The sequence below is a fragment of the Lytechinus variegatus genome, chromosome 8, assembly GCF_018143015.1.
Source record: "Lytechinus variegatus isolate NC3 chromosome 8, Lvar_3.0, whole genome shotgun sequence".
Taxonomy (NCBI): Eukaryota; Metazoa; Echinodermata; class Echinoidea; order Temnopleuroida; family Toxopneustidae; genus Lytechinus; species Lytechinus variegatus.
In genome coordinates this window covers 21,217,161-21,289,249 of record NC_054747.1, presented here as the reverse complement: position 1 = coordinate 21,289,249, position 72,089 = coordinate 21,217,161, and the positions used below count along the sequence as shown (strand labels likewise).

The 72,089-nt window shown below is 36.4% G+C and overlaps 1 protein-coding gene and 1 long non-coding RNA gene across 3 annotated transcripts; one reads left to right on the top strand and one right to left on the bottom strand.

The window, feature by feature from the left end:
• Positions 1 to 22,177: 22,177 nt before the first annotated feature.
• On the top strand, positions 22,178 to 23,230 carry LOC121419555 (mucin-1-like). The gene has a single exon (XM_041614011.1). It carries the CDS (start codon positions 22,178 to 22,180, stop codon positions 23,228 to 23,230), a length of 1,053 nt encoding a protein of 350 aa, XP_041469945.1.
• A 17,790-nt stretch (positions 23,231 to 41,020) lies between these two features.
• On the bottom strand, positions 41,021 to 45,883 carry LOC121420148. 2 transcript variants are annotated; one of them, XR_005970707.1, is made up of 4 exons: positions 45,584 to 45,883; positions 43,698 to 43,784; positions 43,036 to 43,156; positions 41,021 to 41,218 (listed from the first exon to the last, which is right to left on the bottom strand). It is a non-coding gene; the product is annotated as an uncharacterized LOC121420148 (long non-coding RNA). The 2 variants fall into 2 exon arrangements; XR_005970708.1 differs by lacking the exon at positions 43,698 to 43,784 and having other exon boundaries at positions 45,584 to 45,877.
• Positions 45,884 to 72,089: the final 26,206 nt, after the last annotated feature.

Sequence of the window (72,089 nt, the reverse complement as noted above, 5' to 3'; positions counted from 1 at the left end):
ATTGTGGTTGCAGTAGGAATACTCACCTGGATTGTCCTGTATAGGCGACGAAGTAAGTTTTATGGAACATCTTTTTAAGATACACTATTGTGGTCTCTCATTTGCTGCGTGTTAAAAATAACTAATCTAAAGATAATTTTTTTTTTAGATAACTATTGATTATTTACAAAATGAATTACCGTGTAATTTATTGTATATCGAGGAACAGAACTATTCTTTAGGGGGAGTACATGTTTTGCTCTAATTGGTAAAATAATTATTGCGGAATGAATGTGCTAAATTGTGAATTGCTGTCCTAGCATTCAAGCGGGTCAATAATCCCGGGGGGGGGGGCACTCGACCAAAAAAGTGGTAGGGGTGTGCCGCGGGAGAGACAAAAAACGGGGGCCTGGGAGCGGGCTTATCGTAAAAAGAAGGGTCCTCAGAACGGGCTTCAGAACTACTATTTTGTGAAAACGGGGGTCCTTGGAACGGATCGCCAGCTTGTGAGTACATGCGTATGCATCCCTATGGAACGGACATCCGTGCATGATGCAGCAAGCGGCCTCCGGCTCGGCGCGCCGGTTGCGCTCGGGCAGAGACGATGATCGGAAAGGCTGCGGCCGCTTCTCACCAAAATTGCAGCAGATCAATGCGACCGGAATGGCGTAACGAAAAATATGCGAAGCTTTGGAGCGGATTTCTTCTTTTTTCTCGATAAGAACAAAATGCTGTGCCTTGGAGCGGAAATTTGGGTATAAAAATGGGGGTCCCCTCCACGGCACATACCCACTATGCATTATATACTGAGTGCCCCCCCCCCCCCGGAGGGGGTCAATAATAAACCGCTATGAACAGGATTATTGGTTAGGTACATGACCAGATTTGAGGGAGGCTCTCCAAGGTATGGCTTATATTTGCTCTAATTAAAAGAATATAAATACATTAAAAAAGGACAATGCTTGACTAGTGCACGCAATCATGCATGATCTGGATTTGCATTGTTTTAATGGTTGCATTAATTGTGGAACAAGCTCAATTTCCCATACACGGTAAAAACGCTGTTTGAGATTTTATACAACGCTGTTTGAGATGGAAAGGGGCAGGTTGGTGATCATGGTGTCAAAATGCACAGATTCTTACAAGAAGATCAAATAAAAGAGATTGAAGTACCTATAATGCACATTCACCAATGAAATTGAAGGTCAAACCTTTTCAAAGGTCAATTACCTTTTCACAATATACAGTGCGTATAAAAAAGTTTACACTTTGAAAAAATCCTGTATATTTATACGTTTGTAATATCCTATAGATTTTTCCCTATTAAGCATTGGTACAGATTCATTTAAAGCAAATGACGATATAACTGTCGTAAAATGTTTCCGCTTGGGTGAGCACCGCTTACTTTTGAAAAGTTAGTGAAAATGGTTTGCGCAGAATAAAAGTAGACCTTTATCATGAAGAACACGTGGAATTTAAGTAGTAAAATTGATTTGACGATATCTTTTACCCTTTTTAACGTGTTTCCTTGACAAAACACATTGAAGAGTGCATTGCACCGCACCCTGCTCCCCACACACCGAGGCCATCGTGACGATATCTGCTTTACCGGGTTTACACTTAGCTGTGATTTACATGAAATGGCTCAGGCTTGATATTTATTTTGGTAATCATTGTCAAGCTTGGGAAAAGTGTGGAGAAACAAGTATTAAATGAAAAATGGAATGTAAACCCACTCAGTGAAAAAATGCTGGAGATGTCTATTAAAAACATTTGTTCAGATTCAGTTATGTCGTCAGATCCAGCCGGCACAAAAGGGTAAAGGTTGTGCTTCGTAAGTGTTGACATTTCAATTTGGATGGCAGATTTGTTACAAAATGCTTGAATGTATCCTTTTTATTTCAATTGACTAAAATTGCAAGGAAATATATATGAGAAATGTTTGGCAGGGTAAGTTTGATTTCGCCCTTTCCACTTGACACAACGTGAAAACGAGAATTTCTGCGCAAACAGATTTCAGCGAGCTTTACAAAAATGGACAGCTCACTCAAGTGTAACATTTTGTCAAAACTTTTACTTTCATTGGATAGATGAGACCCAAACCCAAGATAATATTTGAAAAATTACCCAAAAGTTGTATATTTTTTTAATTCCCAGGGCTTTTTTAAAGTGTAAACCTTTTTTTGATACGCACTGTATACCATACTGTATGAGGGTATTTCTTACCGTGTTTACACGCTGTTACAGCTCGCGGTTCAGAACCGCGAGCCGATGCAAAAACTTGAAATGATATGCAAACCAACGATACACGTCATAATAAAGACAACGCTGGATCAGTGCGCTTATAATTACGTCACAATGGTAAAATAAATGAAATGCGTACAAATTGCCGATGCAGAATCGGCTCTCTGTTTACACTAGTAAAAAATCCGATTCTGCATCGGCTCGCGGTTCAGAACCTACTATTTTGGTGGTGCAAATTGCCGGTTCTGAACCACGAGCCGATGCAAGTTAATCGCGTTTACGCGCTATGAAAAAGCCGATGCTGCATGGGCTCGCAGTTCAGAACCGCGAGCCAATTCAAAAGCCAATTAAGTGTAAACATGGTGAAAAGAATAGGCGCAGGTTGTGTTAAGATGCACAGGTTCATACAAAAAGATGAAATGAAATAAAATTAAGTATCAAGAATGCACATCCACCCACATAATTCAAGGTATAAGGTCAATGTCCTTTTGTAACAGTAGGTACCATATATTGGTATCTCTGAAATTAAACACCGCAGGTCGATGATCTTGGTGCCAAAATGCACAGATATATACAAGAAGAGTAAAAACACAAAAATAAGTATAAAGAATAAACTTTCACCCTTAAATCCAAGATCAGAGGAAACATGTATATGCGTTTGTGTTAAGAGAGATGGCTAATTTGTATTGAAAACATGGAGGTTTTATCATTTTAATATGAAATAATGGAGGTCATGGAGAATGTATTTAGGGGTCAGAGGTCAATGAACTCTTTCCAGATTGTCAGTGGAAATTAAGTACAAAAAGGTTGATAACCTAATAACACTTCTTCATTATATTGCGATGCGTTGCCCAAAAAATAAATGAAATCACGCATATAATTTGCAATGATTTTATCTTAAGTAGCAGCATTGAATGCATCAAAATATCTAAATCAAGGTTGTCATGTCTTTTTATCTCCAGCGATAGGCCACTCACCTCAATGCTATAATAAATAATATAAACTATTAGCTTAATCCTCTGAAAATTAATAGGATATGTCTTACTCTCATGTCACAGTCACAGCTAGCATCATCTGAGAGCATTTCCAAACAGCAGAGGGATGATGATGAAGAGGAAATGAAAGCCATCATTAGAGCTGCAGCTTGTGTCATAGTAATCTGGGCATGTATCTCAGCTTTAACAAAGATGAATTCCTCATTATTAATTACCTCTCACTGCGAGCTGCCAGAATCTCTTGAGATGCTATTGCTGGAGGACAAAACTTTATATCTGCTCTCTGTCTTACGTCACCCATGATGCTATTGCTACTAGGTATCAGTTTACAAAAGGATCATATATTTAGTCCAGAACATCTGATTGTTATCATGGACAAATTAGGCATAAAAAAATGAAATTCATAAGAAGATAATAGCTAACAGGTACACAACCATCGACCTAACAACACAACTCCTACAGCACCACTTCCAGTTCTTGAGAATCAAGCTGTGCACCATATCAGTAATAGCATAGATCCTGGTTTAATAGCCCATGACAGAATGTTAGGCTTTCATGGAATGGGCCAGATCAAACTCCTGAAAATGTCAGAAGATTATCAAGAGTTTGATTACTCTTTGCTGAAGTTGAGACACTCAACTTAATTTACTCTGACAAAAGCTGCAGCTCTATTGGCTGCCTTATTTTTATTCTTTATCATTGTCTCTGGCTCTTTGAAAACGTTCTCGGATGATGCTTGACATGAAAGTTAGGCCTATCCTATCCATTTTCAGATTAAGTTATAGTTTATAGAATTGATTGCAGTATTTGAGGTTTGTGACCTATTGCTACAGAGAAATTAGTACTTTGATAAATGCTGCTACTTTAGATAACTTCATCATTTCAAATTATATCATACATGCCTTTATTTACACTCTTGGCAATGCGTAACAGTATATATTATGAAGTGTTATTTAGATCTCAATTTCACCTTGAACTTCGATTCTGACATCATCATTGATTAAGGATTCAACTATTACATTTATGTTCATTTTCCACGCAGGCCAGTCTTTTTCCCATCAGAATGACTTACCTACATGCCACAACAACAACAATAATAATGATAATAACAATCATAATCTGCATTTATATAGCTCTTTACACATTGGAACGACGTCTCTAAGCGCTTTACAGATATTATCCCGGTCATCAGATCCTTGCATGCCCGCATACAATGTATGCACCTTCTCCACTCCCTGGGGAGCATTCCAACAAGTGTCGCAAGACTCAATTGCTAGGCAAATTACATAGGCTTTCGCATCCTACCAGGTACCCACCTGGATGGATTGACGCCTTGCCAATGGACACTAAACCATAGTTGAATTCGAACACACGACCCTCTGATTACAAGGCGAGAGTCAGAATCGCTGCACCACGGCGATTCCACAATCAAGTTGTGGACCTATTCACTTAAATTCCCTGACGTTATTCAAATAGTTGATTGACCTCTAGCCTCTAATTATAATTTTCATGGCCATTTATTCTTATTTCAGAGTAAAATTATTAAACATGCAGGTTATCATTACAAATAGCCATCTTCCTTTCTATTATTTACAAATTAAATGTGAATATAATGGATTAATTTCTTTTTTGTGAGGGGGGGAAATCATGCATGGATATTTAAATATTTTATAGACTTTTGACCTTTGACATTGTTTTTTTTGTGATTATTTTGTGCCTTTTTATCTTCTGCAAAAATTATTTTTTGAAATGAAAATCACCAATATGCATCTTTTCATCTCTGAGATACCACTATACGATATATAGCCTATGTAAAAAGTTCATAGACCTTTGACCTTGAACTTTATGGATTAATATGCTCTCTAGGTGATTAAGTTTATCTTATTTGACCTTTCTGTAAGAATCTGTGCATTTTGACACAACGATCACCAACCTGTGCCGTTTCATCTCAAATATATTATTAAACAGTATGTAAAAAATTGTAAGGCTTTGACCTTGAATTATATTGTTTAATGTGCATTCTAGGAGCTTCATTTTACTTTTTTTGATCTTCATGTAAGAACCTCTGCATTTTGACACCAAGATCACCACCCTGCACCTTTTTGCCTCAGAGATACCATTATATAATGGTAGACCTATTTAACGTAAAAAAGGTCATTGACCTTTGAAAGGCTTTGACCTTGAATTCCATTGGTGAATGAGCATTCTAGGCATTTAATTTGATTTTAATTGATCTTCTTCTAAGAATGTGTGAATTTTGACATCATGATCACCAACCTGTAATATTTTATCTGGGAGATACCATTAAAAAGTATACTAAAAAAGTCATTGAACTTTGACCTTGAAAAAAAAACACTTTTCCCAACCCGTATTCCTCCTTTGGTAAATGTTTACACCCATACCTACTCAAATCAGTCAAAAAAACATTTCAAATAATTTTATTCCAGATGGTTACTAATTCCGGGATACTAGATTAGATATTAAATCTTTGTTCCTTAAGATTTAAACACTTGTTTAAACTGTTTAAACAATTACTGTAAGGTTCATATACCATGTATACAGTAGTATAGTAAACAGCGTTGTATAATTTTTTTACTACATGTATGTATGTTTTATTTTTAGGTATGTATCCTAACATGTCGGAAGGGGATACACCTTCCTCTTCAAACGGTAGTATGTTCTTTGCTAAACGAGTATTAGGTTTTTAATGATGAAGCTTAATTCCTTCATCCTTTTGTTATGGAAGGGGACTACAATCACACATATCTTGAAAGTTTCTGCATTAATTTCCTTATTTTCTTCCTAAATGATTTAATTTATACATATGAACAAAATAAAATCAATACAACTTCCTACTGTGGTGGGGGATGGGAATTGTGTAATGGTAACCTATTTCTTTAAACGAAAACTCTTTCGTTTATTATTACAAGATAATTTCCTAATAAAGTACACATCAGCAAGACGTAAATATTTCATATTTGTATTTCAACTATTACCTATTAAATATGCTTTGCTCTGAAGTAAGTGAAAATTTCGTTACCACGTTATCTTTCCTGGATTTTCACGCATGATCAAAATGAACCATTTGCTGACGAAGACACATTCGTTATCAGATCACTTTCTCATTTGCTTAATTATATACTTTTTTCTTATGTTGGTATGGAACATCTTCAGACGTGAATAGGCCTTCGCCCCAAAACGGTAATAAGTTCTTTGCTGAACGAGTATTAGGCTTTTAATCATATTATTAAGCTTTCTTCACCTATTTTTCGAAGGAGGGGGGTGACAAATATCTTAGAACTATGTGCATGAAAACAGTTTTTAATGAGACCTTTGTAACGGTAATCTCATTATTTAAACGAATATTCTAGACTCATTTCCAAATTTTTTTTCTATTAATGTTAATATTTCACATTTGTATTTCAACTTATACTCATTAAATATACTTTGCTCTGAAGTTAGTGAAAATTTCGTTACCACGTTATCTTTCCTGGATTATCACGCATGATAATAATGAACCATTTGCTGACGAAGACACATTCGTTATCAGAACATTTTCTCATTTTCTTAATTATATTTTTCTTTCTTATGTTGGTATGGAACAGCTCCAGACGGGAATAGGCCTTCGCCCGAACACGGTAATAAGTTCTTTGCTAAACGAGTATTAGGCTTTTAATCATATTATTAAGCTTTCTTTACCTATTTTTTCGAAGGAGGGGGGGGATGACAAATATCTTAGAAGTATGTTCATGAATTTCCCTTTTTTCCTTTCCTGGATGGTTACCTTAGTAAATGAAAAAAATTAATGAGACCTTTATTTAAACGAAAATTCTTGACTCATTTCCAAGATTTTTTTTCGATTAACGTTAACATTTCACATTTGTATTTCAACTTATACTTTAAATATACTTTGCTCTGAAGTTAGTGAAAATTTGTTACGATGTTATATGTCCTGCATTATCACGCAAGATCAAAATGAACCATTTACTGACGAAGACACATTCCTTAACAGATCATGTGTGTGTGGGTGTATGTGTTTATGAGTTCATGGGTCCATACATTAGTCAAACATTTTTCTTCCTACCAATTACAAATTCAGAAGTTAAAGAAATGTTATACACTCTTGATCAATCTAAAGCAAGTGGCTATGATGATGTATCAGTTCGACTGTTGATATACGCTATGAATTTTGTTTGCAAACCTCTTTCGCATATATTTAATCTATCATTTACCACAGGCATTTTTCCAGATCAATTAAAAGTTGCAAGAGTTATACCAGTTTTCAAAAAGGGAGATAAAGAATTACCTGGAAATTATAGACCAATATCAATTTTAACCGCGATTAGCAAAATATTTGAAAAACTAGTGAATGCACGATTGATGAAATTCATAGAAAATAATGAAATATTGTATAAACACCAATATGGTTTTAGAAATGGATAGAGTACGAAACTTTCGCTGATAAATCTTATTAATCAAATCACATGATATACTGATGAAGGAAAGGTGACAGTTGGAATATTCATCGATTTTTCTAAAGCTTTTGATACGATTAATCATTCTATTCTCATTAAGAAACTAGAACACTATGTCATTCGTGGTAAGGCAGTAGAATGGTTTAATGATTATTTACGAAACAGAAAGCAATTTGCTAATTATGATGGTGTGAATTCCGAATACAGGTCAATTTCATGCGGTATTCCACAAGGATCAGTTTTGGGTCCAACTTTGTTCTTGTTGTATATAAACGATTTGGCAAACTCATCAAATTATTTCAATTTCCGACTTTTTGCAGATGACTCAAATTTATTTCACACTTTCAATTGTGATGAACAACACATTGATTTATCACAAATTAGTCTCAATTTAAACAATATAATAGCATGGTGCAACGCCAACAAATGGACAATCAATGTTACGAAAACTAAATATATGTTGTTTAAAAATAGACGAAAAAATATTTTGATATCAGGACAATTGTTACTGAAAAGAACTTTATTAGAGTGTGTTGAATCAACATTATTTCTTGGTATATGTATCGACAAAAACCTTACATGGAAGAAACAGGTTGACATTGTCTGCAATGTGCTAAGCAAAAAAATTGGAATACTTTATAGATTGAGGAATTATGTAACAAAGAGAATCTTAGTTATGTTATACAACTCATTTATTTTACCACATATAACGTGTGGTCTGGAAGTATGGGGTCGGACGTGCAAAACAACCCTGAACCCTATATTATTACTACAAAAACGAATGGATAGAATAATGACGTTCAACCATCATACTTACCACTCTACTCCTTTATTTTATGATCTAAATATTCTCGATATTTTCAAACACTACCAATATTTGATAGGAGTATTTATGCACGATTTCATTAATAATCGGTTGCCACATAGTTTCATTGATTATTTTTCATTTATAGATCATCCTTACAATACAAGAAATAGAGAAAAGCGAAATGTTAATCTTGAGAAAAATAATACCAATTTGGGAAAACAATCAATTTAATTTTCTGGTCCTACTGTATGGAAATTCCTGCCAAGTAATATTAGATACACCCCCAGTCGTAAGACATTTAGCAAATCGTTAAAATTAATGCTACTGGAAGATTAGAATTAATTTGACATGGTAAAATACTGCCTGAAAACAAATAATTCTATGTAAAGAATTTGTGAATAATTAAGATGTTTTTTTTTTCTTGTAGATAGTGTAAATATGTTCACTGAAAATGATCGAAACTTTCTGCAACAGTAATAAGTAGAATTAGTATTGATTTAATTGTACAATATTGGTACAATATTGAGATTTAGTTAAATTTATTGTTTAAACTGTGATAATGACATTATTTGGGGTTAACCTCGATTAGCATCTTGCTATTAGCTCCAATTACCAAATGTTTTGTTTATATGTGATGTACTATTCCGTGTAACTGTACCTGACAGTAATATTTGGTAATAAATTCAATTCAATTCAATATATTTATATACTGTATGTATGTATATTCCTTTACAGATCATGTGTCCCACGTAGAACTGTGGAAGCTCGTCAAATTTGCCTTCGATTGTAATGAAACCGACAAACTAGACGTTCTTTGTAGTGCTGAACAAGAAATCCCAGGGGCAGTCAAGAATGAACATTATTATTATTCATTTCTCTGTACATGGAAAGATGAGATGAGGCAGAAAACAACATTAGAGAAAACACTCCATGAAAAAAACTTAGATGAGACTTTACAGAATTTAAGAGGTATGACAGACAGATATATTTTGTCAAAACTCTGTTTATCATGAGCAAGCGATACAAATGTACGAATTTATAACTTTAAACATGTACAGATTTTGTGATATTCAATGCCGTACGCAGAATGTTTTCGCTGCGGGGGGGGGCACGCGTTAGTTTTTAAAAAAAATCGAAAGCGAGGAAGCAAAGCGACCGAATACGTCATTTGGACGTTTTTGCATTTTGTCAAGTGAATTTTTAAAAAAAATCATTAAAAGATGCAAGTTTTCAAAATCTCTGGTGGGACGGGGGAGGGCAAATGACTCCCGCTGCTTACGGCCAAGGTCAATTAGCAAAGAAGAAATTCACCCTGAAGAAAATGTTGTTGTAAAAATAGCAGAACAAATGTTGGTGAAGGTTTGAGGAATATCCATAAGATAAAGAAAGTTATCACGGTACTACATCTTGAATTGTGACGTCATGAACAAGCAGTTGCCCCATACGTATGTCATATAACATGGATAGATTTTAATTTTCTTTAATGGTTCCTGATGCGTTTGTGGTACTTTATTCCAGGGGCGGGTGTGAAATGATTTGTTATTGATATAGTGAAGGTGAATTAATACCATTTTCAATTTTCATTGATATACCATATAGGAACGTTTCTCGCATATGACGTCAAAAGTGAAATATTCAAAATTCTATAACTTTCTTATTCTTAGAATGATTTTTCTCAAACCTTCGGAAAGATATTCTATCACTTTTTGGGCTATTTTTTCAACACAATATTTGCCAGGGTAAACTTACCCTAAAACCCAATGTTTAACAACATGACTCTGAATCTTATTCGCATAAAGATATCGGTGAAATCTCTATCGTTTTTATACTAATATATCAATACGATGGTGTTCTTGGATAATATTACTAACAGTGTGAGGTGCAATCGCTTTTTTATATCATGTCGAATTACAATTTATCAATATCAATTTTCCTCTGCTTGTTTTATGTTTCCAGTTTATCGAGAAATGAAGTCGACAGTAATTGAATTGTTTGACTTCAAACACATATTGGATGAAATCGGTGAACGTGAGAAAGTCACTAAATTCCTTGAATCCCTTGGAATAGATCATCCAAACATAGGAACGGCAGAAACAACACCAAAAGAGTTTATTCTACAGGTGGTGGGTATACTACAGGCATGGAACTCCGAATGTCACAGCATTAATCCTGTCATCATCATGAGTTCTACATTGGAGAAATTGAATCATGAGTCTGCAAATAACTTTTTCCTTGGTATGTCTATGTGTGTTTCATGATAATTATGTTTTGTCCCTTGTCAAATTTTATTTCTTCATACATTTTTTTTTTCAATAATGATACATTTTGCTCACTCATTCAATGTAAATATTATAAACGCCAGTCATAAATCTGCATCAAATGTGAAACCCTTTGCTCGAACAGTCAAATAGCATTTAAAGCTCAACAATATCTCTGGTTTTCGTAAGTTTTCAATAAACCCTTAAAGACCTAGCTTTTTGCTGCACCAGGCCTACACCAAATATACATATAACCCCTGGTTCGGTGGTTCATCATGTTCATCAGTCTGTCTTAAACTTCGTTTACTTACCTCTCCCGGTCAAATTAATGATATAATATATTACGATATTGGTTGCTCGAGTGGTTACTCATTGCAAAAGCTTTGAAAGATTGGGCAATAGATTATGCCCCTTATCATGATTATTCTTGTACGGACCCCAAGCCGACAAGGTTACGAAGTATACCTACTCCCCGCCATAGATTTGTCAATTAAGTGCCACCTAACAGCCTTAAAGACTTCATGATGTAAATAACGTTTGGTTATCATTGTGCATTAATTATTCCAAACGTCTTCAAGTGTAATAACCGTTATGCTGTTTTACAATCAGTGTTTGCCAATCTGCCTAATATGAAAGCTTGTTATGTTTCCCGGATTTTTATTTGTGAATTGTAAGAAAAAAAATCAATCACAAATTTTGTCTCATATCGTAAGGTATGATGAAACTCACTTATTGTTATAGGGATTTAATTATTTATATTGTGTTCTTTCCAGTAATTTATTTTTCTGAGAGAACAATAGACAGAAATGGAATTGGCAACACTAGGTTACCTGCCTGAAAAACACATGTATATATACGAATTGAACGTTTTGAGTTTGTTGCATGTATGCAAATCTTCGTATGAACAAAAAACATCATTAATCAAGTAGTGCCTAACTCTGCATAAAAAATAAAAAAATCGAAGAGGACATTTATGGACAGAGTAGTTCTGGGTCTGAGTTTTGAAAAGTAATGAACAATTAGAAGAAAATTGATATTGTTTGAGTACCCAATAACTTGCCATCGTAGATGATTGTTTGTAAAAACTTGAAAATTGCCTTCAAATTGTTTACCACCCTCTCCCGAAAATATATAGAGTCCCCTCAACGCTTATCTATCAAACAAACATGGTGGTATAATGATAAGCTAAAATGGAGTACATTGCGGAATTTCTATCGTATTCAGTGTATGCCTCAGAAATTGTTTTAAATGTAAAAGCAGTTAGATTCATTTCATTGGGTCAAGGCAAATATACATTTTCTGGTATAATTTCAAAATACTTTTACGAAAAAAAGTTTCAAGTTTGTTTCGTCTCCGTCATAATACCTTTAGGAGGAACCCACACGTTTTGGAACTTAACTACTGAAATGAACAGAATACTGTGGCTTAAAGAACGATATACTGAGTAAAAACGGATTTTGGTTTCGTCGTTTTTGTTTATTCTGTCTTTTATGTCATTTTCCTTAGTACCTGATGACAAGAAACAAGAATTAAAAGAGAACGAGCGTAATTCCTATATTCGGCGTTTTTCCAGGAAACATGTTGACATGGTTTCCACCATAATCCAAAATGTAAGAGGTGATAACAAGACACTACGCAAAATGAAATCTTTAACAGAGAACTGTGAAGTTCTTTTCAACTCTGACAAGATGCTTCATGATTGGTGGGAAGAGCAGCAGTGCAGCTACTACAGAAGGAGATGTATACTAGATGATGCAATCAACGAACACAGTGTACAAACAAGTGCGACGAAAGATGCTAAACCTACAAACTCTCAAGTATGCCCAGGTGAGATTGAAACTCACGAAGTTGTGCTCCCTGGGCCCCTTTGAGCAATTGTTTTATTGTCGCGACTTAAAAAAGCAATGTATAAACAAGTTAAAACATAGAAAAATAGTACATTTTATTTTAAAAGGAAAGTGAAAGGGAACATAAAATGGTAATAGGATGAGTTTAGTAATTGGAGAATGGCTGATGCTAGTCACTTAATAAATGCAAATGAATATTTACTCCATCTTCCACTATGACAATTTTGATTTAAACCATTCAGTATTTTGACAAGCAAATTTCCTTTTAACCCTATCTAGGCGGGGGGGGGGGAATCGTAGGCCCCCCCCCAACGAATCGCGCGATATTTTCGCAGCGCGAATTTTTTGGACCTCGCCGCTTGCTGGCTTTTTACTTTCAAGTCCTGCGCAGCTTTTGAGACCAATTTTGCGTCACCCGGGTACTTGGTTCCGAAATTACGCAACATTATGTAAGTGCATGTCAGACCAAAAATTGCTCAAAAACGTGATTTCGTGTACAAAGTCAAAGCAAATTGTGTTTTCAACCAAAATTCATAAATGTATGATTATTTTTAGTTTTGCTGGTCTAAATGTATTCATTTTATGCTTTTTTTATGATCACAGAAGAGTCCCCAACGAACTTCACTGAAAAAATTATGAAAAACAAAGAAATACATAAGAAATTGCAAAAAAACAATACATAAGAAAGAGATTTTATATCGCATTTTTTTCACGTACACTTGCTAAGAACTCCACAAAGATTCTCTATACCAAAGTTAGTACATTTGGAGCTTTATTTAGGGAGTTAGAGGAAAATGTATGATTTCGCATACCAATTACACATGAATTATCATAATCACTTAAATCACTATACAATCTTGTAGATTATGTCCCAGGCAACTCGCGTGCCAATTTTCAGTGCGATCACACGGTCGACGGCCGTGATCATTCCTGTAATTGAACATTATGCATGCATTATCATGAAACGCAGTTATCATCTCAATATGTTTGGTGGAGCTCTCGTAATCAAAACGTGTTACTTCATGTACTTGATATCTCATCCCCTAATGCAGTAACTGATCAGTGGCCATCAAACGACGAACTTAAGCTTATTGCTGATCACATCGATAACAAATATACCAAACATATTCGGGAACGTCTTGAACTGACCAATTTATCTCAGAATTCAAATAGAAAAGATGTACTTGGCTCTTTATGCACCTGGAGACAATCAATGAAAGAGGACTTTCCAACGATGTATAAGAAGTTGTTATCGGCTTTAAAGGACACGAATGTTTCTGGTGAGATGATTTAGGATATTTTTTTTCATTAGGAGTATTTTTAATAGTGTTTTCCAAGACACGGTTTCCTCTTGTAAGCATTATATATAATGAAAGTGTGTAGCAAGTTTAATCTTTGGTTAAAAAGACAAATAAGGAATCGTGTACATTTTCGATAACGAGATCTATTTTTATTTGTTCATGTTATTATACTTGAAACACCGCTGTCATAACGGACACATGCAACTTGACTCTTTCTTCACCGTCTATGTAAAGTTCCTCCAAATGGAAGTTCCAAAAATGCTTTAACGTGTTTAACATTCATAATACAGTTTCATGTCCCTAAAATCTGGGGGAAACAATCAACTGAGTTCACATTTCTTTTTAGGCTTACTTTCACCCCGGAGGATGGTTGACATTCACAAGGCTGAGTACGTAGAGATAGCATTCAATCTACTCATGACTGATATCCTTCCAGTGGTCAGGCATCTTGGAATCGATGAAACAAAATTGACATCATACAGACCAGCATTCGCGCCGTCTAATCTCCAGAAAGGGACAATTGGGCTCGTTTCAACCTTAATAACGTCTTTACATAAGAATGGACAGAGAGAGGACATGTGCAAAAGGCTCAAAGAGATAGGATTTCCTTCAAGTATCCAGCTGAAAATTGTTGGTACGTTTATTTTATCCTAAATCAATTTATCTGCACGGTGACAGACACAGTGGATTTTAATTTGTTACTGCATGCACCGCTTCAATGGGATCACTTTACCTCTCTAAGAACACACTGTGATTGATAGATTGATTCATTCATTGATTGATTTATTGATTGAATGTATTGGATACCTGTAATAAGTTATATAATTCGTTATGTTTCGTTTTTATCGTGTGAGGAATGGATTTTTATCCTCTAATATATTTTTTGATAAACACTGACAATATCATTTAGTATTCGTATCAGATTTAAAGATAAAAATAACAAATTTTTTTCACAAAGAAGAACAAAGATTTGCACTTAAAATTGTCAAGTAAACCAGGCATGTTAACAGATAATATCCGTTATGACTTTTCATTTTTGTAAATAAAACAAAATGGCGTCTGTTTATATCCTTTTCCATGTAATATAGCTTATCAAGTGTCCTTCGGGGAAATATCATCAATTTTAAACGCACTGAAAATATCAGAAACGAGTGCAGAGGAAGAAATTAACACCGCACAGCAAACGGCAAAAGAGGGGGACCATTTGCTGCCTTTAGAAGAAATAACATCCGCTGAATTGACCACAGTAACTTTCGGTACCAAGGCAAATAAGTCCTCAGAGTCTAGAAAAGGTTTGAAACAAATCAAGAACATGCTATCCCACACTTCGTCAAAAGATAGGCCTAGTACCACCCAAGAACAGGGCAAATCACAGGAAGGAGACGCTCTGCTAGAAATAATGGCGGATACAGAGACATCAATGAAACATAATCCCGCACATGCAGGAGAAGCAGAAGCCCCCTCTCCAGAAACAAAGGTCACAATCTCAACTGATGCAGCAACATTAACCATAGAAAAGGAAGACGCAGAATCCGAGGAGCCCCCTGCAAATACAAAGGTCAAAATTTCGGCTACAACGATGGTTGCTAGAGATCCGGAAGTCAGAAAATCACAAGAGCACAGTCTGCATCTCAACCTGATCAAGAAGATGCTAAACCTAACGGATGAACTTGTGAGCTCCAAAGGGAAAGATAATCTGGATGAATTCACATTGTTCCGGATCTGGAAAGGAAAAATACAGTTCGCAGCATTGAGTGAAAGAGCAGCAGTGATAAAATGTCTGCAGGATTCTGGCAGAACTGAAATAGCGAAGTCAGTTTTCGAAGGTAATCCATTAGCACAGAATACATTTATTTATTTTTTTACAATTTTTTGTAGCTTCATATATTTTTCAAAGTCAATATCCAGTTCTACAAATAAGCAAATCATCTAGCGGAGTGGAATAAGGGATATAAACTTGAAAATACTTCCTAACTTGATAAGATGCAATCTAAGAAACATTTGCTGAATGATTTATTTCCATTGCTTTTTTTGGCACAAAATAATTGAACCTCGAATCTTAATATGTTTTTTTTTGTAATTTTCAGTGACACTTATGTCTTAGTGAAATAGTAATACCCATATGCTCTCTTTTCATGTGCTAGGCAAATTCATACCAGATGAGATTAGTCTTCCCTTCATTAAGCACATTGTCAGGAAGGCAACAACTAACAGTCAGTTGGAAAAGTTAGCTGCAGTGTTGGGGCTCGAGAAAGAATATCAAGAAAGCCAAGGATCGGTTGATGACATGAGTAAGATCATCCAGAAGGTATTCAGAAGGAGTAGATCGCAGAAAAATCAAAAGATTAAATCCAAAATAAGTAACAAATCGACAGAAGACAGAGATGATAGCATTACAATGGAACAGGATCGAATTCTAAAACTACATGTATTGAGTCAGGTGGACAAACTTGTAGAACATGGTTTTCTTGACTTGGCTTGCGAACTTTTGAATATTTATCACTTATAACAAGCAAAAAGTATTCTTTTTCTTTATCGTCATATAAGCGTTTTGTGTTAGAAATTTAAATGATTTAATTTAGACATTGCAACAGAAATATCATGACACCAATTAATAAGGCAGGACAATAAATACTTGTCGATTGTCGTCAAGCATGTCAAGAGTAACCACGAATGTTCAGGTTGCTAAAAAGAAGACATGATTTTCGTTGTTAACTTCTCAGATATATGAATTATAGAACAACCACATGTATCTTACATAAAATAATGATAGGACTCATTTTATGGGAAAATATTAATGAATGTAACCTGTATTAAATTTAGAATGCTTGTCTAACGATTTTTCAAATTTATAAAATACATCAAATGATTTATAAGAATATATTAAAAAAAATGATTTTCATCAACTTCTACAGTGCGTATCAAAAATAAGTTTACACTTAGAAAAAAACCGGTAAAATTATATATTTGGAATATCCTGAAGATTTTTTTTTCACATTTTAACATTGTACAGATCCATTTATGCAAATGACGATATAACTGACGAAAATATTTCCGCTTGAATGAACAGCACTTACTTTTGTAAAGTTAGTGAAAAAATGGTTTGCGCAGAAATTTTAAAAAAGTTATGCGAATAAAAGTAGACCTTGACCATGATGAACACTTAGAATTTAGCTAGTAAGTTGATTTGAAGATATCTTTTAGCTTTTTAAACTTGTTTCCTTGCCCGAAACACTACGAAGAGTGCACTCTCCCACACACCGAGGCCATCGTGACGATATGTGCTTTACACTGAGCTGTGATTTACATGAAATTGATTTTCATTTTGTTAATCATTCTCAAGCTTGGGAAAAGTGTGGAGAAACAAGTATGAAATGAAACATGAAATGTGAACATCCTTTAAATGATAGGAACTTAGTGAAAAATGCTGGAGATGTCTGATAAAAACCTTTGTTCAGATTCAGTTATATCCTCAGATCCAGCTGACACAAAAAGGGTAAGGTTGTGCTTACTAAATGTTGAAATTAGAATTTGGGTGGCAAACTTGTTACAAAATGCTGGATTGTATCCGTTATATTTAAATTGACTAAAAGTGCAAGGGAAATGTATGAGAAATGTTTCGCAGGGTAAGTAAGATTTCGCCCTTTCCCCTTGACACAGCGTGAAAACGACCATTTCTGCGCAAACAAATTTCTGTGAGCTTTACAAAAATGGAACGTGCTCACTCAAGTGTAACATTCTGTCAAAACGTTCACTTTCATTTGATAAATGAGACCCATACCCAATAATATATATGAAAAAAAATACCCGCATGATGTATATTTTTTTAATTCCCAGGGCTTTTTCAAAGTGTAAACTTTTTTTGATACGCACTGTATAAGACTAGTTTATCATTGATTTTAATTCTGTTTTAGTTGCACGTACCGTTTTTCAGACATTTCTCTCTTTTGTAAAGATATCGTGAATACGTCATTTCAGTTTGAATGTTTTATAAGTCTCAGAACAAATTTCGTTTATAGCAATAAAAACCGAATTCTTTGGTACTTGGAAAGTGAATTGATTATTACAAAATTTAATGATAGTGAAAGAGCTTATAATTGTTAGCGGGTCATGTGCGTCTGCCGTGTTATACTGATAATGTAATACATTTATGTTGAGTAAATAAATCGCTCTTTTTTATCATTTTCCTGCCATGAAATTATATGATTAAAAAAGTAAAGTGTGAAAACAAAAACTTAAATTTTATATAAATAATATATAAGTAAATCATTTGTAGGTCGACTTGATTTGAAATCATAAAAACACAGGTTATGGTTGGTGTTGTCTTTTTTTACTTTTGTTTTAAATTCATGTACTTTCTTACGATGGAAAAATAAATCTGGACTTACTTTGGAACAGAAAACAGTTACACGTCCGATTCGGGACGCTTCTTCAGCTCGAATGAGTTGGTGGGAAAATGGTCGTTGCCTATTGGCGCCGAAGCACCGTCGATGGTATTGTCTAGGAGACGTCGAGGAATTTTCCGGATTACTGGATTGTAAATCCGAGAGAGGTTGTGTCGTAATCCTCCTTTGTTGAGAGATGGGTTCTCTGCTTTGACGTAGAACGCCTCACGGACGCCCCTCTCATTAGAGCTGAAGACTGGCGTCCCGGATCGCACGTGGAATCCATCGTAATTTGACTTTTCTTTGATGAATCAATGTTTACATCAAGTACTTTCTTCTTTCACTTGTTATGAAATGTGGTAATGAACCAATCATTCCATAAATATATAAGTCAATCAATCACACAAACCAAAAGACAATATTGATCTCAATCCCCCCCCCCCTCCCCACTCTTTAATAGGAGACAGTTTACTAAACCAACTATTTCCAAGTATCTTGCATTGATGGTCTTCAATTTTCAATCTAATTGTAAAAAGAAAATTTCAATAATGGAATGAAATAAAAGTTAGTTTTTCAGATGTCATTATAAAACATATGCAGTAAATCTCTCTACCTGGAAAGTTTTCTGATGTCAAAAAAGTGTGCGTCATATACTTGGTAACCATTTACGTATATGGCTACCCTTTCAAGGTTTTCATGATGATTTCTATTCATTTCCAACTGTTAATACAATTACTAAAAGAAAGTAATTTTACATTGTATATGAAATATTATGAGTTGTAAGATAGCATTCTGTAAGTATGTTTAAACAACCCTTGACAAAGGATCGAATGTATCATTTTCATAGAGCCTCCATTTTTCTGTAACCCTTCTTTATCTTTTAAGTAACCTTTGTTTTAAATAAAAACAAATACAATGTATATACACCCGTCAGATACATGCACGTTTATAGGGAGATATTACATTGAATTCTACATCTACTTTTCCAAAAAAGTGTAATCACTTATGTGCGATTTTTGTATATTTCTGCTCGAATGTTTAAAACAGATCTAGTATACATGCAGGCAAAGTAAACATTCTAATCATTCAGATTCAGGATAATGATTTATGGTTCAGTTATTCTACATAAATCATCCAACTTTGTTTTCGGTGACTGTTACTTTGAACTTCAAGAAATATTACTCTAGTTCTTATCTTCACACTTAGATTAGGTACATGTACTTTGACAATTCTCGTTATCATGTTTATCAATATGAGTAAATATGAAACCATACACCTAGGCGTTTGTTGCACGTACAAATTTCGCCATTCGAATATTCTGTCCTGTATATGCTTTTTAGTTCAATGCAAGCAATGCTATATGCCCCCTCCAAAAAAATGATAATGATAATTAATAAATAAAAAATATGAAATTGCTGACCCCATTTGTTAAATCTAGTAGTTTAAATGTTTTATTTTTATCAATTTCTTAGATTAATTTTGCTTTGCATTTTATTACTTCCCTTTTTTTTTTTAGTTATTCGCGTAGTAACCAGTTAGCTGATTTCTCCTTTGCAACTGTCAATACTTAAACTACTTACAATGGTTAAACCAAGTTTAATTGTTTTTATCTGTCTTCAAAAATGTATGATAATCAAGATAATGTGATATTAAGTACCGTTTAATTACCTATGAAATTTTGGGGTAAATGACTTTCGTCATGTGCATTTTCTCCCAAAGCTATTTTGAAGTAATTTAGATTTGCATTAATATCATGAATAATGATTATACCAAAATAAATATATCAATTTAATAGTTGTATTTTTTTATTTTCGTTTTTTTTTCTCTCTTGCAATGCTGCTAGTGTTTTACGCTGTTTTGTTAAGCATTTGCCAATGAAATGTGTAAATAAATCTTTTAAATGTTGAAAATGGTGAATGCTATATCGCGCTCATGCTATAGCGTGACAAATTATCCCATGGGTAAAAACGAAATATGACAAACGTTTCAAGCAAAGTTTGCTAAACTTACCTGCCAATAATCGTCTTTTCATATCACTCTGGTTTTTAAGCTAACACCTTAATGAATCAATGACTCACTAGGGTAACAGCCCCCCCCCCCCCCCCCCCATAGATGAGTATTTACAAGGCTCCATTATAATCACAGGAGTCAATGAAGTCTTGGAAAACAGGAAAAAAGATATCGAATTCGAAAAGCAATTGCTGCTTCATATATAATATCCAAATTTACTATCAATAACTGGGATATACCCATTTAATTTGCTAGTTCATTACGATTAACTTGCGTGACGAACAAAGAGTACACAATTTTCCTACGCGTGCTACATCTCCATATTAACGCATTATCCCAAGATCATCGCGCAATTTGGCGTCCATTTCCTCTTTTACTTTCGCCTGCTGTCGAGTATAGTCGCAAGCTAAGTTTACTCCCAAATTCGCAATCTTGCTTCTCATTTTGGATTCAATTATTGTGCATTTATTCCCTTATTTCAATCTTAGTTTTTTATTTAAGATTGTTTTAAGCATATCCCGTCGCGCGGAGCTTCCATGATATTTATTTTCATGTATTTTGTTCCTCTTCTTGTGAGTCTAAAACTTAAGATACGTTTCTCGCAGGCGGGTTGCTTTCGCTTCTCCGCCCCACAGCTCCGCGCCTTCCTGCGTGTCGCGGGCGTTTAGCCTTCGCTCCTCTTGTATTCTTTTTATTTCCTTATAATTCTTTTAATTCATTGAATTCTTCGTTTATCGCTTACGTCGTGAATTTATTTGAGTTATTTCTCCAGATAGGTTCTGTAGGACTGTCAGGAGCATCGTGTTTTTCAGACTCGTTTCAAATCATTTTGTTCTTGTTTCGAGTTAGTTGATTGTTCTTTCGTTTCAATCAATCCTTTGTTCTTGTGTTCTATTAATTGAATTAATTAGTTAATTACTTATTTGATTAATTACTTGAAAAAAAATCAGACCTTGTCTTTGAATTTTTTTTTCTTTCACAAGAAAATTTAATTCTTTTAGGAAACCGTCTCTTGTTAGCGTTCTTCGCTTTTTGTTCGGTCTTCCTTCTCGGGAAAGCTAATTTCGTTTTCCCCTTTCCTGTTAGGTCAGCTGCCGGTCTCCGGATACTTCTATTTTTTTTCTTTAACTTCTTGTTTAAAAAAAAAGGAAAATTGTTTTCTTTTCTTAAGCTGATCTTCACCTCAAAAATAAAAATAACAGGTTTGACACACAGACACACAAAAACTTCGTGTTTCTTTTTATTAGGTGCTTCTCCCCTTTTTGCTAACAGGATTTTAGCAGAAGCAGTTCTTTGTTGTGTTTCCCTAACTTACAATTATTTCATAGGGGCAGTGTCTCATAGTAATTTCTTAAATCATTACTGTTCCCCTTTTTCTGGGATAGTACTTTTGTATTTATCCTTGTGAGATTTAATCCTTTGTTCTCGAAGTCCGTTTCTTGAGGTCTCTTGACTTCTGGGGTTGGGGTTTGTTACCCCCTATCCCCCCCCTTTGTTTTTTTCTCTGTTCTTTCTTGCTACTAGATTACTCTACGTCAGCATGAGCCTTTCGGATTCGTTCCCAGAAGAGCTCCAGTCGGCCGCTGAATTGGTGTCCAACACCGGGGTTTTGTTCCCCACCAGTGGTAAAGTAGATAGCGAGGACAGAGACAGAGCCCTCATGGGTTCTTAGAGGGTGGTGCGGATTTGCGACCACGTGCCCGCAGGGTGATAGCCGAGGCTTCCGCTCCGGAGCCTGAACCTCTTTCGGGGAGCGTCGTACTGGCTAAGAAAACGACGACTCCTCTAGGGCTGTTAGACCCACCGGCTATCGGGTCACCTAAAGACCAGGGGGAGAGCACGGGCCTCTCCACCACCCGGCACAGACTAGGCTCGATGCCGTGTAAGACCCCGCAAGGGAGCATCGGCAAAGGGCTGCCAGCCCCTAGTCGGAAGAGACAGCATAGTCCGACCCTGTCGGACTCCCGATTCCATCTGACACCGTCAGATTCAGCTGACCTCTCCTCTCGCTCTGCTAGCGCTCCCCGGGGGAGAGCTAAGGTGAGGAAGACAGGCTCAGCCCAGTCTCCTGTCCCTTCATCCGCTCCGGCGCCGGAGCAACCGAAGAAGAAGAAAAAGAAGAGATCCGCGGACGTAAGCCCCGTGCCACCGGGCGGTCCGCCTTCTGATTCTTTTGATGGCCAGGCCTCTCAGCTTCTTAAGCTACTTCAGAGTGCCTTTCAGCACTGCGGGTTATTACCCCCAGGCTTGTCTGCTTCAGCCGACGGTACTGCCAACCGAGCGGATCAAGCAGACACCGGCCATCCAACACCTCGAGGTGCCTCTAACGATCCTTACGAATCGCCGGCTCTCGAACCCACTCAGGCTACGCCCGTGAACGCTCAGGCTCGGCCACCTCCGGGGGTCCGTCCCCGCGAGCCTGGCCATGGCACACACCGCCACTCGAGCCTTTCACGAGCGCCTGCTTCCCTCGGGGCTCCGCCCGGCGAGGAGACGTGGGTTGGTTCCCCCTCTCTCGAGGCGGAACAGGCTGTATCGGAGGATGAGTTCAATCTTGATCCCCCGGGTAGCCCGGCTCCCCAGCCATCGGCTAGCACAGCCCAGGACGCCATGGAGATCCTCCATAGATATCTCCTGCATATCTATCCAGCTAACGAACTGATAGAGGCCAGCTTGCCCGCCTCCCAGGGAAGAAAACCAGTATCCTTTGGTAAGAGCTTTGCCTTCACAAATGATGACACCGAGGCGTTCTTTACCCCTAAAACGTTTTCCCCCCAGCTTGACCGCATCGGGGAACGTTTGGGGACCTGTTTCTCTTCCAGTCATTTTGCTTCTGTTGAGAAACCAGTACTCGTTCAGCCCTCAGATTTACAGCCTTCCTCGGAGCCTTGCTCGGTCTTCGAGCACAGTCTTCCGAACTGGAAGTAACAACCAACGACGGTGCCCTTCTTGACGAGGCACTCTTGTCCTTGGTAGGCGAGCTATGGATGCAAGTAGCCTCTGCAGCTACTACTGCATCCAACCCGCGCAGAGCTCGCGTCCTTAATAGACTGGACATTGTGTCCAAGGACTTGCTCGAGTTCCTCCCAGAAGTCCCCCAATCGAACAAACACTTGTTCGGGGGCGAGGTTGCATCTCTTCTACAAGAAGAGACTGATGGACGCAAGCAGGCCTCTGAGCTTCTTAAAGATCTCAAAGCCTCACGTCCGGCGGCTCCACCCACGAAAAAGTCGGCCTCCAAGGCTCGTTCTTCCTCTCGTCCAGTGGTGCCCCCATCTCAACCCCGTGCACATGCTCCGCCAAGTCGCAGAGCTCGCACTAGACCTCCAGTGAGTGCGTCTCGTGGTGGTCGGGGTAGAGGCAGCCGGCCAGCCTCCAAGGCTCTGGCTTAGCCCAAACAGCCTCTTTGACGGGTTTCCCCGAGCGCTGGGACCGGTCGGCGGTCGTCTTCATCATTTTCTCCCCGCATGGGAGGGAATATCGGACGACACTTTCATCTTTAATATCCGTCATGCGAGATGCCTACTATATCGATATAGAGGCTTTCCCGCAGGCGAGATTCAATCCGCCTCGTCGACCGTCCCCCTCCTTCATCAGCGGTACATTGAATCAGAAATCAGTGCACTGCTGGAGAAGGAGGCGATAGAGAAGGTGCCAGACAGTCCTCATCTCTTTCTTTCCCCTATCTTCGTCATCCCCAAGCGCTCGGGGAAATTGCGGATGATTCTGAACATGAAAATGATCAACGAATTCATCCAGTCAGACCATTTCAGAATGGAAACACTGGCTTCAATTCTACCGTCTCTCAAGGCATCGGATTGGGCCGCCTCCCTAGATCTCAGGGACGCCTATTTCCACATACCCATTCATCCCGCCTCGCGGGACCTGTTGGGATTTCGCTTCAAAGAAGCAACCTACAGATACCGGGCAATGCCTTTCGGCTTACGACCGGCACCCAGAGTTTTCACTCGTGTGGTCACCGCAGTGGCCGCCCACCTCAGAAAACGAGGTCTAAGACTTTTCGTTTATCTCGACGACTCGTTGCTGGTCGCAGACTCGGAGGCCAAACTTCTGTCCCACTTATCCCTTCTTCTGCGGGTCACCCAGAAGCTGGGATTCATAGTGAACTGGGAGAAGACGGATCTCTTACCTTCTCGCGTACCCACTTATTTGGGCACGGTTCTAGACCTGCCAAATCAGATCACTCGAGCAAGCCCAGTCAGTGTTCATGCAATCGTCTCTCTGGCTCGCTCTCTCAGAGAGCGCAGCTCTGTGAAAGCTCGCACATGGTTGAGACTCCTCGGTATATGGCAAGCCTCGTCGACATTTTTCAGGATTGTCGCCTGCTTATGAGACCCTTTCAGAGACACCTCTTGCGTTATTTCAAACCAAACGCAGACTCTCTGCTTCTCCGGACCCCCTGTCTCGGGAGATCCATCTCAACCTGGCCGCTTGGACGCACACGTCCTTTGTAGCGAAGGGCAAGCCCTTCCGTACCCCTCTCCCTTCAGCTGCTCTGACCACAGATGCGTCGCTTACGGGATGGGGCTGCCATTGTGCAGGGGAGATGGCTTCGGGTGTCTGTTCGTTCCATCTTGACCATTAGGTCTATGGGATAAAATTATAAATTAAGCTAAAATTTGATTCTAAATCAGAAGCTGCTGTAATTCAACAGAGATACTACTTGTTAGAGATACTGCACAAAAGTATTACAAGTTTTCATCAGAATACTATATTCAGCTCTCGGTGAATACAACAAGGTGTTGTTAAGGACAACCTTATAGTCCAGGTCTTGGGACTCCACATTGGCAAAATTGGAATCGTTATAAATCAGTAACACCAACGAGAAGTTGTGAGTACACATTATTTTAATATTATAGCATTGTTAAAGTTACGCATTGTTATTGTATAATGTAAAGGGTATAATATTCTAAGTTTTACTGTACTGAATATTGTTGTGATACGATACCTATCCATGTTACTACATGCATATTACATACCTATGTTTAACTATTATGTAAAGAATATTGTGTTAGTATCATTTACAATGTTTATTAATAATTATCATCATCTACTATAAGAAATTGGTGGATGTGAGGAAACATACTTTTGGAAAAGAATAAATATATTCTAAATAAGATGTTTAACCAGTCAAGAAGTTTTAACTTGATATATCTATGAATGTTTGGGGTTTTGAAAAAATCACTAGAAGTGGGTTATATTTATATCTAATTTGACAGGGTGTTTAGATTTATGATCTGTAACTGGAGTTAAAGAGACGGGGACGGAATCATTGGTCAAGGTCTATATCCAGGAGACAGGAGCTGACGTCAGACAGATAGTCATCGTCAGGGAACTCAAGTGTGAAACCAAGAATGAAAGAAGGAGAAGCTAAGCATCGTCATTATCATTGAATTGTAGAAACTGTTAATATTTCATATGTTTATATTTCGTTCATAATCTGTAACCCTTGTTAGAATAGTTTGTTGTAATAAAGGTTTTCATAAACTTTAATGACTGGTGTGAATTTGTATTCTGTTTAACAAGTTTACAAGAGTCTGTGTGGTGGAATAACACTGCAGTTAAAACGATCCCATCACAAGGTGGATCAAGTTCAAATTGAAAGTAGACCCTGTGACACTGTTCTCTGATAATAGCCCAAGTAACTTTAACAACCATATTTTCTACGTTCTCCCTTAAGATTTCCTTCCATATCCCGAAGATTTTCTTTCACAAATTTATGATTAGTATTGTACTATACACTGTCCTCCTCAATATCATAAATATCTTTAAAAACAAATTTCGATTTGACTTTATGTACTCAAAAGTTTAATCTGATGGTGGTCTTCAAACAATCAAACGACCGAAATTTTAGCTGGTAACTCAATGAAATAGGAAAGAGTGAGTAATGGGGGAAAAATCTACTTAGACCCTACCCCTTTGAAAGTTTTGGGGCCTCTCAAAATGTATCAGTATAGTCCTAGGTAACATCAGTTGTCAGTCATCTGTATTCAGTAAATACAAACACGGGGCGTCAGCTCCGCCCCAACAATTTTTTTTTATTTTGTAGGCTCTTGCATATATTCACATGTTTGTGGATGTGTAACGAATGGTGATGGTTCAGGGTGTGTGTGCGTAAGTGGAAGGAAATGTGTGTATAGAGGTGCCGTGGCTGAGTGGTCTAAGGCGCTGGTTGTACATGGAAAGTCCGGGGTTCGATCCCGGGCCGCGGCACCTATGCCCGTGAGCAAGGCATCTAATCTACAATGCTCTTTTATCCTGCTTTCAAATAAATGGAAATGCTATATGCATTATTGGTAACTAGATGTGGACTTGTTAAAAAACGAAAAAAGTGTGTTTGTGTCCGGGGTCCGGGGAGTGTGGCACCCAAAATGACCGTGAGCAGGGAATTTGATTTATTTGAATTCAATCGTCAATTCTCTATCCTCCATTCAAATAAATGACAAGGCTTTATGCATTATTAATAACTAGGCGGACATTTGTTGATTTTTTTAAGTATGTGGGTGTATAGGCGGTTGCGTGGTTGCGTGAAAGTGCATTGTGCTCGTAGATGAGCGATTATCAGCTTCTCCAACTGCGGACGGAAAATATGACAAATAATTACAAACCGGAGAAGTTTCTTGAAACGTGTCTTTAATTATGTACTGTAAATGTGTGCACGTGCGTGTCTGGCTGATAACTTACAGATAGTGGCTAAGAGCAAATTACGACGATCATCTTTGTTATGAAAATGGCGGCGAGTACTGAAATAGCAGCATATAGCGCCAGTTTGACGGGTGCAAAACATTTCCAAGGGATGAGTGTGTTGCACTGTTAAAACATAAATAAAACAAAATCAATAAAAAGTTTAGAATAGAATATATATATATCTTGCATTCCATATCTCACCAGTACACTCCAAAAATATTGGGTAAAAATGCTCCCTGAGGGTAATTATGTGTCAAACCAACATTGGGCATTTCTATTTATCCAGTGTGATGAAAAAATTGCCCATTCAAAACTAATTGCTGCTTATGTTTAACCTTACTGGGCAATATGCTTCCCCGCATTGGGTAAATACTGCCCAAAATTTATTGGGCACATAATTACCATTGTGGTGGTAGAAATATTAACCAGTATTTTTACAGTGTAAAGGGTATCTCGGCAATGATGAAGGCATCTCCTGACAGGGTCAAATTCATCACCTTAAGCAAAGAAAAATCCTTTAATTCTTACGCGAATCATATAGATTCAAAGGTTAAGCGATTGTCTTCCCCATTTGGGAGTTTAGTAGATGCCATTATTAGAATCAGTGTTGTATGGCTAAACATACATGTATGCACACATTTTTTTCTAATGAGCTTTATCAAAATATGAAAAAATAGGAATGAATTTGATCGAATGGAATGTATGTATGTTTTATTTGTATGTTTTATTTATTTAAATACGGGATAAAAAACTGCTTTCAGCCGCAAGGCTGTTTTTCAGCAAGTCCGTATACATAAAAAGTTGAAAAACATATAACAATCCTTACTATAATTTGGCTAATCTTGTGTGTCCTTCCGTTTGTTTGAAGCAGCTTTTCTCCGTCGTTTTCCACTCAATCGAGCAGGAATTTTTTCTAAACATGGTTAAATTGTTCACAGATTGTCATGAGGGGGGTTGTTCGTGGTATTTTGGTCGCATTATTTAATTTTTTTTTACAATTCGTAACTTTTTGGCATTCCTTTTCGCAGCCCTGAGTATAGCTTCGAAGTTCCAAGTCCCTTTTACCTCTCTCGGGTCAGCGAAATACAAAGCATGCCATCATGCCGACTGTCGACCGGGTATGGAATGGTGGCTGCATGCATATATATACGCATGTGTGCGCGCTGCTGAAACGTAAACAGCATACCGTAATCGACCGATGTCCTCAGTGGTTACCGTACCCAGTGGCGTAGCTAGGTTTTTTTCCCAGGGGGGCACTGGGGGTCCTTGCTTTTTCGGGGGGGGGGGGCACCGGCCATTTTTCCGGTGTGTGTGTGTATGTGTCCACAAGGGCGGATCCGACTTTCGCCAATAGGGGACGGGGCCTGAAATTATCTTCACCTAATTAGTCACTTGTTAGTTTCTTATAAAACAGCATAAACATAAAATAATCTCATAAGCCTTATAAAAAGTGCGAGCGCCAAGCCCGAGCGATTTGTTTTAACGGTAATGTATTTTTTCCTGAAATTTAATTTTCTGGGCAATGTTATGTGTGATCCTGAACAAGATTCGTACGTACCCCTAAGCGCGAACAGAAATTTTTATCAACTGTTCTAGCATTATCGAAAAGGGACATGTTAAGGACTGCTTACAGTTACCCACGAAGACGGTATAGCGCGAAGCGCGAGCAAATTTTTTGACATTCCGACCTAAAAAAAAAATGGTCGTTCTACGCACTTTTTGTATTAATTAATTGGATAGGCATGTAACGAAACAATTGATGCGAGCGCGAAGCGCGAGAGGAAGAAAATTGAGATTTTTGACCTAAAAGCGGGACACTCTATTCATATTTTGGAAGTCATAAATAGGATATAGTCCATTGGGTATCATTAATAATGCGATCGTGAAGCGTGAGCAGACAATTATTGATATTCTGATATAAAACTGGATAATTTAAGTACATTTTAAATAAAGAGCATGCAGGCTATCGCGCATGTTTTTTTATTTAGACCTAGAATCTGGGCATTCTGAATACATTTGTTTAATGGAACATTATGGAATACACGTAGACAATATGAAATTGGCAAATCAAACAATGTGACCACGCAGCGTGAGCTTAAAATGCTGATATGTAGACCATAAAACGGACGTTTTACAGAGCACTTAAATTTGTAAATGAAAATAAAAATGAAAGCTCGATGTCCGAGCTAAAATATGTTTTGCATATTGCCTTCAAAACTTGCTCTACATCAGCCTATTGAGCAAGATATGAATCCCATCGAACACGCAATTTTGGCGCAAAGCGCCAGCAAAAATTTTATATAGTAACATGAAAATATTTTTTTTTTTTATTACAAGTCTTCCCCTCACATTATTTCATTCACTCGTCTTCCTCTTCTTATTTTCCTCTTCTTTTTTCTTCTGTCTTTCTTCTTCTTTTCCTTTTTCTTTCTTCTTTCTCCCTTTCTTTTTTTTTGCTCCGCCATTTTTTTCTGGGGGGCACTTGGGGGGCACACCAAATCTCAGGGGGGGGGGACGTGAACCCCAGCCCCCCCCCCGTAGCTACGCCACTGACCGTACCGGTGAGTACGACTTTCTGACAAACCTATATTTCTTTTATTAATGATAAATTTGTTACTTAAAAGGCTCAAGATCTAGAAATCTAGGCATTATCGTGATATTGGGAACCACCGTTCACTTCATACAGCAGTGCTTTATTCAGTCACACGCACGGTTCCCCATTTCCACCTCCATTCACTTCGTACACAAGTGCGCGTACACAAATCTACGAGTGGTTCCCAAAAACACGATTTGGCCGAAATCTATAGCCGATTTCTTTGACATACAAACAATATTCTCACTTCACTGTCACCTGCTTGCTGATCAGGTGAGAATGAAGTGAGAATATTATTTGTAGGCCTAGAATCTATGTCAACATCAGTGAAATCGGGAGATAAAACCTTCATGATGGAGAAGGTTACCTTTTCTTGATAATTAGGTCAATCCAATGACCTACCTACCCAGTTTCATTAAAACATCCTTTATATTTAATCCTGTATTTTAACAGATTCAGCTACCTGCCACTCAATGCTCCAAGGCCAAGCTGTGCCAGTGCTCTGTTGCACACAGTTCAGTGCATGGTTAGTATTTTGACGTAAGACATAATATTTATATTGAATGATTGATGCCGCAGTAAATCTAAATTCCAACATGTGATGAAGTTGTTTGATTGAGTCTGATAATCAACTCAGTGCTAAGTTCCAAAACCCAAAATTAAAAATGTCTTAATAGATTTGCTATTAACCCTTTTATTTAAGGGCAAATTTGATCAGATTTTCTTCGGAACATTCGTAACACTGGCATTTTCTTTCTTTGCTACACACATTCAACAAAATTAATGTCTCTAAAATTCATTTACAAATATAAATGAACTATATTTAGTATTATGTTCGCCAATTCATATGTTAAACTTTATTTCTGTGTGATTAACAAAATACTAATGTAGTGTGATCGTAATAAACAAGCATCGGTAAAATGATTTTACAGACTGTCTCACTCATTTTATCACCCCCCCCCCCTTTCTCTCACTCTCACTTCTTTTGGACATCCTTCCATACTTGAGCAACCTTTAATTTAAAAAGTACAAACAACCGCAGTCTAAGGTACATTGCAAGGTACATGTGCAACGTACTTACATATTTATTTCTGACCCAATACATGTAATCATAACATTTCTATATCACAATAATTGCCTCTTGACTGCTTACTAAATGCACCGTGTTCTAATACATCTTTCCATTTTATAGTTAGATTTGGATTTCACTGTAATGATTATTGAAGTTCTTCCTCTAGTTCAACCCAAGATGCTTAACTTAATTGAACCTCCTATCTATATTGAAAGAGAAGTCTGCTATGAATCAGTTGTCTAAATATATTTCATCAATAAACTGCTTAATGGCTTTCAGTGTGAATAGGCAGTCTAGCTGTACATGCAAGATTGTCACCCCTCCCCCTCCCCCACATACACTTTGATAAAGAAAAATGACTCCTACCCCCTGTGCTGCCATAGGTAATTGCTGCTAGTAAATTATAAACCATGAAACAAAATAATAAAATACAAACATTTAAACAGACATAAGATACATTGTACATAATAAAAATAAAGATTTGAGATTGTGAGATTTTTTAAAAGTCGGAAGATTTGTTTGTTTTCTTACGGATTGGGGGAGGTTATTGAATAAATGACTGGCAAGATATAAAGAGCTATTTTGCAAATAATTGGTGTGGGGTTTTGGAAGATGAATATACTGTTCGATATTTCTAAGTGAATGGTGCGTGTCCTTTGATTGTAAGTTTTGAGTCTAGCAAATTTGGAAGCAGATTATTTAAAGGGAAATCCAGCGTTGGCCGTACAATGTTGTGTTGGAAAGGAGAAAAATAAATTAAATAGAATGGTGAAAGTTTGAAAGAAATCAGACAAGCACTAAATAAGTTGTAGCTGCTTAAAAATTGAGATCACTAATACTTTGTAGATTTCAAATTGGCAGCTGGGTAAGTAAATTATGACAAGGGGCAAGGACAACTTTCCCATAGGCCATGTACTTTATTATCAGGGATTTGTGGTTTTCTCCCAAATACCCATCCCCCTGGGGCAGTTATCTAAATATAACCCAGGTAGTATATTGTTTTATGCCCTCAAGAAAGAAAAATATAATTTGAAATAAAACTTTTGGGAAAAATGACATTTTAGCCATAACATGTATTGGAGTACATGGAAGAGTAGTCCTTGCCTTACATCACATGACATCCCATATGTTGCAAATTTTAAGTCACTATGGGTATAGTGATTACCAAAATTTACAACTTTTGAAAATTCATAACTCTCTTGTTGTTTGTCCAATATTGTTCAAACTTTCACCTATCAACTTGTCTGATTTTTCTTTTCCTTATAAAAGCATGTTTTTATCTGGGTTGGATTCCCCTTTAATAGTTTGAATATCAAAGTGACGAGGTCTTTCTTTATTTTTACATTTAAGCAGTCAACAGAAACAGTCTGATAAAGAAGTGTTCTACTGTAGCGACAATCAACCTGTAGAATTATCCTCAATGCTCTGTTTTGGAGGATTTGAAGCCGTTTCAGAGAAGTTAAATCAGGTTTCATCCACACGGTGTTACAATTATAGTCGAAATGTGGGCGAATCATTGTCTTATATAAAAGAGTAGCAGTGGGTATGTCTATATGGTCGGATTCTCCTCTACATAAAGAAACTTCGTAGGACTTTGGATCGGACACTGTCAGTGTATGGTCGCTAAGTTAATTCCTTATCAATAACGATACCCAAACAATTGCAGTTTTCTACTCTTTCCAGAACTTGGTCATTAATTCGTACATTGACATTGGCAAATAAATTGGCCTTACGCTTTGAGCCTATAATGACCAGCTTACACTTTTAAACATCCAACAAAAGCTCATTGTGTATTAACCAATCGTGAATAGAGGCCAGGTCTTCGTTTACCATATCTTGCATTCGAGTAGGATCTTTAGATGACACATACAGACAGGTATCGTCTGCATAAAGTGATATGTTACAATATTTCATTACTTTGGGGAGATCGTTCATGTATAGTATGAAAAACAAAGGCACAAGAATACTCCCTTGAGCAATTCCACATTGTACAGTTTCTTCAGTAGATTCATTTCCATTTACGACGGATTTCAGGGGCCCGTTTCTCAACACCTGGACAAGTTAGTCATATCTTTATCCACCAACCACGGAGTTAGTTCCAATCTTACTAAACCCGTTTCTCGAAAGGCTTCCTAACTAAAATACCTTGATATCGATATTATCGGTAAAAAGAGCAGACGAGACGTAGCCTTAGTCACAAAATAGCATAATTTTCAAAAAGAAAAATTATAACAAAATTGCAAATATTGTGATGAATTGGGAATTTCATCTTTTAAGAATAATAGCACAGGTATATTATGCACCATACATACTTAGACCATGAAGACTTGAGCATTCAATTGCTGAGAAAATGGAATTATGAATAATTGATCTCGTGACTAAAAAATCGCATGTGGACGTTGAGATGGGTACCCCCGGGATATCCAATTTTAATAGTTTACGAAAGTAAAACCATAACGGTTTTCGTTGTAAAATGATGATAATTATACGGTATTTTACGATTCCAAACATCATCAAAATATAGTTTAACAATTTTCTTTTAAATCTTAAGATACTGAAACTTACTATTTGACAAATTCTATGCATAAATTAGAGATAGAATTCATCAAAATGTTAATAGGGGTCTGAAAACGACAAATACGAGTCCATTTATGGATGGCCTGACGTGTAGAATCTTTATCAAATAAATTATTTTACTATTTCAAAATGAATGGTTTTGTGGAGTATTACCAACAGTTTTTGTAGATTCTTTGTATTACAATGATCATAGAATGCATTATCCAACTTGTTTTTTGATGTAATTTCAACATCTTTGATTGATTACGTAAGATTATAATTTTCTCATTTCTAGGCACTTTTGCATGTCATAGTCTACCCACGTGATGCCACTACGTCATTAAGAAAGAAGTTGTGACAGGTTCGGAGGTGTCATAAATATTTAGTGAGGTTGTTGTACCCGATCTTGGTAAAGAGGGCTTCGTGAAACGGTTAGCGGACAAGTAGCTCACTATCTCCGATTTAGTCAAGAAGTTAGACTTATGACGGTGTTGAGAAACGGGCCCCTGGGTTCTAAATTTAAAATAATTTTGAAACGAATGAATACGTTTTGCCTTCCTGCTGTAACAGGGGCGGATCCAGCTTTTTATGAAGGGGGTGATTAGGGTGGTATGCGAGGAGCGGAGCGACCGAGTCCAAGCGAGCGGAGCGAGCGAGGGGGGAGGGTGTTGGAGGGGGGTGTCCCCCTCCAACATTAGGGACAATTTTTGAAAATCTGTGTGTGAAAATGGCGTTTTCTTGCATCTAAACCACCACTATTTTTGGTATAGAGGTCGTTGCCAAATTAACCCCCATGAAAATTTGTAAAATGTAGTTGCATTTTCCTGCAATGTAAGGCCAGTGAATAACACAGATGCAAAGAATTGGGGACCTTGGAATAAGCACTGTTAGCCTAATACTTTTATTATGAAAAGCTTGTCACTGATACTCACTGGCAAATACATAGAAATAGAATAAAATAAAATTACAAGTTAAAAAAAAATAAGATTTAAAAAAATGGTCCCCGGATTTTTTTTATTTTTTATTTTATTATTATTATTTTTTTTTTTTGGGGGGGGGTTGCAACGCCCCCAACTCCCCCCCCCCCCTAGATCCGCTTCTGTGTAATTAGGATCATGCCACCCGCCCATTATCGTTCACGTTAACAACCACAAAGGGGATTACTCTATGCCCCCTCAGCGCAGCTCTCATTGAAAAATGATCTAAGTAATTTCAGATGAAAGAGATTCTAAGCCTTGCAATGGTAGGTCATTTGTCTACTGTATTTGTGATTAAGTTGTTATAAATCATCGATAAATCTCGGCTCGTTTTTTGTGGGACGCATTTTATATACTTTAAATATAACCACCAGAATGACTACTGCAAACAGACCTACACTGTTTTTCTGATCGTAATTATGAATCTACAGGAACGATTCAAATTATCGGAAAGAAACCTTCCAATAAATTCGAATATGTAGTGCATCTCACAATAAATGAAACCGGGATTCCCATCTGTTTTGTCAACATAGCCAAACGATGTATGATCTCTCCCATCTGTTTTGTCAACAAAACCAAACAAATTATGATCTCTTAGTCAAACCATAATACTATTCAACTTGCCCTCTTCATTTTGACAAGAAATAAGTTTTGAATTGTTTACGGCAAGATGAGCAAGAAAAAAATAAAGAGTAAATTTAAAAACCAAGTTGAACATGAAATTGAATCGAGATTTGTTCACGAATCTCCGACCTTGCGTACATCATTGACATCTCATTTGTATTTTTAAGTTTCTCTTACTATTCTATACATGAGAGGGGATTGAGATTCACGTGCTCAAATCCTTTATATGCATGTACAGTGCGTCCCAGAAAAAATGAACCGAGATTTAGCGAAGATTTATCATAACTTAATCAAAAATACAATAGACAAACTATCTATCAATTTAAGGCTGAGAATCTCCTCTTTCATCTGATTCTACTTAGATTATTTCTCCTTCACGTATGAGTGAGCAAATACAATTCGAAGAAAGAATGCTAAAAAGTCATTTAGCAGGGGGTATCTGAATTTCAAAAAGAAAATCACATGACTAAAAAGTTCAATATCTGCTCTTTTGGTTGATACCTTAATCACAGAAAATGGTCAAGAAGTAAAGAAGTTATGATTCTTCGAAACAATGCTTTTATTTCAATAATTCCATTAAATAAACGTGTTTTCACCGGTTTCGCACAAAAGCTATCGCACGGTAACAAAAGACTTAAAAATGTGCACATGCGTTTGGAATTTGCCCAATTTGTACTTCGCCTCATTCTCAAATTTAGCGCACACGGCGTAGTCTTTGCACACAGACTCTATTTGCTAGTATGACGAGCCCACATGGAATTATGTGGTGCTATACGGGTCTGCATAGTTGTATGATTCAGACCCTAATGTCTACAGGCAGACTTTATTATTCAGACCGTGCAAGTTCGCTGTATTGGAAATATATTTCAACCAGACACTTGAGTGGTTTACATGATTATTAATGGGCCTATGTGATAGAACATATAAAACATTTTTATTGTTTTATATTATTCAATTAAACCCCGTATTGTGGCCATATACCATACACTGTTCAGTTCAGTTTATTTTCCAACTTTAGCAAAATATGACACTCGTGTAAAGTATGATCGATACTGCTGGGAGATACACAGTTTCAGCTTCCGCCTGTATCTTATGACTCTATGAACTGAAAAAAAATCCGTGGTCTTCATTTTAGTAGAATAATCCTGGTATAGTCGTCTGAAGATTTAATGAATTTGCTGGTTAGTTTTATTTTGACATTGTAATCATTGTCATCTCTTGTATCACAAGCCAATATAATCTTGTTCTGTCGGGTTTCAGTGATGTTGATTTAATTTCACCATTTTATGTGTTTAGATTTTGATATTTTTTATTAATTTTGTTAACAAATATAATAATTTGGGTTCCTGATTCCGATATTTAAGAAATGGTGAAAATACATAGGCATGATATATATACCACAAAAAGCTGGGGTCGGTAAAACTAATTTAAATAATTCGACTATATTGAATCGTCAGAAAATAAGATTAGACGAGTACAGAGTGGCAGGGCAAATTCTGGATTTTTGCCCCACCCCAAAAAAAAAATGACAAGTCATAAATAAAGTTTATTACCACTCACGGAGAGTTTCTCCCTCCCCCTTATAGTTCTTTTTTTTACAAGCACAAACAAGTTTGATAAGGGATGCCAATTAGAATGACAGTCAGGTCCTTCCCTGGATGTATCCTTGTCTAGAGCACAAGTGTTGAGAGGTCTAATCTAATCAACTGCGTCTTTTTTTCTCTTTAATGATTTTCATTTTCCATGTTCTTCGTCGTCTACTGATTTTTTCCCCAAAACATTATATCAACAGAATGAATGATAATAATGACGTTTGCAATCAATGACGAAAATTATGCATGCAAACTTCAGACAATTTTCCATTGCAAAAATATGAATGAAAAAAATGCATGATTAAAATAATGGATATCTTATAAAACAACTAAATTTATTTTCGCTGTGACAGGTTTGGTGAGTATTATTTGAATTAATGAAACGTTTAAATATCCTCATTAAAAGAAACAAGTATTTTTATTCCGATATCATCTGTTCATATTTTTATCATGAATCTCGATTTGAATGAAAATATATGATTTTGTTTCATCTCAGAAATATCACGTATCGCAAGTTAATTTTTTTATATAATTGAAGCTAATTGCAATTGGTATAATTCCACGTGGGCTCGTCATACTAGCAAATAGAGTCTGTGTGCAAAGACTACGCCGTGTGCGCTAAATTTGAGAACAAGGCTAAGTACAAATTTGGCCAAACGCATGCGCACATGGGTTTATTGCGCATTGAAGTACGGAAAAAAAATTCGCCCCCCCCCCCCCCCCCGGTTGACCCCTAGCGTAATTAGATATAGAAAACAACTCGGAAGGCCGAGAAGAATAGTATGTTTGATTCAAGATTGTTCTGTAGAATGAGCTATGAGTGGAAATGATCCAGAGGATATAAGAATAGAATCTAAGACAAAAGGAAAGAAGAAAGAGACGCCACGGGATTGCTGCATGGGGGGGGGGGGGGGGGGCATTTGACCAAAAAAGTGGTGGGGGTGTGCCGCGGGCGAGACAAAAAACGGGGACCTTGGAGCGGGCTTATTGTAATTAGGAGGGTCCTCGGAACGGGCTTCGGAACGACAAATGTTCGTGAAAACGCGGGTCCTTGGAACGGATCACCAGCGTGTGAGTGCGTATGCATCCCTATGGAACGGTCATTTGTGCATGATGCAGCTACCCTGATAGCAAAAACTGGGTAAAAAGACGTCATATTGACGTTATTTTACGACGAGTATCACGTCGTTTTGACGTCGTAAAAAGACGTCTTAAAGTCAAGAATTTGCACCAACGCACGTCGTCATATCAACGTCGTAAAATGACGTGATTATGACGTCTTAATAAGTCCAATACGACGTCTTTATGACGTTTTTACGCCATATTCCTGACCAGTATTACACGTCTTTATGACTTGATTATTACGTCATTAATGGTTACTTACAACGTCTTTATGACGTCTTTATAACGTATTTATTACCAGTATTATACGTCAGAATGACGTCGTATATTGACGTGATTATTATGTCATTAATGGTCACTTATGACATCTTTATGACGTGATTATGACGTAATTAATAGTCACTTTATAACATATTTATGACCAGTATTAGACGTCATCTGGACATGATTTTAAGGTCTTTAATAGTCGACTACGATGTCATAATGACGGAATTTTGACTTATTTTGACGTGATAATGATTTACATATGAAATTGTACATGAAAACACAACTCGAACGTACAGTTAACCTAGCTTAGTTCAAAATATTAAAGAAATCAAATCATGGGTTGATCAGTTCCAATATTTTTACGATTGCAAGATTGACTGTAGGTCCAAGACTTGTCAAGAACAGACAAAACACAAACACCATACACACAGTCACACACATTAAACGATAAATCAAATACACATTTCAATTATGAACTCAGTTACAAATATTTTATTAATAAATTCAAGAAATCGCGTAACAAAACTTTTTTCCTTTAAGAATACAGTGTGTGGTGTATTCTTGTAAATACAACAAGTTGGATTTTACTCTTACAGGGTGCGGATTGCTTTCCCAAAAGTTTGACAAGCTAAAAAAAGGTAATTTGACTTTCAGAATTGGCACCCCCCCCCCCCCATTCCGTGTCTGGTCAAAGAACTATGAAACCAGTTACAATGTCTGTTAACAAATACAGAGATACAATTTGGATAAATTGCCTATTCATCTATTGCCAACTCGTCCACTGTGATCGTGGCCTACCTCATTTAGTCAAATGACAATTGGTCCATCAACGAAATATCTAACAACCATTTGGTCCAATAATCTTCTAATCACCAGCTTGTCTATGACCATTTCATCTCATAACCAGTTGGTCTAATACCAATTTTCTTTTCCTTCATTTTCTCCGATTCACACTTATTACACTTAGTCCAATTAGACCAAATGGTATGGCAATTAAACCAATTGGTTATTCAGAAAAAAATGGTGGGTGGACGAACTGATGGTAAACCAAATGATAGTGTTAGACTGATAAACCCATGTAGAGTCTGAGATATTAAGGTAAATACAATACTGATGTCCAAGAAATATGGCTTCCAAGTACCTTATTTTAAACAAGAAATGGCTTACCCTGAACAATATGTCTGTGAAAATAATATATCTGGATGTAAGCAACATGTATTCATTTTAACTAAGTATGGTTTGTGATTGTCGCTTAAAAGTTTCACCTTGGTAACAGCAGTTTTCCATATATACATAATAATGAAAAACACCCAAGTTTAAGGTGAATACTTCACTTGCATACATGAGTGAAATTCCTGACACCAGAGCCTGACCCAGTTAAAATATTTCTCGATATTGTGTAGCATGAGTTGTACTGCGTGAATATAATGCTGATATATAAGAAATAATTGCTTACAAGTATCAAAATTTAACTAAAATGAGTAAATCAAATACCACATAAAATAAATTTTCTCTTTTAAAGGGGAATATAACCTTTGGAACAAATAGGCTTGTGTAGAAACAGAAAAATCAAAGAATAAGAATAAAGAAAGTTTGAGAAAAATCGGACAAATAATGAGAAAGTTATGAGCATTTAAATATTGCAATCACTAATGCTATGGAGATCCTCCCATTGGCAATGCGACAAGGATGTGTGATGTCACTGATGAACAACTTTCCCTTTGGTGGACTATAAAATACCCTCAAAATGTCTCTTTTTGCTTTTTCTTATGATGATACAAACTCTTTATCCATGATGTATTCTTAAAAAATATGTATTACATGCCCTCATGTAGAAAGAACACATGATCTATGGATAGATGTGATAAAAGAGGCAATTCAAGTGAAATATATACTAAAGTAATGGGGAGAGTTGTTCACAAGTGACATCACACATCTTTGTCGCATTGCCAACTTGCTATCTCCATAGCATTAGTGATCGCAATACTCAAATGCTCATAACTTTCTCATTATTTGTCCGATTTTTCTCAAACTTTTGTTGATCTGTTTCTTTGATTTTCTGTTTTCACACAAGCTATCTTGTTCCAATGGTTTCATTCTCCTTTAAGTGAAATCAACTTTTTGTTGGCGTGGACTTCTCCTTTAAAGTATGTTACAATAAGGATCAGTGCGAACGACCCATCATTTTGCAAGTGCATGCAGACCCAAAATAACTCAAAAACGTGAATTTGTGTACAAATCCAATGCAAATAGTATTTTTAGTCAAAATTCATAAATTGTATAATTTTTCCATTTACTGCTTAAAATCAATTAAATTTATCTTTTTTATTGTCAAAATGAAGTCCCTGACAATTTCCATTGAAAAAGCAATAAAAAACAAAAAGTCGAAAAGCAGAGAAATACATAAGAAATTTAGAAAACAATAGAATGCTTAAGAAAATAAATGTGATGTTGAAATTTTTAAAAAATAAATTTGATCAGATGCCTATCTAGATTATGTGAAACAAAAAGTAGCATTTTAGGGGCATTATTTTATTAATTAGAGCAAACTTATGATTTTACGCATATATTGGCAAATTAATGAGCAATGAGATTTTTCACAGAATTATATATATATTGAAATTTTGTAGATAATGCCATGGGTAACGCGCGTGCCAATTTCCGTCGCGATCGCGCGATGGACGACCGAGATCATAAGGGGGGGGGGCTGAATCAGGCCCCACCAGTCTTCTTAGGTGTTGAAATAGCCCAGTAATAGGGTTAATACTCAATTAGCACAAAGGAAAGGTTCACTAGTCGTTCTTAAAATCAATCTTAACTTATTAACAGATTTATGAATCAGCCCACTGCACTCTAATGATGAGCAGACCAAGTTGCTCCTGAAAAATGTATTGTACTACATAATTACTTATTCCTATGTAAAGCATCTCTTAAATTATTATCCCCCTAAGTATAAGATTACCGGTAGACCAATTACTCTCTGCCAAAGACAATGGATCTATTCTATGTTTCATATGATAAAATACAAAAGAACGTCTTTGATCCTCATTTGACCTGTGTTTTGCATATTAATGTTTTTTTAAACTCAAAATTTCACAACCTTCTTATCTAAGTCAGATTTTGATGAAATTATCAGTGCTTCTTTGGTTTTTCTCTATTTTAATATTCAAATTACGTTTTGCTGGAGTCTACCTTTTCTTTGATAGGCTCCATTGTAATTTGGCAATGTAATTGGTCTAATGTTATATATTGGGGATAGCACAGATACCGTTTATAATATGTGCAAGCTTTATGCACTCTCATTGGCGTATGAAGGATACCTGCAGGGTTGCTAGAAACCATATTCTATGTTTGATTGATCATCCATCTCTGAACTCATCAAGGAAGTACTTTATCTTGTGACACCTGTAAAAAAATAAAAGGGGGGTATTGAGAAACTTATAACAAACATAGCCAAACTATTTCATCTGCATGCAAAACTTAATGGTTTCAATTATCAATTCTTTTTATCGCATATTGCCAAAAGTCAGTGATCTACATTATCACTATCGATATCAATATCCATTGATATGAATATCAACATCAGGTGAGGGAGGACATTTGCTTATTCAGTTTATTTTATTCCAATCGCTCAGCTGAAAACTTTTATATTCTGTTATATGAAATATGTAAAAATGAAAGGGTGCTAATTGCATTCACCTTTGTTTACCAGTCTAAACATTTAGAAGTAGAAAAAAAATAAATGAGGGCATAAATGGGGCACTTAATAAGAGGTGAAAGAGGGGACACTGCAGAAGAGATATTTCACTATAAAAAAAGGAGCGCAAGAGTGCAATAAAGACAATTTGAATCAATATTCAATTAAAGGAAAAACTCATAGAAGGGAACAGGGGTAGTATTTTGAGATCCATTTCATCTCTGAAAAAAGAATCCCTTAAAATCCCTTTGAATTTATATTCTTCTAAGAACAATTTCATCTTCATTTTATTATCTCTCTAAGACACAAATGGGTGTGTCTTAGAGAGATAATTTCATCTTCATTTTATTATCTCTCTAAGACACACCCATTTGTGAAGCAACATCCAATGAGAAAGGCTGTAAATAAAATGCAGCAGTCTCATCTCATTCATCCAATGAAAATCTTTTACGCCAGATGTGGATTTAATCTTTTTAATTAGTTACATATGTAAAATTGCATAATTGATGTGTAATGTCGTTTTGATAGTGTCCCTAATCCCCGAAAGAGTGTAACATGGTCCAATAAAATCATTGTCATTGTCTTTGCAAAAGCAAACAATACTCTTATTCTTATCATTGTTTAGATGTCTAATTCGCATCATAAAAATTGTCTAAGTTGCAAAAACAAACAATACTCTTATCATTGTTAAGATGTCACTTTTGCATCATTTTATGCATAATTTCAGAGAAAAATTTATTAAACTACAGTCTTTTGAAATTTTTCATTAACCCTAATTCTGCCAGGGGAGGGACATAATGCCCCCCCCCCTCGACAATTTTTGCGATATCTGCTGCGCAAAAATAATGAGACCAAATTTGTGACACCCGGGTGCGCGGTTACGACATTACACGTCAAAATGTAAGTGTATTTTTCATGTACAAATCCAATGCAAATAGTGTACCGGGTATTTAGCAAAAATTCAGAAACGTATCATTATTTCTACTTTTACTAATTAAACATTATTAATTTTGCCTTGTTTAAAAAAAAATACATAAGAAATTAAAAAAGCAATAAAATACATAAGAAATCGGTCTTGGCACCAGGATTTTTTCATTCACAATTGTTAGGAATGCTATAAAGAATATTTCACCAAAAATAGCATTCTGTGAGCTTTATTTAGTGAATCAGAGCAAAAAGTATGATTTCATGAATAAAATACATAAGTTTCATGAATAAATTAGAAAATTAATTCCTACAAAATAAAAATAAAAGAATTCAGTGAAATTTACCAATGCAACTGCATTGGAAATGTCACTCTCTACCATCATGCAAATTTTCATTGTGATAGCGCAATCCGTGGCTGAGATCTTCCCCAGGAGATTTAGGGTTAATCTACAGGAATAATGTTGGAGTATCAGTCACTGTCAATGATTACATAACTTTCCTTCATTCTCATTTTAACTTTGGAACAATTAAACTGAATCAAACATGGAGCTCATAGTCATGTAAAAAAATCCCTTCCAAAAGTGATAATTGTACTCACCACTACACAAAACACCATATTTACATGACTTTTGTTCCATCAGTCCATGTTGATGAAATCAGGATTGACACTGAATTAAATGTGGAGCGTAGAGTTGTTCCAACTGTCCCAGATGATGTCACTGAAATTGAAATGATTATTTATTTAGTCTATCGAGGTATACATGTCCTAAAGCTTCAGGTACTCACCACTCATTGCACATGCAATTTCAATGGCAAATGCACAATCTTCGTGACGATAGTGTGACAAACGACTCCTTTAGTATTAATATTTTGTACATAAAATTTCAAATTGTAGAGAAAACAAAAAATGCAGTTTTTTAGGTGTATGCACCTTCATTTATTTTTTTCCAACAATAGAAAATGCTTTAAAAACTGAGAACTGAGGAACAAGAAAAAAAAATTGCATGATAAATCGAGTGTGTAGTAGCTATAAGGACACCTTCAAAATCGGGCGGCAAAATTCAAAGGTGTTTGGAAAAGATGGAAGCGATATTTTGGTTTGAGATATTTTCTAATCATAGTAAATTAATATATAATTTGCCACTTTTGGTTAGTGTCCATCACTACCAATTTTCAGACAGGGATTATTTTTTAGAAAAAACACATCTCTTCTGAATAGGGTCTATGTACAATTACATTTATAAGCAAGGCCAAGCCTACCTCAAGTGATGTTCGAGCAGGCTTTTCTCCTCTTCATTACCGCTCCACTTCCCCGAACTTCCAAGTCGGTGAACTCGTTCAGATACTCTGAGTGGCAAAGGTGGGGAAAAATGCATATTTATTGTAAAAAATATCCCCCAAAAGACATCAACAATAAATAAAAGCTAGATTTCTTGCTCTAATCCTCCGGTTACCTCAATAATACAAAATGCTATGCCTTGGAATGGAAATTTGAGTGTAAAAAAGGGGGTCCCCACTGCGGCACATACCCACCACACATTATGTACTAAGTACCTTGGCTCTGACTAAGACCAAGTCTAAGTCAAAAGTAAGAAATTAAACTTGGCGCTAATGCAGTTTCGCACCGGCCAGTTACCAGCATACCTCATCACCAATATTTGTTCCCAAATGTCATGACAAGTCTCTCAGTCACATTTCGAGGTCAATTTATCCACCACTTTTCAAAATATCTTGATCGGGAATGGCTGTATTTCGGCTTCGATCTCAACGTCGTTGATCGACACGGCGTAGACATCGCTTCGCAGATCGCTTGGATTCACCGTGCACCGTAATGTTGATATGAACTGAAGTTAGCAACCAAATCATGCGAGAATGTGGCGAACAAACTGCCAGCATGCCGCATGCGAATCTATGTTCGCATGATTTGGTTGCTAACTTCCGTTCATATCAACATTACGGCGCACGGTGAATCCAAGCGATCCGCGAAGCGACACGGCGTAGACATCGCTTCGCAGATCGCTTGGATTCACTGTGCACCGTAATGTTGATATGAACTGAAGTTAGCAACCAAATCATGCGAGAATGTGGCGAACAAACTGCCAGCATGCCGCATGCGAATCTATGCTCGCATGATTTGGTTGCTAACTTCCGTGCAATGTAATGTTGATATGAACTGAAGTTAGCAACCAAATCATGCGAGCATAGATTCGCATGCGGCATGCTGGCAGTTTGTTCGCCACATTCTCGCATGATTTGGTTGCTAACTTCAGTTCATATTAACATTACGGTGCACGGTGAATCCAAGCGATCCGCGAAGCGATGTCGATCAACGACGTTGAGATCGAAGATGAAATACAGCCATTCCCGATCACAATATTTTGAAAAGTGGTGGATGTATTGACATCGAAATGTGACTGAGAGACTTGTCATGACATTTGGTAACAAGTATTGCATGTATTGGTGATTAGGTGTGCTGGTAATCGGCCGGTGCGAAACTGCATTAGCGCCTTAAACTTTAATGCATTGTTGGTTGGGGGGGGGGGGTAATTTTTACAATGAGGCCTATTCATTTTATTTTTCCCACCTTTGAAACTCGGAGTATCCGAATTACAAGTTCACCGAGTTGAGGTTCGGGTAGGTGGAGCGCAGTGTAGCGGTGGTTAAGTGGAGCCTGCACGGACATCACTTGAATTGAAGGTACATGTAATGTAGGCCAAGCCAAAGCCTTAGGCCTATGAAAAAGGCAAGGAAAGGGCACTGTGCAGAGCACCACCACCATGCCATGGCTGCCGGCTGACAACGTCCACACCATACAAATTAGAGAATAGGGTCTAAAATTATTCTTTGAGATCAAATTTAAGAAGTCATAATAATGTATTTCAACGTTTGATGATTGGTTTTAAAGATGAAAGCAAAGAAAAAGTTTTTACATGTTCACAGTCAAAACAGCAAACGCCACGGCTCGAGAGCCGTTGTCATCGCCACAACTCTAGGGTTCGACTTCACGTACCGTACCGTGCGGTACGCCGGCACGCACGATACCGCAGGTTGAAATAACTTCATCAGTGATAGGTTATTCTGATTTCTACTGATACTCCAGCTAAATTAGACATATATAGAATATTAGTATACATGTAAATGCTTACCCTGAAGTGTCTTGACATGTCAAAAAAGGGCAGGCAGTCAATTGAGAACAAGTTATTACGGACGTCGATTGCACGATCCAGCACTTTGACTCGACTTCGTTCATTAACGGTTGCATTTTCAAATACACGAATCACGTGCGCGCTCTGCTGACGATCGGACTTGGCATTTAGTCTTCATTCGAAACATGTTTTGGTTGAAGTGTCAAATGAAATATCAATTTTCGACGACGACCTACCCGGGCGACCTACAGAACCTTTAAACATTTAGGCTAAAGAAAACACCGGGAGAAAAATAAAGGGAACATTTTGAAAACGTATTTGTAGTATGCATTGGCGGCGGAAGCCAACAAAATTTAGGGGGGGGTCCATCTGAAATTTTGGGATGCATGGTCCATCTGAAATTTAGGGATGGACGCAGGCAAGAAAATAGACATTTGAATTTAGGGGAGTGGATTACCAAAAATATTTGACAAGCAAAAAAAAGGGGGGTTATCAACCTAAATTTTAAGGAGGGGGGGACACAAACATTTCAGGGAGGGGTGGGGGCCCACGTGAATTAAGGGGGATGCATGCAGGAAACAAAGTAGACAAGCAAAAAAAGGTTATTATATCAACAAACAAATTAGAAGGGGGGAACGTCCCCCCCCTCTGTCCCCCCCGCGCTTTCGCTGCCTATGGTTGTATATATATATATATAAATGTTTTCATAATGAGGTCATATAAAATTGTAAATGCACTCGTCGTGAAGGTGTTGTGGCTCAGTGGATAAGTCTGCGGACTGTGAACCACAAGGACCGGGGTTCAAATCCCACCGCAGCACGTCCTTTGGCAAGGCGTTTATCTACAATTGCCACTCTCGACCCAGGTGTAGTAAATGGGTACCCGGTAGGAAGAAATTCCTTGGAATGCTCGATGCGCCCGATCAGGGTAGCCGTGCTAAAGCCGGGGTAATGGTATGCAGCGCTTAGAAACATTTGTATTAAGCGCTATATAAATGTTGCATATTATTATTATAATCACGTTGTATATTTTGGTCATGCAAAATAGTAAATTTACTCGTGACTGGTTGATTAATTACGTCATAATCACATCATTATCTGGTCATATAAAATTGTAATATATTCGTCTTTGATTTGTCAATATATGACGTCATATTTAGGTCATATTCTGGTCATGCAAAACTGTAAATTTTACTTGTCATTGAATGGTCGATTGATGACGTCATAATCACGTCAAAATCTGGTCATGTAAAATGTGGATAGACTAGTCGTTGATTTGTCAATAAATGACGTCATAATCACATCATATTCTGGTCATGCAAAATTTAAAATTTTCTCGTCATTGACTGGTGAATTAATGACGTCATTATCACGTCATAATCTGGTCAAATAAAAATGCAAGATAAACTCGGCGTTAAAAATGGTCGCAATTACGTCATAAAGACGTCATATTTATTGTCTACGACCAGTATGCCGAGAATACGACGTAATTATCACGTGATTATGACCATGTCTGCTATCAGGGTAGCGTAGCTTCCGCCGGGGGAGCTCTGCGGCCGCTTTTCACCAAAATTGCGGCTCATTCAATGCGATCGGAGCGGCGTAACGAAAAGTATGCGAAGCTTTGGAGCGGATTTCTCTCTTTTTTTTCTCGATAAGAAGAAAATGCTATGCCTTGGAGCGGCTTTCTTTGTTCTTTTTCTCAACAAGGCAAAAATGCTATGCCTTGGAACGGAAATTTGAGTGTTAAAATGGGGGTCCCCTCCGCGGCACATACCCACTATGCATTATATACTGAGTGCCCCCCCCCCCCGACTGAGGGTCGACATACCAAACCACTACATATTCAGTACACTCAATGCCTGGGTGTTGTCTGTATTGTATAGGCGTGCAGCGCGCTCAGAGCTGAGCAAGCCGCCGGAATTATTTTCCAGCGACTCACGTGATGGAACATCGTAATAAAATAAATGAGAAATGGTGAAATATCATTCAGTAACTCACTGTTTGCAATCTTAAATCAAGATTTAAGAGTTCATGATAGATATTCATACTGTTTTTTATACAGGAAAAGTAAAGATTTGTACGTATCAGTTCTATTTGTTTGCCATTTGAGTTGCTTTGAAAAAAATATATAAAATCATCTTTCCCTCTCTGCATAGCATTTCTGTTTTACATTCGGGCACCTCTTATACTTACCCCCCCCCCCCCGGTGACGTCACACTCCGAGAAATTTTTCTGTACACTCGTCTCTCGGGCTCTGACAGGTGGCTAATTTCAAAGACTTTCACAGCAAAATATCGAGAAGGCAGAGGATTTTTCATACATGCTATCTGTTTAAACAACTGATACATACTATATATTGTGTGTGGAACCCATATTTATGGAAAATCACCCCCTTTTTAATTCAACTTTAAGCATGGCTGATCGTCGACAAAACGGAGTGTCGAGCGAGTTTGAACGCTAGCCCGTAAAACCTCTTCATTTTATGAAACCATCGAATTTCAAGCCTTATTTCAAATAACCAGAACTTTTTTATTTCTTGACCAATTTCTGTACTTGAGGTATCAAATTAAAAAGCACATATTGAACTTTTTGAGAATACACTGTTGGAAAAAATAAAAGAAGTTCCTGCAGCAGAGTCTCGAGAACACCTGTAATCTTACCGAATTGCGTAATAATCATTCTGTAAATTCATAAAACAAGTATTTTTCTGCAATTTAACAGAACAGGTCTGTTCTGTTACAGGGGGAAAAGGGTGTTTTATTCAAGGAAATTTGTAAGATTCCATACATCAAATACCAATTTCCTGTAAGATTACGCAATTCAGTAAGATTACAGGTGTTCTCGAGACTCTGCTGCAGGAACTTCTTCTATTTTTTCTAACAGTGTATGGTTAACTTCTTAAAACCCAGAAAAATGGTCCGCCAAGTAACCTTTTGGTATCCCCTTTTCAAATTGTTTTTGCTCACTTATGCGTGCATGAGAAATAAGTAATTGTGGATGAAAGAGGAGATTCTAAGCTTTCAGATGGTAGGTCATTTGTCTATTTTTTTGTGATTAAGTTATAATAAATCATCGATAAATCTCGGTTTCGTTTTTTGTGGGACGAACTGTATATGTACAGTGCGTATAAAAAAAACCGAGACAGATTTGAAAAGTCTATAAAATATTTGTTACAAATCATGATCTTTATATTTTGGTGTCAACACGTGCTCTGGGGTCTTATTCTTCAAATGCCATTAAAATAATTTAGCTTCGTTCATGCTTGAACGAACACGCAATGTTTTTGACTGGGGTAAAAAAGGATGGTTGTGCCAAAATGGCATAAAAGGATAGATATGATGGTTGGAATTCTTGCTAATCAGCAGACTTCCTGTTAACCTTTTCATTATCTTTGCCATAATTTCGAACTATGCGGTCAAAATTCACTCCCAAATCTACTTATTTGCTTGAATAGTTCTGTTGTTGTTCCTTTTTTAATATGTACTTTTTTAGTTTTGAATATTCCTTTTTAGACAAGAACTTTCTTTTTAAATCTAAGAATGGGAGAGCGTGTTTTTTTAATCCTTTCATTTTGTGCTACAAACAGTGGCACAGAGGCTCGAGGTGCTCCCCCATCCAATAAAAAATAATGACCAAGGAAAAAAAGTGGAAAGGGAAAAAACAGAAAACATAGAAAGTGAAATATGATATAATTTTCTGAATATTATGTCAGAATCACAAAATTGGATATCTTAAAAGAAAAAGTGGAAATTTTTGCTTCCTCGCTTCACAACTTTTTAATACATTTTACCCGATCTGCCATATCTTGCTCTTTCAACACTGACTCAGTACACCAGTGCCATAGAAAGACATAAATATTTTCCTGTTTGTCCTATCAAGGACATAATTAAAGTTTGTGAAGGATTCAATAACCCCTTGAAAATAGGATTCATGTCTGTTATAGGTACCATAACATAATTCAATTCACATAATAAAAGGATTTGAATAATAACAAATTTTCCCAAATGATAATGCAAATCTTCTTACCAGGAATGACAAAAAGCCTCTTCTTTCCTTACTTATGAAGGAAATTTCAAAGGTAAAAGAAGTTTAAATGAAAACAATATAATTCAGGTAAATAAATAAATTTGTAAATGAAATTTGACAGCATAATTGAAAAAATATGGCAAAGATAATGAAAAGATTAAGAGAAAGTTTGCTGATTAGCCAAAGTCTAATCATCAAATTTCTCATTTCTGCCATTTTGGCGCAAGCCTCTTTTTGAGCCCCCCGACAAAAACGTCCCGTGTTTTCTCAGGCATGAACAAAACTTATTTTTTTTAAATGGTATTTCAAAGATAAGATCTTAGAGCATCTATTAACATCAAAATATAGATATAATAATTTGAAAAAAAGTTAATAGACTTCAAAACTGTCCCGGTTTTTTTTTGGATACGCACTGTATACATGGTATAGTAGTAAATACACACTTACACAGACTGAGTGAATAAAATGTCCTATCAGTGTTTGAAATAGTCTTGTCTGAATTTTGATCACTTTATCATTGATTTATTGTTATGTACTGATAGACTTATTATTCCTGCATATTTTGGTGCAATTTATTATGGATCTTTGCATGCATTTCTGAAGACGTGACAGAATGTCACAAAGTCTCAGTTGCGGCAGGTTTGTGGGTGAAGAATAAAACGAAGTATGAACATTTTGTGTACGGACAGAAAGATGAGAACCCTTCTTTCCACATAAAGACACACACATATCCAGCATCACCCGTCCTACCCACATATCACATAACCTCTTCCACATACACACCACCACTACCCTCAACCACACACACTGGTAAATAGCTGAACATAAGCAATTGCTTCAAAATCAGGCCAGTCTATTGTCTTTTGTCGATCAACAAAAGACATAACCGATTAGAAAGGGGGAACGTAAACATTACATTATCAAGTATGAATAAAGTGTTTAGGAAGCATACTTGGGTTTGGAGAAGTGTTCATGGATGTGTTTGTGAAAGAGAGGTGATATGCTTTGTGTGAAGAGGGATAAGGGCTGGTGTGTGTGTAAGCGGAATGATGGATATGTATACATCTGCATGTCACGCAAATACTTCTTTACGCTTTGTTTCATTCTTCAATCAGCATGATCAGGAACTGATATATTACGACCCTTTTGTTTTGATATACATGTTGTGAATATTTGATTTCAATTTACGCTAAAGATGTAGTATATGTCATGCATTTCGTATTTTTTTCAACATTTAAAGTTTTTTATTCACCGTTATCCTTAAAAATAGGTTTTTGCGAAGTAATAAGCATATCTTATTTGAATTTAGGCAGAACAATTCTTATCTGCTTAAAGCTTAATATTAAGGTGCTGTATATATGAGATTTAGATAAAATTTAGATTATTTGGATTTAATTAGATTTACAATCGATTGCTCCACAAATATTTCTGCAACTAGGGTGACCAGCATTTTTTGTGGAACATTTGTTCCAAAATCATGTAGCGGCAAAATGATACGAATTTCAGACATAACTATCACGTTTGCTATAACGTTCGCTAAATCCCGTTTTAGGTATCTATTGGTAAAAGCCTATATTCTGCTTGAACAACTATTTTCAAATATCGGGTATACAGGATAAAAAGGGATGAAAACCAATAATGATGGAACAGACTAAATAGTCTATTTATGTTGTTTTTGTTTTAACAGATGCTTCCAAATCCCTAAAATGGTATTGTTAATCATTGCTAAAAACAGGGAGTAATAGAAAATTCGCTCTGCGTCTTGTATGTGGAAATCAATTATGTCTATCGATTTTGAAAGGGATTTTCATGAACATCTCTCTTCAGTCCCAACAGTTTTTAATGAAAGTACATGGAACCTTGATATAATACTCCTCTCTCTAGGATATTAGTTCTGACACACAAACATTTTTATTTTTTCTCCCTTGCCCCTTTTTATTTTAATTAGTTACATTTTTTCACCAAAACTCAAAGCATACAATACACAGTCGAGACACTCTATATACACCTCAAACATCAATTTATTCCTAGACAGTACCTTGAATTCTAGTTTCAATTTGGCTAAAAGGGTAACTATAATGATATGCGACTGAGATAAATTCTCAGTCAAATTTTAAACCGATAGTGGCAGGGCTCAAAGGCAAATATTCCAGATTAGCTATTAGATTAGGTATCAATAATTAGCTGTTATTTTGAACTTCAACAAAGATAATTGCTCTGTATATATATTTATATCTTCACATGCAAATTAAGTGATTGTACTTTGACAACCCTGTTTATATATTTATTTAATTTCAGTAAATATGAGACCATAGTCTTAAGCACTCCATGCACGGAGGCCTGTAGTATACATGTAGATTTTGTCGATCGGATATTGTGTGCCGTGTTTTTTTTTGTCCAGTTCAATGCGCTCGAAATACATTATGTAAGAAACAAGAAATGACATGAAATTGAAAAAGGGTTTCCCAAGGTCGCTTATTTCCTTATGAAAATCTTATCCTTACAAAGCCTATATTGTTGTTCATCGTCAAAACTACCATGTGAGTCAAAAGGACTTGACACCTCAAAAATCTCCAATTTGATAAAAAAACATGTATCATCATTTGGCTGGAAAGAGATCTCCTCTCAAATAATCTTATACCATAGTTATGTTGTATGTCCTCACGTTCGGATGATCAGTAGGTATTCTTTGCAGTGATGTAAATTTTGATTTGCGCCAATGTAAGGCATAACTGCAATGAATGAACCCCGAATGCCAATGGTATCATAATTAGTAAACATGTTTGTAGATCCCTTTTCAATGACATTAACTTGAGAATTGATACCAAAAATGTGTATTGAACAATCATAATGTAAATTACTGAAAAGGTGTTTTGAAATGGATTTTAATGCAACTCTTGTAGGATTTTGACATCATTAACATCTGAATTCATTCACTGCAGTCATGCCTTACTTTGGCGCAAATCAACATTTTCATTACTACTACAAAGAATGCTATGGAAGCTTAAAAGTGCCACTGAGATGTTGAGATAATCATCTTGGGAAGTCGACATCATGATAGCAAAATATTAGATGACGAGATCCAGGATTCCATCATATCGACATCTTTTAGAACAGATGATCAGATGAGAAGATCCCGGATCTCGCCATGTCGACATCTTGTAGAAGGGATGATCAGATGACAAGATATTCGATCCATGTTCATGTTATCTGATCATCTCTTCTAAAAGATGTGGAATTGACGAGTTACGAGATCATATCTGATCATCTCTTCCTCTGGATGTAGACATGACGATATAGAAGATCATGTCATCTGATCATCTCTTTTAAAAGATGTCAAGATAATGAGATCCGTTATCTTGTCATCTGATCATCTCTTCTGAAAGATGTGGACATGATGAGATCCAGGATCTTGTCATCTGATTTTTTGCTATCATGATGTCGACTTCCCAAGATGATTGTCTCAACATCTCGGTGGCACTCTTAAGCTTCCAATGAATACCCCCTGGAAACCCAAGTGTTAACACATACCATATAAATATCGTATCAAATTATTTGGGAGAAGATACTATTTTCAGTCATTTATAATGATTATGCGTTTGTGACACATTTCTGTTTTAAAATAGGAATGCGTGTGGTTTAATTTTTCTACTCATCCGGTAATGTCTTATTTAGATTTTCTCGTTGACACTGGATGTTTTAATGATGAATGTTTATTTGATATTTAGGTTTACAAGCAAACATTATAATATCATGATATTTTTATGTATTTGTTAGTTAAGGAACGTAGCATATACTTTCTGGAAATTGACAAAATCAAGAGTAAACAATCGTATTTACTCTTGCTTTTGATCAAAGCAATGTTATTCCCCAAGTGACAAAATTTAAGTGACGGGCCGAACGGTTTCGCAAAAGCTCATGACCATACATTGTCTGCTTGTTGAACAATTACAATAGAGCTAAATGCACATCATTGTTGGGTCTTAAGAGCCCTCAAACCACATCCAAATCTTAAAAGATTTTGAGACACCTTGGTAAATATTGTATGAATAATCTACATTTAAGTTTGAAATTTTCATTTTAGTTGATAGTACCATTAATTTACCATCACTATTGAACATTTGCATTTGATTGCTTCTCATTTATCCTTCCTACTCGTACACTAGCCTGTTAAAGCTGATTTTTCTTTCAATTCACATTACCAAATTTACGTAGAATGGTTACAAGTTTCATTTTATTCAATTTGTCTTAAATTTCTTCTGTATGATATCAAGATTATTCCATATTTAAGTACAGTTTTAGAGCCAATCAAATTTAGCAGTGAACTGCAAAACCTATACATGAACATCTTCCCATAGCTATCCAAAAGTATTTCAAATTTGCTTTAGTATCATGAGCATACCAAAATATGTTATATAAATAAATAAATATATATATGTGTGTGTGTGTAATTCCTTGATTCTTTTGCTATGCTGTTAGTGTTTTACACTGTTTTGTAAAAAAATCTGATGTAGATTTCAATCTGCGATCAACTGTTTAATAAATCTTTAATTTGGATGTTGAACAAAATTATTGCATAATTGTGGCTGTAATCATGTGTAAAAATATCCCTCGCCGAAACAACGAATTGTGACAAATATTTCAAGCAAAGTTCGATTCATTTATCATTCTGTCAATAATCGTCGTTTCATGTGATAAAACAAACAACATATTAATCATTGACTCGATAGGGTAATCATAGAGTAAAAATATTAAAATTATAACATTTCGATTTGCCCTTTTTCACTCCCTTATTGAATTTGATGGCGCTCTTTCAAATAATCAAATTGTTGAAATCCTAGGTAGTAATTTGTCGGGTGTTTGTCTACATGGATTTGGAAAACAAGGAAGAGTGGGGAACGGAAAAGGTATTCATCAAGTGTATGTCGATGTATGCAAGTATTGCTACTTAGACCCTATCCCATTTGAAGGTTTGGGTCCACAACAAATTTGTCCATGCGAGGGATTTTTTCGGAGCCTGGTGCGGGCCTGGCGCTGGTCTGGTGCTAACAACAGCAGCGCCCAAAAAAAACCCTCAGGCCTACTTTAGCCCGCGCCAACTTGGTGCCAATTATAAACGACTTAGCTCTGGCCTTTTCCGGACAAACGAGTTACTGAAGGCGGTATTTCTTTGTCAGAAATCTGTGTCCAGCAAATGCGTGGGATGCCAGCCCTACGAAAATGTAAAAGTGACCCCTCTAGGCCCTAATTGTGTTTGTAAGCTAGATTCTTGTTGCACGGACCACCCACCCTACCCCCCCCCCAAAAAAAAAAAGACACACACACACACTGATTTTCAAAAGCCGTTTAGTACGTTGACCTGCATGTACGCAAACTTATTTCTAAATGTAGATCGGATCAGGGAAGTGTTATATACAGTGCGTCCCACAAAAAACGAAACCGATCGACGATTATCGACGATTTATCATAACTTAATCAAAAATACATTAGACAAATGACCTACCATTTTAAAGTTTAGAATCTCCTCTTTCATCTAAAATTACTTTATTTCTCATTCACGCATGAGTGAGCAAAAACAATTTGAAAAGGGGATACCAAAATGTCAAGAGCCGTATCTGGGTTTTGAGTAGAAAACCACATTTTTAAAGAGTTCAATATCTGCTCTTAAATATGATAGCTTAATTACAGAAAATGGTCATGAAATAAAGTTCTGGTTATTTGAAATAAGGCTAGAATTTCAATAATTTCATAAAATGAAGAGGTTTTACAGGCTAGCGTTCAAACTCACTCGACACCGTTTTATTGACGATCAGCAATGCATTAAGTCTTTTGTTATCGTGCGATAGCTTCTGTGGAAGACCGGTGAAAACACAATTATTTAATGAAATTATGGGAATGCAAGCATTGTTTCGAGTGATAATAACTTTTTTACTTCTTGACCATTTTCTGTGTTTAAGGTATCAAAGAAAAGAGCAGATATTGAACGTTTTAGTCATGTAATTTTCTTTTTGAAATTCAGATACCCCCCGCCAAATGAGTTTTTGGCATCCTCTTTTCGAATTGTTTTTGCTCACTCATGCGTGAATGAGGATTAATAAAAGTAATACCAGATGAAAGAGGAGATTCTAAGCTTTAAAATGGTAAATCATTTGTCTATTTTTATTAATGATTAAGTTATGATAAATCATCGCTAAATCTCGGTTTCGTTTTTGGGGGACACACTGTATATTGATCGGATCGTGATGGACGTGTCAGTGTATGTGAAGCAGCATATTTTGATCATGGAAGTGTCCTGTTTGGATTATGTACGTGTGTTGGTGTGTAAGAGGTGGATGACGATTGAAGGTGTGTGGGGGTAAGTGGGTGTATAGGCATGTGCGTGACTGTGTGTATTGTACATGTGAATGAGCAATCAGTTTCTCCAACCGTGGACATCAAAAACTTACTAGCAAACTGGAGAGGTTTTGTGAAACATGACTGTATATCTAGGGTGACTGTGTGCATGTCCGTGTCTGGCTGATAATTGACAGTTGAGTGAAATTGACGTGGATCACCTTCGTTATGAAGATTGCGGCAAGTAGAAAATTTTCAAATAACGACAGTTTCACGTGTAGAAAACATTTCCCATGGACCCGTGCATTAAAAAGACACTATTAAAACATTAAATGAAAAAAATTAAAATTAAAAAGATTTAATACCGACGGATAAGATTGCATTCCATATCTTACCAGAAAAGGGTACCTCGACAAGCACATGAAAAATGGATCGGCATTTATGAAGGCATCTCCTAACAGGGTCAAATTTATCACCTGATACACTAAAACATCCCTAATTTTTCTGCGAGTCATATAGTTCCAAAATGTAAGCGATTGTTATCCCCATTTGGGAAAAGGAAGTTCAGTAGTTGCCATTCCTATATATAAGTGTTGTATGGCTAATCATACTCATACACTTTGTCAAATCAACTTTATCAATTTATGAAAAAAGAATGGGTTGGAGCAAATGAATAACTTTTGCCTTCCTGTTGGAATTAGGTCTGTGACACCTGCCTATTAACGTTTACATGAACAACCACATGAGGCTCACTCCCTGCCCTTCCCCCTCCCTGGCACAGCCCTATCTTATTGCATTGTTTGTCTAAAAGAATGAGTGCCGTTGATAAAACAATCTCATTTACTCTGCGTCATTCCATACTGCACATGATGGAAAAAAAAACACGTTCGAGGGCGACAATTATATTGGCTGTAGACTGAAATTTGCCCTCTCCTCAATCAGATCACATCAGAATTCAAATTAAAACCATGTCAATCCCGATGCATTGACCCTGAAACTGTATTAACACATCCCCGTCTGCGTCTACCTGTAACGAGAGAACAGTGACTCCATCCATTCCTACAAAGAGGGATTCAACAGAATCATGGCACCAAAGGCAAAAATAGTAATATGGGGTTTTCTCATCGCAGGGCTTGTATTGATGGGTGAGTTTTCTTGATTTTTTTTTTCTTTTTGTTTAAATCGCTTTAAAGTGCGGCTTTCATTCCTTGTTATTTTGCAATTAAATTTTATCAGCTATCCTACATTTAAGGGGATAGTCTTTATTCCGACCAATCTAGATGTTCCGCCACCGTAGGTCATTTTTTCGGCCATTAGGAAAAGTTTGATATCAAATTATCTGGTCTTTCAAATATTTCCTTAAAGTAAAATATGTATTATATTTCTCTACAGAAAAAGGCGAATCACTAGATATTCAGGATGGTACAGTTCACACAGAGCGAGAGAAAACCCTCATCCGTGGTAGTTTGGGGATCCTGACTTGTCACTTCACCGGTTCTCCTTATGCTGTCTTCTGGAAGAAAGGACATGATATTTGGACCTCACCCACCCTCATACAATGGACACCTGAAGAAAAAACAACTGGTCCTAGATATGACGACGGTAGCTGTGACATGGATGAAAACTACTCCCTGATCATCAAATCTGTAGATCCTACAGATAGAGGGCGCTTCATTTGCTTGGTCTCTAACGAGGATGGAATTCTTGTAGACAACTATACAGACGTAACAGTATCCGGTAGGCAATGTAATTAATTTGCTAATTTCTTTATTTATAGAGGACAGCTGAAACACCATCGTTATCCATAAGCTGGATGCAGCTCGTTTTGCGGTGCCCCAAGTACGACCTTGGGGCAAAAAAAAAATCAAAGTACACCATTAAGACTATATGGGGCCATATTAACGTGTGAAGTATCGTACGGACACACATGCATACATGAGAGAAAGCGTGTTCAAATTTTGACCTTATGAAGTAATTTTTGAGCCTCAAAATAAGGGGCTGTTGCTCTATTCACCTATTGAATGCGAGGGAATTACCCACCGTCAATGCACATGCTGTATATGCTTTTTACCATTCGCTTGGAAATATTAGGTTTTTCTGTACGTAGATGAGTTTAAACAAATTATTGCATGCTTTCTACAGATAATAGACAACCAAACCTTACGTTCTGAAATTATCTTAATCAGAATGTTCAATTTATTCTTCTTGTCTTGTTTTGTCCTGTCACATATTTTGTTTTGTCTCGCCTTATATTGGACAACCATGACAACGGAGACCCTCTATATCCGACTGAAGATATCATTGTGATGCCCACCTTTTTAACTTATTCTTGTTTTCTTTCTTATTGAATACCAGTGTATAACATCATGTACCAAATCCTTTTAATAAAATTCTAAGGGATCCACACAAGCACCGCTTTTATCTAACCACTCATTTTCATATAACTTTTTAATTATTTCATTTCAATCCATTAATTGTATCTGATAAAACTACTTTTATTACTTCGTAGTACTTTGGAAATAATGCAAAGTAAGTATTATTGAAAAATATTAGAAATGATATTCAGAATTGATTTTTATATTAAAGTAGGTGCTTTGTCATGGTTGAAAAAAGAAAAGATGAAATTATTTCTTTAAGATTACTTGAATCGTTTCGACATAACATGCTGTCATAATTTTGAATATATACTTGATTTTCGTATAGATGATGCTGTGGAGATGGAATCTCCTGTCACTCTTTCAGCGGGGCAAACTGGAATTATTCCTTGTCAAGTTAATATCAAACCACGAAAAGTTTCCTGGATCGGAAGAAAAAATAAATCTCTAGTCTTCATTGACGTTTCTAAAAATTCCATGGTAAGAGGAGGGCCGGTATACAAAGATGGATTATTCAACATCACCCACGAATACTCACTGGTCATTTACAATGTTAAGATCCAACACGAGAGTCTCTATGTCTGCGTGGTCACTGATTATGATACAGGAATCAGTTACCAAGGTGAAACAGTGCTCACTGTTATAGGTAAGTCTCTTTTTATTATATGTATTTTTGTGCGACAAAATTTCTCAGGAATAGCTTTTCGTTTTAAAGAATATTTTCTTTGTTTTAATAAAATTTTCTCGCGAACAAAAGTCAACTCTTATACGCGCTCACGAAAATCGATTCTCAGCGACCCCTTCGAGCAATTTATGAAGCTTTCTATTGTTTAGTCGCAGGTCCCATAAACAATTTCGTTGCAGAAAATACGATTGTTGGATTTTCCATTTTTGTGTCATTCCAAACCCTTAGCAAAATGTTTGCGATCCCCATGAAAACATCGTATTAACATCGTCCATCGTACTCAGTGGAGGTATTATATATTTATGATTGGTATTAGCTTTAATATTTACATAGAACGTTTCTCTTCACCAAATGTACGTATCTTTCCTACCTCAGATAGCATGACGGTTAGTATGACACAAAAAAAATCAATCCTAGAGTCTTATCTTCTCCAGTTCACCATGACTATTTCTTTCGATTTAGCGTAGATCGTTATTCCGGTAACTAAACTCGCTGCATTATGATTGTAGAAAGTTGGCTGTACAATTAAATTTGGGGAGTAACCCAACAACTTATTTTGTCGCCTGACCCCCTTCCCGGTCATACTGATACCACATCACTGGAGAACTAATGTGTGTAGTCCTTAAGTCCCACAATTCAGTTTCGAGCACATTTTTCTTTGCTCATGTTTATAATTTGTTTTTGATTTTTCATCGACAGGTCTTCGGACTTCTTAATGTAAACCCCACTAATTATATTATTATTTTTTTGGGGATATATCTTGCCTCTTAGAGAAACTGTGAAATCAAATACGATTGATTGAAGGGATTAATATTCTTCATTTTCATAAAACAGCACATCCAATGACACCATTTCCAGCTATTCACGGATGTTTGGCAACCGAAGACCACGGCAACTGTATCTTTAATGTACATTCACCGGTAGAAATAACTTGCCATGCAAACAAATATTATCCAGATATCGGTCTGTACTTCAAACTTGGCATGGAGACCGTCACAGACCTCGTCACTCGAACCTGGAACAATTCCGATGGTACTAAAAACAAGAGTGTGACCATCATCGGACATAAAAGTAATGACGTTTATATTTGCGTCGCCGTTAATATTCCAGGTATAGATGGTAACAGGTCAACATCAGTTCGATTGATTCGACAAGTTGGGTCGATAAATCCAGCAGCATTCATTGTCCCAATCATCTGTAAGTATTCATCAAAAATGCGATAAAAAAGGGGTAGATATGTTTGTTATGATATCCCTGCCTACTTTTTTGACAATTTGAAATAATTTCATTTTTTCCATAACGGTATGCGTGTAATTATTGTGCACCCCCCTCTCTCTCTTCCTGTTTCCTTTTCTCTGTGCCTTTCTCTTTCTCTGGGGCTCTCTGTCCCTCTAATCCTCCCTTTCATTTTCATTTCTCCTTCCCCTTGACACGATATGTACCTTGATTTTTTGGCCGCGAATTTATGTATCTAATTTATTATAGATTCCTTTTGGTCATGTGATACATCACGTGCTTAAAAATTAGACAAAATGGAGTGGTAACATTGTATATTGCATTTTCAGTGATCGCAGGTGGACTCTTGACATGTGGTGCCTTGTATTTGGCTGGTGAGTGTTGATTAAAGTTATATTTGGAAATGTGTTTTCTTTAATAGTAGGGCGTATAATAATCAAAACGCCATAAATTCATTATGGTTTAGATGCGATGGCGGTGGCAATATCAATATTGATAATCATAACAACGATAATTGCCACAGTGACAGGTATATCAATTATGATAATATTGTTATTTTATAATGGTTGAATTTTAGCGATGTCAGCTTGCTTCACGGAAAAGCCCAATAATGTTTTGTTTGAACATTATTTACAGGGGATATATCATGTGAAACTTTTAGTACATGGAATATTTTTGTATAACACTATTCTCCTCCCACTAACATTTCAGGTCTAGCTCGTTGTACTTTGAAGAAAAAGCAGCCTATCAGCACAAGAGGTAATAAAAGTAATTTTGATGGCAAAAAGATAATAGATGTTTGATTATCAGTTTTCATAACAGAGAAAGAAAAACATACCCATTATGGTAACGAGGTCCAAATGAGTTCTTGTCGAATCCAGTCAAATTACTATTCAAGTATCTGTTTGTTTTCTTTGTTTTATTTTTTAATATGTGCCGTGGGATTCTGGAAGATAGTATGTAATTGCTGAGAAATTGGAAAAACAAGTGCATCACTCGGAGTAAATGTCGCGTCTTTTTTCAAGCAATATAAGGCCTGTCCTACATTTGCTTATCTGTGTTTGCAATCTTCAGCTTGGATTTCAAGATTTCACAAAGTTAGGTTAATATAACTAACAAATCTATTGATGCTATAGTAACAATTGACTTGGTTTTCTAAACATTCTTTCTAATGTTTACTGCAATAGACTTTTTTAAAGACTTTTTTTCTCATATACAGTGTAGGATATCACCCTGCCTTTGTGCAGATTGATTCCCAATTTCCCGACCGACCAATTAATAAAGAGACTTGAACTCCATGGATTCAAAGCGGAACCTTCCATGCACAAATATTATACATAATGAGTTGCATTAAATCATTACAGGTTAAAGCCTCAAGTACTGTCTTGATAACCATATTATTGAGGAATCTTGAATGATGTTTGGTAGTTTCTACGTCGGAGTATTCTGTAAAAAAAGAACTTCCTCCTTTTACATTCATGCAGAGTATTGAAAATAGGCAAATACTCTAACGTATTTTTGGATGAGTTTTTCTTTTCTTTTTAGATATTGTGTCTTATATTTAGCTTTGGAAGCTCAATACCTCTGCTTTCAAACATGGCATTGGCACTCAACTTTATATTAGCATATTTTAGACAGCACAACGTCGACTTTTTTTAACAACACCCATCGCTTTTGGGCAGACACTTATGGCCGGGTTGATAAAACAAGTTTAAATACGAGTTCGCAAATCATGCAACACATGTTGTGTTACATTAAAAAAATACGATATCTTGGCAACAAGACCAGAAATGTCTTGTTGCGATCAACGCCAAAAACCTCATCCAGTAAAACCACCTGGCAGACTAGAGGAAACAGTATCAAGCTCCGGCGTCTATTAGTCAAAAGAGATGCTCATAAGTACAGCTTGTTCCCCCGAACTACCAAAGATTGGAACGAGTTAAACATGGACCAACATTGATAAAATTTATTGAACTCTTTCAAATCCAAAATAACTCAAGAACCTAGCAAGTGACCTGCTTACTTGGTGATTTCACACACATCAATAAAGGTGGCGGAGTACAGCAAGTCTGCATATGCCGACTCAACCCAAGACAACGTGGATGTTCGATCTGCGGCTTCTTTGCAACATTATCGGTGCTACATAAGTAATACAGACATGGTCGTTCTGCGACGATTTTTCACAACTCTCATGAGCTATATGACTGTCTGTCGTAGAGCTTGAGAGCGCCTCTGTACTGTGGAAGTAACAGCAAATCATCGCACCTGTAGATAGATTCTTTGATTCTTACACTCACGGGACAGGGAACCTATGCCCTAAAATGAATTCTTTCTTTCTCCCATTAAACAACACATGTCATCAAAATAAGGTCGATCTATATTGGATTCAAGTTTTGAAAATAAACATTTAGCCGAAAGTAATACATTAAGCCCTCGGCGCATGATTATGTTCGTCGCTCTGCGTGCGTGATAGTTATGTCACGACATAGGCATGTATCTATCCCCGTGCGCGAAATTATATACCCCACCGCAGTTCCGGACCCCTATAAGAATATTCATGACTTGCGTCTTCGGAATAAGAGTACGTGGACTAGGAAAATTGATTGTGGTACAATCATTCGCGTTGCATGCCATGAATGAATCAGCGCCCTCAAATTACCGGCATAGGCCTTGTGCTCAGGGCGGACCGAGGATTTAAAAAAAAAGGGGGCGGGGACACATTTTCTCTGGAAAAAAAAATTGATAAGCCAAAGAAAAAGTAAAAAAAAAGGGACATTTGTTAATTCAGAACTTTACGTTTACGCACGATAGACCAATGATCTTGGTATCCTTGGTTTATAGACTTAGTTACACGATTTTGAGCACGGTTAATTTGCATGACGTTTGAATACGTTCATCTCGGGCATCTGTATACCGAGTAGACCTATTATATCAAGGCTACCAAGCTCATTGGTCTAACGTAGTAAACGTAAAGTTCGGAATTAACCAGTTCTAAGTTAACCATGGAATTACTCAGGTCCAGATTAAAGATAACATTAATGCGCTAGCCTGGACTGGCCCTATCCAGCTTAGCGTTTGGTCTTGTCATTAATGACAATTTGTGTTTAAAAATTGGATCTAGATATCAATCTAAGGCTAAGCCTAAGGCCTATGTAAGGGTACCGGCAGTTTTTAAGTTTTAAGGGTGCTAATTCATTCGTGGCAACGTGAACGGTATCGTATAACGAACACAATTAATTTTGTAAACTTATCCACGCACATGCGTACTATTATTCCGAAGACGAAAGTCATGAATATTCACATTGGGGTTCGAAACTGCGGTGGAAAATAATCTCGCCCCCCCCCCCCTCGTTATTTCCAAGATGCGCCCATGAGCACTTGCACGTGAAAGCATGCATAGAGTTTTCTCACGTCACACGAATTGTGTGGTTGGATATGCGAAATAGATATTTAACATATCTTCCGTAGGCACTGGGCGTTGCAGAAAACGTCTGCGTAGTGGATGCTAAAATAGTGTAGTTTCATAACAGACTAATGTCCCAAAGAGGATTTCAACGAGGGTACCAAAGGAAATACCAAAGAGGATACCTAATATGAAAACATTCCACTCGTGAGGGTTAAGAATTCACTCACTTTCGTTTCGTGGAAGATTGGCCCTGTCTCCGGTATTACATTCTGAGTCATCCAGTTTATTTGGAACTTTTTCTTTCTTTTTGGTCAAGGTTTAGTGTCTTACGTAGAGCTTTGGAAACTGGTTGAGTCCGCCTTCAACAATGGTTCTGATGACAAGCTCCTAAATGTCATAGGGGTTTTGGGTCGCAAAGACTCTGCCTGCCCGGAGGATACCAACGATGAAGAATGGTGTTATACACAACTGTGTAGATGGAAAGAAGCATGTACATTTTCGAAGAAGTTTTTTCAGAGGAAAGCAATATATAACACTCTTGGAAAATATGAAATGCAGAAACAATTAGCTGAGTTGAAAGGTATGATATAAAACAAATTCATTAAACCGCTTCTGTGAGACTGAATGTATCATTTTTTTAACTCGTTATACTATAGGCTACTGGCTAGGAAAGCCTACATTTACCATTACGCATGTGTTCAAATATATACATATTGCATTTCGCTCCCACTTTGAGAGGTTGCTCATTAACGAAGACAAACGTTTGAGCGATCAACCTGAAAATTTAGCATAGTGAGCAAATGGTATCATTAGATCTGTTTACCGAGTGCATGAATGGCTAATCTATAAATGAACACCTTATGATAAACTGTCAACTTAACAGGTAGTAGATTATAAATTCATATTATGCTAGTCTTTGCCTGTAATATGCGCAGAATACATGGCACGCCATCCCTTCTTTACATCGCCTAGTTTTAAAGCTAAGCGACAATTTAAAATATTTTTTAATTGAATTTCGTTCAAATTGTCTAATTTTAAATAAAATATACTATACTTTCCATTAAACATAATCCCTATCTTTTCTGAAAATTATATCCTAGCAAACGCAGCAAGCTGTGCTAAGATTATTGGTTTAATTATTGATATTGTTTTTTTATTCATTTATTTATTGATTCATGTATTTATTGATTCACAAAAATTACTTTGCTAGTTATTTATCGCATAAAATGGTTTTTACATATTCTAAACAAAATTCTTCAATGTAGATAATTCTAACTCGTGTAAATCTGTTTGTTTCCAACATTTAAAGTTCATTATGGTGTACTTTATGTATTTGAATGGTTTTTATTCTACCATGCGTATCAATAAGAAATTACACATTGAACAAGTCCTGGGTATTGGAAAATATACAACATGGGAATAATTTGTTCATGTACATTCCTAGGTTTTGGTCTCATTTATCAAATCAAATGAAAGTAAAACTTTTGATAGAATGTTACACTTTGAACCCTGCCAATGTTTTTCAAGCTCACAAAGGTTGGTTTGCGCTGAAATGCCCATTTTCACGCTGTGATAAGGAAAAGGGTGAAAACAAACTGAAAATGTTGTACATTTATTTTGCATTTCTATACATTTAAACATTTTATAACAACTTTGCAACCCAAATTAATATTTCAACCACAAGCACAACCGTTATATTTTTGTGTCAACCGGATCTGACGACATAACTCTCCAGCATTTTATCACAAAGCTTTTATAATTTAAAGTAGGTTTACTCTTCATTATAATTTAATACTTATTTCTCCAAACTTTTTCCAAACTGGCAAATGATTAACAGAATGAAAAATGAAAATATGTCTAAGTCATTTTATGTGAATCAGAGCTCCATATAAAGCAGATATCATCACGATGGCCTGAGTGTTTGAGGGAAGGGAGGGGTGCAATAGCGCTACATGACGTGTTTTGAGAATGGAAAAAAGGTAAAAGATATCTTCAAATCAATCTTACCATCTAAGGTCCATGAGTTCTTCACGATTAATGTCTAATTTCATTAATATAACTATTTCCAAGTTCTGCGCAAATCATTTTTTTCATGAACTTTTGAAAAGAAAGTATTGCTCACTCAAGCGGATTTTTTTCGGATAGTTATGTCGTCATTTGCTTAAAGAGACCGGTGACAATGTTTAAATGTGGAAACAGAAACTTCAAAATATTACAAACATATATAAGTTTACGGGTCAAACTGTTTTATATGCACTGCTTATCATTGTACACATAGACAAATAATTGCAGGCATCATAAGTCTTGCGAAGAAGCCAAAATTAGAAACTTTCTCATTGGCAGATCAGGGTACTTGTGGAAGTTTACGCACAGTTTTTGTCATTATTTTGTACATTGACTTTTGTCTAGTCTGCATAGCAGAGCGAGAATATAAAGGCGCCGCTTTTCCGAAGGCGGCGGCGTCGTCAACATTGAAATTCTAACCAAGGTTAAGTTTTTGAAATGTCGTCATAACGCAAAAAATTATACAAGTCTAGTTCATTAAACTTGGACATAGAGTAATGACGAATTACTAAATATCCTGCCTGGGTTTCAGGTCACATGTCTATGATCAGAGGTCATTTAGTGTCAATAAACTTACACTATGTTGGGTGATCAATATCGAAATCATAACCAAGGATAAGTTTTGGAAATTTCGTTATAACTTATAAAGTGTATGGCCTAGTTCAGGAAACCTAGCCATAACGGTAATGGCGTATCACTGAAGATCATACCCGAGTTTCAGATCACATGATAAAGGTCAAAGTTCACTTAGGGTCAACGGACTTTGGCCATGTTGGGGGTAATTAGCCATCATAGATTTGGGATGTTATGGATCTAGTTCTCCGAAATTTTGATACAAGAGCAATAAAGTATCCCTGAACATCTTGTGCGAAATATAGGTCACATGACTATCATAACGTTAACAATTTCATGGTAGTATTTCATGAAAGTTGGACATTAAAGCAACCATGTATCCTGTGCGCGTTTCAGGTCACATGACTAAGATCAAGGGTCATTTAAGGTCAATGAACTTTGGACATGTTAGGGGCATTTGTTGAGTTGGCATCATAAAGTTTATTGGCCTAGTTAATGAAGCATAGACAATTAAGATATTTTATTATGAAAGATTGTTTTGCACACGTCGTAGGTCACATGATCATGGTCAAACGCAAGTTTGGGCCAATGGACATAGTACTTAATGATTTTTCCCCTTTTTTCCTTTTTTGATAATTATTCAGTTGCTGTTTTCATTGTCAGCACTGCTGCTATATCGAATACGCGTAATGCAGGCGAGATTGCCAGAGGCGATCTAATAATGAGTATCTGTACTATTTGTCAATAAATTATAAAAGTAAAGTTCATGTATACATTTGCAATGGTGTGGACATCAAATGGTCCTTGGGAGGTAAAAAATCAAATACTCAAAAAGATAATATTATTTTCATGCCGAAAAAAGTGTTTTCTCTGTATAGGTCCTAACCATTACGATTTATCATTACGATTCATCATTCAACTTATTTCATCAGCATTACTCCGAACCGAATCGACTGAAGTATCTGAATGGGATCTCAAACATATATTGATGGAGATTGATGATCAAGACAAAATTACAATGTTTCTTAGAAGCCTTGAGATAGATCTACCTCAGAGTGCAGGAAAGAAAAAAACATTTTTCAACCAATCACTGGATAAACTGTCGAAATGGATAATAGGAGAACATGATATCAACCCCGACATAATATTAAGTTTTGCATTGGAGAAATTCCCATAGAAATTTGATCAATCATCTAATAACACTTTCTTCAGAGGTAAGTATATAAGCCGTGTTGTCATTTAATTTGATAATACATATTTCAATTATTTAAAAAGAACATGATTTAGTTTATTGATTTTGGTTTCACAGTTTTGCATGATATGATAATGATATGCAACACTTATATAACGCTCAATACAATGTTTTTGCACAATATTTTCAGGATTTTAGCACGACGAGTTATCGGGCGCTTGAGTAATCAAGGTGGAGTGACAAATGTAGATAAACGAATGCGGTGGGTCTCGTGGTTCCAAGTCTGTGGACTTATCCAATGAGCCACAACGCCTTTATACAATATAATACAATATGTGACCCGGATTTCGTGGTTCAAAAATTTTGAGACCTATCCATTGAGCCACAACGCCTCTACACAATACAATACCATGTTATATGATCGACGAAACATGACAAAAGTACAAATATTACAAGACATAATATATAATAAATCAGTTTTGTATTTCAAAGTAAACACTGTGATTCCAAAGGCGATTGTGGATTCTAGTCAGTGTCATAAAACATTGCAAGAAATGCATGGTAGTACATCATTTGCTTTAAATATCATAGGCACCAAGGACGTTTCATTTGGCTATTAGATGCGTCGTTAATTTATTGTCTTTTTCAGTACCTGAAGATAAAAAAGGGATTGGAAAGTCGGTGAGTGTGAGAAATACGGACGAAATTTCTCACGTAAACACCTTGACAAGCTTGTGAAACCTGATATCATTTTTAAAGTTCTAAGGGAAAACAGTGACGTTCTCTACAGAACTGAGGATATGATTCGTGATTGGTGGAAAGTACAGAAGTGCAGTTACTACAGAAGGAGGATTATTCTTGATGAAGCACTGATGTCTCTGGAAAATACAACTACAATAGATAGCAAACATCCAGGTAAGCATCCCATCAAATGTCTTTGAAAACTTTCAGCCATCATTGTAATGGAAGTTCAGTGTAGTTGTTTCATGTCGGTGTCACCCCCCCCCCCCCACACACACACACACATGCAGCCAAGCACATTAAACAATAATCCATCACAAGGAATTAATTGAGCCAAAACCGCTTCCTAAGTATTTTGAGAAGGGGTATAAATCAGAATATTACTGTGTAACATAAATAACGAGAGTTACAATGTTTTTTCACAAATGGACATTTGGACGAGTTCAAGTAGAGCATATTGGCTTGGAAATGAATTTAAACTTAAAGCGCAGGTGATGTGACATTTGTTTCTCTTCACAAATATTGAAATCGTGACAACATACAAGTGGTCATGCACCTGATTGTGTGAAATAATGATGTTTGTTGATAATATACACTGATAATTTTTTTTTTTTTCCGGATTCGCCTGGGACTGCATGACTCCTAGTACAAATGGATAGAGATATTTTTAATGTTTAAATACACGTTCATAACAGGGAATGAATATGGAACTGGAGATGGAAGTCAGAACTTTCAAAGTTCCTTCCTTATTCAAAACGATTGCAACTGACTATATTTAACCACTCCAAGAAAAAAACAATCATTGAAAATAACGAAAAATTATTGTCGACTTTGATTTCCAATTCAGTAATAATTACATTTCGATTCCATTGTCTGAATAAAGTGAATGTGCAGTAACCCTCTGATGAGGAATTGAGAATGATTGTTCATTGTTTATTGTTTATTCAATTAGGGGTAGCACATTCAACATCAGTTGATCTCCCATGGGGCCCCTATACACAAAAATGTAATAACAGAAAATATTTACAGATAAAAACATTCAAAATAACATAACATATGTCAAAAATGCAATACAAGCTGAATTGCGAGGACATCAATAAATAAACAATGCAAAATTAGAGATATTATTACATTGGTATTCAAACATTCAAATACATAAACTTGACAAAGTAGCAAGTGCCAGCGTAAGTACTTAATTGCCGATCGACCTGAGATGTTTTTAAAGATTATAATTAAATGAATTTAAAGATGACGATTCACGTATGATGACCGGCAAGTTATTCCACAGTTTTGGACAGGCGTAAAATGAGGAATGCTTGCAATAATCAGAACGACACCTTGGAATAATTAGAACGTGTCTGACGGACTGCCTCGTATTTTTCGAATGGGTTTTGTTTAGATCCTGAAATTAATTTGAGTAGTAATCTGGTGCGAGTCCATGAAAACATTTATAAACAAATAAATATCGAAAATAAATGATTCTGTACTTGAAGGTCGTCCAATCTAGATTTGAAGACATTTCTTTAGATGGGTTATATATATGTGACATCTAAGGATCAAACGGGTTACTCTTTTTTGGAGTTTCGTAATTCGATCCACATGAATCTGAAAGCGATTTCCCTATATCTCATAACAATAATTCATTTGTGATTCAATAAAGGCACATATATAATGATTTCAGAGTATATTTTTTTACAAAAGGACAAATTCTTTTTAACATAGCAAGTCAAGGAAATATTCTTTTTACAAACAGAGTCTACTTGATCATGCCACAAAAGATGTCTATCAATTATAACACCTAGACATTTGATACTAGAGCATTGACTTATCTCGTCACCATAATGGTTTATGTGAATACAATAATTTCTATATAAATGAAGTTTTTGTTTACTCCCTAAGACCATGACTTTTGTTTTCTCTGTATTCAGACATAATCTGTTATCTGAAATCCGTTTGCATATACAATTGAATTCAAGTTGTAACTTACGTTCTACTTCTTGAATAGAACTACGGGTACCATACAGAGAGGAATCATCTGCGTACATGATTACATTACCATCTTTTAGGACAATGACCACATCATCAATAAATATCAAAAAAAGAAGAGGTCTTAGGATCTAGTCTTTGGGAACTCCAATTGAAGGGGAACGTTTATTTGATATAGTGTGCTTTATTGAAACTTGTTGTTTTCTATCCGTAAGATAAGATTTAAACCAAGACAATGAGCCATCAGACAAACCTATTTTCTTCAGATTTGCTAACATAATTGATGAGTCAACTGTATCAAATGTTCGTTTTAGATCAATATAAACGGCACCAATGATTTTACCATCGTCAATAGCACGTATCCAGGTATCGGTTAATGCAGCAAGTGCTGTGGAGGTACTGTTCCCGGTCTAAATCCAAATTGAGATTTTGATATCACATTATTAGAAACGAGATAATCATAAAGCTGCCGGTGTACGATTTTCTCTAAGACCTTTCTAAGAATTGGGATCATGGAAATAGGGCGATAATTGGGTATTGCATTGATGTCGCCTTTTTTATACAAAGGAATAACTTTGGCATGTTTCCAATCATCCGGATAAGAGCCAGACGATAAAGACAAGTTTATTAACTGGGTGATGCTGGGGACTATGACATCACCAGCAGATTTTATAAGTTTAACACTTATTTCATCAATACCAGTTGACTTAGCGAAATCCAAATTGGTTATAATTTTCTCAACGGAATCAGATTCAACGACAACAAATTCAAAAGTATTATCAGAGGTATAATTAGTTTTGTCAAAATGAAAAACTGATTGATTAAAACTACCGTTTTAAGTTGTCGCAGTATACAAGGTCGATACAGTTGATTCCAATGCATCAGCAATTAGTCAGGTCCAGATTTGAGAAAAGTAGACTGCCTTAGGCAAATCGTGTTAATGCTGAATTGAGAAGTGTTTTAGCAAAATTTGAGGGTGCTGAGTCCAAATATGCTGTTTGCCAACCTTGATTTTGATGTTAAAATCCTCAATTTGGCAAAAACAATATGGCCGCCATTCTACATAATTTTTGCTCCATTTTGAACTCCCAAAATCTGTAACAAAATGATTGTCAACTGTTTTTGGTACTATATGATGTCAGGAATAACATACTAATAATCTACCCAAATCCGCATCCGGGAAAGTTGTTATTTTCAATATGGCGTCTAAGATGGCCGCCATTCACTGAAAATTTACATAACCGACTCTTTATCTACCCTAGACATCTTTTCCAGTGCATACATGTATTCAGTGGTGTGGGGGTTAAAGGAAAGAGTGAACATAAGCTCTCCAGGCTACCTGAAAATAAAAAAAATGCATAAAAATGGCTGCCGCGGCCTAAAAATTCACAAGTCATCCATTACACATTTAAGTGTCTTTTATTTGGGTTTTATTCATTGGTGATTCCAAGGGTCAAGCAGTAAACTGGGACAAGTAACAAGTACAGTCAATGGTCTACTACATTATTTCCAAAAATCCAAGATGGCTTTCAAGATTGGAGTCTAAAATAGCTATTGTTTTCTAAAAAAAAAACCTCTGAAACCCGACATAGTTTGTTTATCATCTGCCTTGGGGATATGATGTTGGTGTCTAACCCATGGTTTAATGGGTTAAGAAATAAGTTGGGACAAGTAACAAAGACAATCAGTGGTCCTCCATGTAAAAAAAATCCAAGATGGTTTGCAAAAATGGAGTATAAAAGGACTGTCGTTAATTACAAATCGACATAGTTTGTTTAATAATCGCTTCGAGAATGTGATTTTTTCGTATAACCCATGGTTTAAAGGGTCAATTATTACATTGGGACAAGTTACAGGGGCGGTGAGTGGTTCCAGAATGTCAAAAAA

Coding starts and splice junctions, on each gene's coding strand:
- LOC121419555 (XM_041614011.1), top strand. CDS start 22,178: ATGCCGTGTAAGACCCCGCAAGGGAGCATCGGCAAAGGGCTGCCAGCC.